A 60,948-nucleotide genomic window follows, 5' to 3' on the forward strand; every position below is an offset into this window, starting at 1 on the left:
GCATCCCCATGCTTTGAGAGAGAAAGCAGTGCTGGATTTCTAAATAGGCAGAGCAGGCACCAAACTATGGTCCCCATGCCTTTTAGGGCCCCCGCGACAACAGATCAAAATAATACAGTATTGATTTCTTTTTAAAAAAATCATTTTTATTAAATATTTTATTGGGTTACGAAGTATGTGCATTGTCTCTATTTTCAGTTTGCAGAGTCTTTTCTACAGATCAGTTACATTCAATGTGAGACAGTAGTGTAGTACACAGTGTAAGGTTGGGGGGAAAGAAAGGGGAGAGGGGGAGGTAAATTTATATTCTTTTACTTAGTGTAAGTGTGAGGTTTCTTTGTCCGCATCACTTGGGGAGGTTCTCTTTCTAATCACTTATTATTTTTCCTTGGCAGTGAGAGAGGTTGGCATGCTTGGTTGCCTTCAGTTGACTGCACTGAGAGCCCAGTACCTTGAGGCTGCTGCTCACTAAGGTGTCTAACCCTATAAATAGCAGGGTTTGGGAGGGGGGGGTGCTTGGGACTCATCCAGACTTCCCTTGGGAAAACCCAATCTTTACCACTGAATCAGAGCAAACGTCAATTGGGTTTTCTCTTGACTGACTTTTGCTTCAATTTATTGCTAAAGAGGGACTTCCTGTTTCCACCTGCACCAGGAATGGAGGTCTCACTCAACACCACAGGGAGCGACAGATGGAAATAAACAAAGAGTGGTGGGGGAAACTCATTCATTGAATTCCTCTCTGGGGGGGAGAGGAGCAGGCTCTCACCCGCGGATTGCCCTGTGGTCTGGCACTTGCTTCCCTATGGAATGAGCGGGCAGGCAAAGGCACTGGGCACATGGAGCACTCAGACTGCTGCGACCCCCAATTTGTTCCTGGAAACAGAGGATATCCTGCTAATTGGGCTTTCATTGGAGTAAAGTACAGGCATGTGCTAGGCGATGAGATTACAAACTGTGGAAAATCTCAGCTACAAGGATTTAAAGGTTGGAATTGAGAAAAGGTTTCATTTGGTGACAGAGATTGGGGGAGGGGGGGAGCCTATGGTTGTTTTTCAAAGTTTTTCTTCTACATTTTTGATTCAGCAACCCTCCTCAGAATGCAAGGTTAAAATATAATATATAAAGTGAGGATGGAAGAAAAACATGAATTTTAACATCATACTGGAACTCTGTGTGAGAGAGGAATGGAATGGAGAGAGAGAGAAGGAGGGGGAAGTAACACCTTTTTAAAGGACTATGTTGGAATATAGAACGAAACCACCCCTGCTCTCCGTTATTTTTACAGGAATGTGAAGGAGACTGAGACAATTTGGAATGTAATCTAACTGGAAAGATAACTGACTATAAATTTTCAGCTGCAAGGAGGAAAGGAGTCTGATAGCTGCAAAGTCAGAGGTTTTCTAATTAATCATTGGCAGTTTAGAATCAGACCACTCTTCCTAGGTTGTCGGGGGGGGATGGCGAGGACAGTTTATTTCAGGGGTCAGCAACCTTTTTCAGCCATGGGCCGGTCCACCGTCCCTCAGACCATGTGGTGGGCTGGACTATATTTTTTTGGGGGGGTGATGAACAAATTCCTTTGCCCGACAAATAACCCAGAGGTGCATTTTAAATACAGTGGTGCCTCGCAAGACGAAATTAATTCGTTCCGCAAGTTTTTTCTTCTTGCGAGTTTTTTGTCTTGCGAAGCACGGTTTCCCATAGGAATGCATTGAAAATCAATCAATGCGTTCCTATGGAGACCGTCCGGGGACAGAGGGGAAGCACCGCGGGCCTTCCCCTCTGTCCCCGGACCTGTTTTAAAGCAAGGGAAGGGGCAGCGGGGAAAATCGCTTCTCCCCGTTGCCGCCCCTTGGTTCAAAAGGGGTCCAGGGACAGAGGGGAAGGCACGCGCGCGCCTTCCCCTCTGTCCCCGGAGATTGTGGGGCTGGCAACGGGGAGAAGCGATCTTCTCCCCGCCGCCCCTTGCTTCAAAAGAGGTCCGGGGTGCGGGGGCAAGCTTCGTTTTGCGAAGCAACCCCATAGGGAAATTCGTCTCGCGAAGCAACTCAAAAACGAAAAAACCTTTCGTCTTGCGAGTTTTTCGTCTCGCGAGGCGTTCGTCTTGCGGGGCACCACTGTAAAAGGACACATTCTACTCATGAAAAAACACGCTGATTCCCGGACCATCCGCAGGCCGGATTTAGAATGTGATTGGGCCGGATCCAGCCCCCAGGCCTTAGGTTTCCTACCCCGGTTTATTTGTTGGAACAGAGGGGTCTCTTAACAAGCTCTTGAATCATGGGACAAAGTGATGCAGAGGCTTTTGGAAAACTGTGAGACAATTGCTTCCCCCGAGTCATGATGGGAAATATCAACAGTTGGAAGAATGAAAGACACACACCATATATCGTTGGGACAATATCATGGGGGGGGGGAATACCACACGCAGGAAAGAACAATGATTACAGACTGAGTACCTCACTTGAAACTTTATAAATTATAGAATATATTAGCAAGAATCGAAACCATAAGATTATAACTGTTGTATAAGGGATTACTATCTTGAAGGGAATGTAATTGAAATTATTAAGATTTTGGAACGCAGAAAAAAACCAGAAACAAAAACAAAGAGGAACCCAGCAAAACTAGCACATGAGGAGCCACTTTAACTAAATTGTATACAGTGATACCTCTGGTTACGAACGCTTCTGGTTACGAACTCCGATAACCCAGAAGTAGTTGCTCCTGGTTGTGAACTTTGCCCCAGGATGTGAACAGAAATCACACAGCAGGAGGCCCCATTAGCGAAAGCACGCCTCAGGATAAGAACAGTTTCAGCTTAAGAACGGATCTCTGGAATGAATTAAGTTCATAACCAGAGGTACCACTGTAATTTGGCATATAAATAATGGGTTTTAATAATTGTATTAATTGGGTAAAATTGGCATTGTTATAATGAATCCGTTATTGGAAAGATATTGGAAAATCAACTTAAAATATTTATCACAATTTATCACCAAAGAGCAGGTTTTCTGGAGGGTGAGAGCAGCAGGGCAAGGGCAAAACCACTCAGACCGCTGCTTTCTAGACAAGCACAAGTCTGGTTGAGCCTTTAATGTTGCTCCACTCTGAAATAAATGAAATTAAATGAAATCCCAGCACATAGAATGCTAGCATATCAGGGTAGAAGCCTTTCCCCTGCCAAGGTATTCCTCACTTTTCTTGAAAGGAGGAACACTTGAACATGTGAGTTGGCTGGTTTGGAGGCAAGTGGCCCTTCAGTGAAAAAGATGCCTCAGCTAGCCAGGATCTCTGGATTTCACAGCCCAAGTTTCCCCATCTGCCAAGCTATTTCTTGGCTCGGGGTGGGGAGAGTCACTTAGAAGTTGACCTACTGAGGCACACGTGCAGGGCAGAGGCTGGGAAAGGCTTGCCGTCTCCTGCGTTGTCAAACCCGACTCTTTCATCAGCGCTAAGCATATGCTTCTACGGCTGGAGCACATGGAAGCCAACCCACTTGGCTCTCCTGAAAATGCCCCTGAGCAAAACCAGCAAGAAACATTAACTTAAATATATAAGGCACTGTAGTTGTTGGTAATTATCCCCGACTTCGCCTGGCTGAGCGGCTCAACCTGCACGGCTTCTGCACGAGACTCTGGGGGTGGCTCTGGAAATTGTGGTGCGCCTCTCCGACTTGGTGGCGAGCCAAACAGCCGCCTCCCCTACAGGCAGCCCAGGCAGCCAGTGCAGCACCAGACAGTAGACTCTTGGCTCTTCCATCCTGGCTCCCTATGAGGTCAGCAGCAAGCGGAAAGCTAAATCCCCCAGCGGCTCAAAGATGGACTCAGTTCAGAAAATGTCACAAAGGATGGCTGTCAGAACAGCAGCAGTGGCAGGAGCGCTGTGTTCTCAGCGAGACAAAGGGCAAATGGGTCCCACCCCCCCTGGGCCCAGTCTGGCTTATGGAGAGCAGCGGGAGCCTTCTGTTCTATGTATTTTGTTTTATTTTCATTTATTTAAGACATTTAAGCCCTGCTTTTCACGCGGGTGGCGCTGTGGGACGCGGGTGGCGCTGTGGGACGCGGGTGGCGCTGTGGGATGCGGGTGGCGCTGTGGGCTAAAGCCTCAACGCCTAGGGCTTGCCGATCGAAAGGTCGGCGGTTCGAATCCCCGCGGCGGGGTGCGCTCCCGCTGCTCGGTCCCAGCGCCTGCCCACCTAGCAGTTCGAAAGCACCCCCGGGGGCAAGTAGATAAATAGGTACCGCTTACCAGCGGGAAGGTAAACGGCGTTCCGTGTGCGGCTCTGGCTCGCCAGAGCAGCGTTGTCACGCTGGCCACGTGACCCGGAAGTGTCCCCGGACAGCGCTGGCCCCCGGCCAATAGATGTGAGATGGGCGCACAAACCCCAGAGTCTGTCAAGACTGGCCCGTTCGGGCAGGGGTACCTTTACCTTTACCTTTCACTATACAGTGGTACCTCAGGTTAAGAACTTTATTCGTTCTGGAGGTCCATTCTTAACCTGAAACTGTACTTAACCTGAGGTACCACTTTAGCTAATGGGGCCTCCTGCTGCTGCTGCGGTGCCGGAGCACGATTTCTGTTCTCATCCTGAAGCAAAGTTCTTAACCTGAGGTACTATTTCTGGGTTAGCGGAGTCTGTAACCTGAAGCATATGTAACCTGAAGCGTCTGTAACCCGAGGTACCACTGTATTCCCCAGCTTGCGGGGGGAAAGAAAAGCATACAAATTTAAAACGTCGGGAATGGAAACACTAGAACAACATTCACGGTGCAAAGGCCTCCCAGAATGAATGTACAATGGTACCTCGGGTTATATACGCTTCAGGTTACAGACTCCGCTAACCCAGAAATAGTGCTTCAGGTTAAGAACTTTGCTTCAGGATGAGAACAGAAATTGTGCGCCAGTGGCGCGGCAGCAGCAGGAGGCCCCATTAGCTAAAGTGGTGCTTCGAGTTAAGAACAGTTTCAGGTTAAGTATGGACCTCCAGAACGAATTAAGTGCTTAACCCGAGGTACCACTGTAATTTACATGGCATCTGAAACTTAGCAGGGATGGTGCCTGCCTTGCTTCCAGTGGGAATTGGGCCCACTACACTAAGAAGTGCCAACAAAGGTCCGTATAGTTAAAGCCATGGTTTTCCCAGTAGTGATGTATGGAAGTGAGAGCTGGACCATCAAGAAGGCTGATCGCCGAAGAATGGATGCTTTTGAATTCTGGTGCTGGAGGAGACTCTTGAGAGTCCCATGGACTGCAAGAAGATCCAACCTCTCCATTCTGAAGGATATCAGCCCTGAGCGCTCACTGGAAGGACAGATCCTGAAGCTGAGGCTCCAATACTTTGGCCACCTCATGAGAAGAGAAGACTCCCTGGAAAAGACCCTGATGCTGGGGAAGATGGAGGGCACAAGGAGAAGGGGGCGACAGAGGACGAGATGGTGGGACGGTGTTCTCGAAGCTATAATCATGAGTTTGGCCAAACTGCGGGAGGCAGAGGAAGGCAGGAGTGCCTGGTGTGCTCTGGTCCAGGGGGTCACGAAGAGTCGGACATGACTGAACGACTAAACAACAACAACATACTAAGAAGATAAGAAGAGTCTGCTGGATTGGGCCACTGGCCGTCGAGTCTAACATCCTGTTCTCACAGTGGCTGAACAAAGGCCTGTGGGAAATGAGCAAGCAGGATTCAAGCATAAGAGCTCTCTCCCCTCTTGTGGTTTCCAGCAACTGAAGGCATGGATCCTCATGCTACTCCAGGTGATCTCAGTGATCGACTTGGGACATACAGGATAAGGCATCCTCGGCCAAAGTTACTCAGGGCTTTGTACACTGGTACAGGACCCTTGACCTGGCCTGGTAGCAGACGGGAAGCTAGGACATGTCTTTTAACACTGGTGTGATGGGTTGGTGGTAGTCTGTTACCATCAACAGTCTTCTACATTGTACAGTGGTACCTCAGGTTACAGACGCTTCAGGTTACAGACTCTGCTAACCCAGAAATAGTACCTCGGGTTAAGAACTTTACTTCAGGATGAGAACAGAAATTGCACGACGGTGGCACCACAGCAGCAGGAAGCCCCATTAGCTAAAGTGGTACCTCAGGTTAAGAACAGTTTCAGGTTAAGAACGGACCTCCAGAACGAATTATGTTCTTAACCCGAGGTACCACTGTACTCTAGCTGCAGTTTCCGGACCAAACCCAAGGGCAGTGTGTTTTGTCCTTGGCCAAGTCATTTGCCTTGCTTGTGGAGCAGCTCCTCATACTGAAAACATTTCTCCCACCTGTGCCTATTTCTCTATCACAATGTATGTATAATTACAGGGCAGACCAAGCCTCTTTCAAATAGCAAGGTGCTAAGGGAAGCCTCCCTCCAAGGCCATTTGGGAATTTTGGTGGGGTTGTTGTGTTACACCCCTTCCTCGTGCACCACTATCCTGATTGCCCACAACTGCTATTTGTAGTTTTTAAAAGATACACACAACATTAAGCCACATGGTCAAACGTCTTGTGCTGTTTAGCTCTTTGGGGTAGAAATGCAGTTTTAAGGAGGTCTTCCAGGCTTAGGCATCAAAATATATTGTGCCTTGTGTTATTTCTGGCCACAGAATTCTGGACTTGATAGACCATTGAGGTGATTTTTAAGTTCTTGGTATGACAAACAATTATCCTGGCAAATTATGAATACAGCCTGGCCATTCGGTGAGAGAAACAAGTCATTTGGGTGAGCAGGCTAGTAACAATGCCTAGTAACAATGTTTTATTTTAATTCTTAAATATGGACTTGGAAAAGAGGTTACGAAGGTCTAATCACCCTTAGAGCCCCAGCTGCTCAAAAGTTTGAGATGCAGCTATATGTACCACCAGATTCATAGTAAGATTAAGCATCATTGAGGGCCAAACTTGGTGTGATGTTAATTGCCCACAAACAATTAATGTGCATGTTTTAAAAACATTGGTGAAAATCGCCCTCTCCCAAAGCTGCAAAGGCCTCAAAGGAGAGCTTCTTCAGTGGGACTGTGCTCAGGCAGCAATTGCTGGTCTGAGAACACATTTGCTTTTCAAATTCATTTTTATTTTCGCTGTGCAGTGTTAGATGGTTCTGCATGCAATGTGGGGCCAGCCAGCAGGCACAAGCTTCCTGGGCCCTGTGCTTTCATCACTGGCATCTCCCAGCACGTGCAAAGGCCTGGAGCCAAAGGGGTGGAGGCGGCTTTAGAGGCCAAGATTGCAGATTGCGTAGTGGCATTGGGCTATTGCCTCTGCGGGGAAATGACAGGGTTTGACTAATTATATGCCTGTGTTGTCATTTTCACTTCTTAGTCCTGATGGGAAAAGCAGAGGAGTCACTTTTCACTGGGGAAATTTAAATAAATTAATTAAAAGAAAACAAAGAAATCAAAGAGTCATTCCCATCTCCACTGGGCTGGCCTACATCTGCCGGGGTTACCAGGTCCTCAGGTCCTTGCAGAGCTGCCAAAATCTCTAAATCCAAAAGACAGATTTGGATGCCACCCACAACTGACCTAGAAGAGTTCCAATTTCAATATTTACACTGTATAGTGCTAACATTTACATGCAGAAATGGAGGACAAAGAGAGTGCTGGAAATAAGACAGTTCATGTTCATGTATTTTAAGGGATGGGTTTTCTGCCTTTAAAAGATCCAGTTCTGTCACCAGAAAACCCAAATTAGGAATTTGGCGCAAATTTAAATCTTAAACTATAGGTGGTGGCTTTCAACCAGGTTTTACACAGTGGAAACCCTCTGAAACGATTGGACTTAACTTCACTATGTTCATTAATTTCAGTGGGTCTCTCTGAAACTTAGTTGAATGCCACTCTGAGACTGAAAGCGTGAAACAGTGAAACTTCTGCTGCTTTTTCTGTCGGGATCAGTGCATACACTCCGACATTTCTCTGATGAAATAGGGGTGCCCTATCCAAAGTCCGTTTGGGGGGCCTAATCTGGCCCGCCAGTCGGTTTAATCCAGCCCCTGTGGCAGTTTATTTCCTGGGGTGAAATCCTTTAAAAAACCTTGACAAAAAAAACCTCTTTGAAAAAAGTTTGGACACCACTATTCCATCATCATCATCATCATCATCATCAGACCTGCTCATCTGACAGGGTTGTCCCAACCACTCTGGGTGGCTTCCAACATATATAAAAACGTAATAAAACAAATAAATGGATTACAAAAAAATCTCCCAAGAAAATAAACTAATGCTGAACTATAAAATAACTGAACAGGAGGTAGAAGGTGCCATTCAGAATATGCAATTAGGTAAATCTCCAGGACCGGATGGACTGACTTCTAGATACTACAGATCTTTAAGAGAATGGTTAGTACAACCTTTAAAGGAAGTTTGTAATGAAATAATGGATGGGAAAAGGGCACCAGAGTCGTGGAAAGAAGCATATATTACACTTATACCGAAAACAGAGACTGAAAAGACGCAGCTTAAGAACTACCGCCCCATATCACTGCTTAATGTGGATTATAAAATCTTTGCAGACATTCTGGCTAAAAGACTAAAAAAAGTGTTAATGGAAGAGATTCATAAAGATCAAGCAGGCTTTCTCCAGGGTAGACACTTGTCTGATAATATGAGAAACATAATGAATATTTTAGAAAAATTACAAGTGAATATTAATACCAAGGCAGTTTTGATATTTGTGGACGTGGAGAAAGCTTTTGACAATATTTCTTGGAGTTTTATGAAGAAGAATCTACAGGGGATGGGGGTAGGTCAAGGCTTTGGAAATGGTATAAGTGCAATTTATTCAGAACAAAAGGCTAAATTAATTGTGAATAACGTGGTGACGGAGGAATTTAAGATAGAAAAAGGGACACGACAAGGTTGCCCAATCTCCCCACTGCTTTTTATATCGGTCCTGGAGGTCCTGTTGAATATGATTAGAAGGGACCAATTGGTTAAAGGTATACAAGTCGGAGCTAAACAGTACAAATTGAGAGCATTCGCAGATGACTTAGTATTGACATTACAGGAGCCAGAATCTAGTACTAAAAGAGTTTTGGAACTGATTCAAGAATTTGGTCAGGTTGCAGGATTTAAGCTAAATAAGTTAAAAACAAAGGTTTTAGAGAAAAAATTAACAGAGATTGAGAGAGAGAGATTTCAGAATGAGACAGGTTTAACAGTGGTTAAGAAAGTGAAATACCTGGGGATTAACATGACAGCTAAAAATGGGAATTTATTTAAAGACAATTATGAAAAATGCTGGACGGAAGTGAAAAAAGATCTAGAAATTTGGTCAAATTTGAAGCTTTGACTGCTAGGCAGTATTGCTGCGATAAAAATGAATGTATTGCCTAGAATGTTATTTCTGTTTCAAACATTGCAAATTTTGGATAAAATGGATTGCTTCAAGAAGTGGCAGAGAGATATTTCTAGATTTGTCTGGCAGGGCAAGAAGCCTAGAATAAAATTAAAATACTAAAGGATGCAAAGGAAAGAGGTGGATTTGCCCTGCCAGACCTTAAACTTTATTATGAATCAGCAGCTTTTTGCTGGCTGAAAGAATGGCTGCTTCTTGAAAACACAGACACTTTGGATTTAGAAGGCTTTAATAATGTATTTGGATGGCATGCATATTTATGGTATGATAAGGTCAAAGCACATAAAGCATTTAAAAATCATATTGTCAGGAAAGCATTGTTTAATGTCTGGATAAGATACAAGGACCTACTTGAAAATAAAACCCCAAGGTGGTTGTCACCGATGGAAGCGAAGGCACAGAAAAAGCTCAATATGGAGGCCAAATGGCCAAAATATTGGGAAATTTTGGAACAAGAGGGAGATAGATTGAAATTGCAGAGTTTTGAAAAACTAAAAAATAAAGTGCGAGATTGGCTTCATTATTATCAGATAATGGAGGCATATAATTTGGACAAGAAAATTGGCTTCCAGGTGGAAAAATCAAAATTGGAAACAGAACTGTTAGAACCTAAAACCAAGATTCTGTCAAAGATGTATAACTTGCTGTTGAAATGGAATACTCAGGATGAAACGGTGAAATCTGCTATGATTAAATGGGCACAAGATGTTGGACATAACATAATGATGGCTGACTGGGAACAGTTATGGACCACAGGTATGAAGTTTACGGCATGTAATGCCTTAAGAGAGAATGTTATGAAAATGATTTACAGGTGGTACATGACACCAGTCAAGCTTGCAAAAATCTATCATTTGCCCGATAATAAATGTTGGAAATGTAAAGAAACTGAAGGTACATTCTTTCACCTTTGGTGGACGTGCCCAAGGATTAAGGCTTTCTGGGAGATGATTTATAATGAAATGAAAAGGGTATTTAAATATACCTTTCTGAAGAAACCAGAGGCCTTTCTCCTGGGCATGGTTGGCCAATTGGTGCTAAAGAAGGATAGATCTTTCTTTATGTATGCTACAACAGGAGCAAGAATACTTATTGCAAAGTACTGGAAGACACAAGATTTACCCACTCTGGAAGAATGGCAGATGAAGGTGATGGACTACATGGAATTGGCGGAAATGACTGGTAGAATCCAAGACCAGGGAGAAGAGTCGGTGGAAGGAGATTGGAAGAAATTTAAAGACTATTTACAGAAATACTGCAAAATTAAAGAATGTTAGAATGATGTCAGAATGAAGTTAAGTGGTTTTAGCAGCAATGTTATAAAGGAGTATGTAAAAATGGTTTGTTAACAGGTGAGAATCCAAAATTACAATATATTAAGTTAAAGGATTAGGATAAAAGCAAAGAGGGAAAGGATTTGCTGAATGAACTAACTGAACTGGAATACAAAAAAGGGAGGTGTGAGGAGGTCAGGGAAACAAGTAAATGAAAGACAAGACATGGAAAGATTGATTTGTTTTTAAGTGTTTTTATTTTTTTGTATTTTCTATTTTTCTTTTCTTTTTTTCTCTTTTTCTTATTTTTGTAACCTTTTTTGAAGCTTTAATAAATATCATTTTTTAAAAAAAATAATAATAAAACATTAACGATTTTAAAACTGCCTTCAGGTGTCTTCTAAAGGTTGTATAATCTCCATGGCAAGGGGGTTAGAATCATAGAATCATAGCGTTGGAATAGACCACAAGAGCCATCAAGTCCAACCCCCTGCCAAGCAGGAAACACCATCAGAGCACTCCTGACATATGGTTGTCAAGCCTCTGCTTAAAGACCTCCAAAATAGGAGACTCCACCACACTCCTTGGCAGCAAATTCCACTGTTGAACAGCTCTTACTGTCAGGAAGTTCTTCCTAATGTTTAGGTGGAATCTTCTTTCTTGTAGTTTGGATCCATTGCTTGCATAGTTTGGATCCATTGTTTGGATCCATGGCATAATTCCATACCCTCCAATGAAAATAGGGACATCCTAACTCTGGCATTTCTCCAGTGAAAACAGGGATGTCCTGAGGAAAAGCAGGACATTCCTGAATCAAATCAGAAACGAGCATGGCTTCTATAAATCCAGGACTGTCCCTGGAAAATGAAGGGTCTGTCAGTAGTAAGTGGTGGGGACACATGGCAATCAATAAAAAGTAAAGGTGTGTTTTAAAGTTTGGCAACCCCCATTATAGCCAACTGGGCAGCGAGTTCAGTGCCTTCTGAAAAGCCTTTTGATGTTCCATTTAGCACTTTCCCAGTGAACTGAAGTTATAAATCTCAGATTGGTGCTCAGTCTGTGCCACCCCCTCCATGAAAATGATGAGAACATAACATAAGAGCCTGCTGGACATAGGAGTCAACTCCTAGGAGCCAAGGGTTTTTTTGCCTCCCTCTAAAAACCTGAAATAAGGTACCAGTCCAGTAGGAAGGTAAACGGTGTTTCCGTGCACTGCTCTGGTTTGCCAGAAGCGGCTTAGTCATGCTGGCCACATGACCCGGAAGCTGTCTGTGGACAAACGCCAGCTCCCTCGGCCTATAGAACGAGATGAGCGCGCAACCCCAGAGTCATCCGCAACTGGACCTAATGGTCAGGGGTCCCTTCACCTTTACCTAAAAACCTAGCAGTTTGAAAGCATGTCAAAGTGCAAGTAGATAAATAGGTACCGCTCCTGTGGGAAGGTAAACGGCGTTTCCGTACACTGCTCTGGTTCGCCAGTAGCGGCTTAGTCATGCTGGCCACATGACCCAGAATCTGTCTGTGGACAAACGCCAGCTCCCTCGGCCTATAGAACGAGATGAGCGTGCAACCCCAGAGTCATCCGCAACTGGACCTAATGGTCAGGGGTCCCTTTACCTTTACCTAAAAACCTAGCAGTTCGAAAGCATGTCAAAGTGCAAGTAGATAAAAAGGTACCGCTCCTGTGGGAAGGTAAACGGCGTTTCCGTACACTGCTCTGGTTCGCCAGAAGTGGCTTAGTCATGCTGGCCACATGACCCGGAAGCTGTACACCGGCTCCCTCGGCCAATAAAGCGAGATGAGCGCCGCAACCCCAGAGTCGTCCGCGACTGGACCTAACAGTCAGGGGTCCCTTTACCCTTTACCTTTAAAATATCTGATGGGCATAAAAGTTGGTGGCCATTGCCATTCAAATGGTCTGCGTGTGCTGTCCCCCCCCCCCAATATTTTATTCAAGTTGGCACCACTGCTGCTGGATAAAGCTGAAGGAGACCCATCTAGTCTAGCATCTTGAATCCACAGTAACCAGCTAGATGCCTGTTGGAAATCTACAAGCAGGACCCCTGGTTCCCTGAAACTGGTATTCAGAAGCACTGCAACCCAGTGGCGTCATGTGGGGGGGGGGCCAGGTTGACCATGGTGCTCGGCGCAAAATTCTGAGGGGGTGCAACCAGGCATCAGCTTCCATGGGTATCCCCACCCCACCCTGGCGAAGGCGGCAGAGCAGCTCAGGCCCTTGGTGAGCGGGTGCGGAGGGAGGGAGGTGGGCAAGGGGCGACCCCAGCACAGCCCAACCCAGTGCTCTTCTCCATGGGCATTGGGTGGATTTGCCCTCAAAGGACTGCCTTGGTCAGCCAGGCTCCCCACTACATGAGCAAGCGGCACAGCCCAACCCCGCTTGGCTCCAGTGAGGGGGTGCCCCGGGGGGTTCAGCAGCTTGCCAACCCTGGACGCCAGCAACCCATGCTAGGCCACTGCTGCAGCCTCCAACTGTGGAGGCAGAACAGCCATCCAGGCTAGTAGCCATCGATAGCCCTCTCCTGCATGAATCTGTCTCATCCTCTCTGAATGCCATTTAGATCAGTGGCCATTCCTGCCTCCTGTAGTTTGACTAAGTACTCCATGAAGAAGTATTTGCTTTTATCTATCTTCTGGAATCTTCCTACATTCAGCTCCACTGGATGTCCACAAGTCCTGGTGCTATGTTAGGGGGAGAAATCTTTCTCTCTATCCTCTTCTCCATGCCGTGAATAATTTTGTAAACTTTTATCATGTCTTGCCAAGGTCTGGCATGTTCTGAACACATCAATGGTCTTTCCTTCCAGGTGCCATTTCACATTGCCCAAAAAAGAGGAAAGGTCTCACAAAAAAAAAGAAGACACAGATTTACATAAAAGTGTATACAGTGGTGCCTTGGGTTACATACACTTCAGGTTACATATGCTTCAGGTTACAGACTCCGCTAACCCAGAAATATTACCTTGGGTTAAGAACTTTGCTTCAGGATAAGAATGGACCTCCGGAACGAATTAAGTACTTAACCCGAGGTACCACTGTATAGGTGTGCAAACTGGGGGGAGGGGGGATTGCGATAATTTGAATAAAAATGCAACACATCCCAACATAGCAAAGAAGAATTTCACCAGGTGACACAGGTGCTGCCCAGGTGCTGTTCCCTGCTGATGGGCATCTTCACAGTCTCTCAGTATGTAGCACCTCCGCTCAGAGACCTGCTGACTCTATTACAATATTTGATAATACAATACAATAATAATACAATGAGACCTATTACAATATTTGCTTGTTAGGTTGCTTGCTTTTAAGTCACTTTGGGCTGCCTTGGGCAAGATAAAGCAACTAACACATATAATAATAATAATAATAATAATAATAATAATAATAATAATAATTTTTTATTTATACCCCGCCCTCCCCAGCCAAGGCCGGGCTCAGAGCGGCTTACACGCAATAATAAAAACAAGTTGAATGATTACAACTTAAAAACAAAATTAAAATGCAACATTAAAATACTGAAACATTAAAATATTAAAATGTAGCCTCATCGCAGGAGGAGAAGGAAAAGACAAAAGAAAGGGAGGGAGGGAATCAAATTGGCTCCAAGCCAAAGGCCAGGCGGAACAACTCTGTCTTACAGGACCTGCAGAAAGAAATCAGATCCTGCAGGGCCCTGGTCTCATGAGGCAGAGCGTTCCACCGGGCCGGAGCCAGAGTTGAAAAGGCCTTGGCTCTGGTTGAAGCTAATCTAACTTCCTTAGGGCCCGGGACCTCGAGGGTGTTGCTATTTATGGACCTTGAGGCTCTCCGTGGGGCCTACCGGGAGAGGCGGTCCCGTAGGTACGAGGGTCCTAGGCCGTGAAGGGCTTTAAAGGTCAAAGGCAGCACCTTGAACCTGACCCTGTACTCCACCGGGAGCCAGTGCAGCTTGAAAAGCACTGGGTGAATATGCTCCCATGGCAGAGACCCCGTGAGGAGCCTCGCTGCAGCATTCTGCACCCGCTGGAGTTTCTGGGACAGCTTCAAGGGCAGCCCCGCATAGAGCGAATTACAGTAGTCAAGCCTGGAGGTGACCGTCGCATGGATCACTGTGGCCAGGTCGGGGCGGGAAAGGTAAGGGACCAACTGCTTGATGCGGCAAAGGTGGAAAAATGTCGCCTTGGCTGTTGCTGTAACTTGCGCCTCCATGGAAAGGAGTAATAAGTAATATTGGGAATGGAGTTGAGAGACGACCTAACCTGGGGAGAGAACAGCGAAGACCTGGTGAAGAGAGCACAGCAGAGGTTATATTTTCTGAGAATCCTCCAGAAAAACAATCTCTCAAAGGACCTGTTGATGCCGTTCTACCATTGCACTGTGGAGAGCGTACTAACTTATGGTCTGTGCGTGTGGTTTGGGAGCTGCACGGCCAGGGAAAAAACAATGCTATCCAGGGTTGTAAAGACTGCAGAGAGAATTATTGGGTCACTGTTCCCACCTTAGATCAAATCTATGCTGCCAGGTGCCATAAGAAAGCTGCAGAGATAGCACATGATAGTACACACCCCGGAAATGATCTCTTTCAGCTTCTGCCTTCTGGAAGAAGGTATAGGGTTATAAAGGCCAGGACTAGCCACCTGAGAAACAGTTTCTACACAAATGCAATTCTGGTTCTAAACGCAACATAAGGGGTCTCTGTAGTATAGTGTATTTTAAAATGGGGTTTTAGAGTTTTTAGGGTTTTTTGAATGTTTTATGTAGTTTTGTAGTAGTTTTATGTAGTTTTTATGTAGTTTTGTGGTAGTTTTATGTAGTTTTTATGTAGTTTTATGTAGTTTTCAATTTCATTGTTCCGCAAGGGACAATGACAATAAAGATATCGTATCGTATCATATCGTATCGTATTGTATTGTAATAGTAATATGAATATGAAGCCTTTAACAGCTTGGGACCAGTTTACTTGCGAGATCACCTTATTCCATATACACCCGCTCAACTGCTTTGATTTGTGGAACTGGCACCATTTCAGGTGCCACATAATCCTCGGTCCACAGTTGTAAGAGATCAACCTTTTAGTCTTGCATTACTCACACTTTGGAACTCCTTACCTATTGACATTAGGCAGGCTACCCTCCCTGTAATTTTTTTCTGTTCCTCCCAAAACGTTTTTGTTAAGGCAAGCCTGTCCAGACATGAGGAACATTGGCATGTGCATTAATCTAGTTCTCAACTTTTGTTTTATTTTAATTATTTTTAATGTTCTAAATAGTTTTCTTTGAATCTGTTTTTAACTGGTAATCTTATCATTGTACACTTTTTTTTCTAAACAGCTTTGAGGTTTTATTACAATTGTGTGGTATATAAATCTTGTGGAAATAAATATATAAATTTCCAACACCTTTAACAAACAACAGTTGCCAGGACTCTCCATGATTATTAAAAAAAAGTGTAAGAGTCCTTTACAAGTATGGTGTGGATGTGATCCTGAGGAATAATCCTGAGGAATAATCAGATGTGGACTAAACCAATGGGATGGGGGGGGGGGAGAATGCTCCCCTGGCCTTCTCTGAAATGGTCTCTTCATTCTCACCCCAACACTCCATGGATGGCTATATTTTGTTTGCCACGCTGCCCAAGAAAGCTCACCTGGCACCAGTTAGTCTGTCATATTTGTGATGCTAGTATGAAAAATGTTTTTATTTTCCCAGTCATCTGAACTAATGGTCCTTCTTTGAACTGGTGCTTTTGTTTTCTGTTTCTGTGCTGGGTGGTGGCGAATATCCTTGTTTTTGGACGAATGCTTGTTTTATATTTGTACTCCTCTTATGAATATTTTAATATGTGGGTTTGTATTCTATTTTCCTTGTAAATCGCTTTGGGACTCCTTTCGTATGGGTGAAATGATAAATGAACTAACCTAAACAACTAACCAACCAACTGAAGGGCGACAGTAATCTGCACGCATTTAAGGAATGAGAAGCAGCGAGAGTGCTCAGCTAATACGCAGGAGCATTATTAGATTATGTCTGAGCAGGAGGTTATTATTTCAACTGCATGGCAGACGCTGCTCCCTGTGCCCTGGTGAAGGAGGCACCGCATCACCTCATTGGAGCAAACGCTCATTAGCTGATCATGCCCCAAGGGCATCAGTGCCATTGGCATCCACTCCTAAAAGGCTGCAATAAAAGGCAATGAACAGGAGGCTCCATGGGCAGAGGAGGAGAATCTGTGCTATATCAGCTGGAGAGATAAAATTCCAGCAGCAGAACCCCTTCTGAATTCTGCACCTGGGCAATCCCCTGCTTACAGGGGTGCCAACGTCAGTAAAATATGGGGGGCGGGGAGTAACCCACACTCAACATAATTGGTCACATGACATGGCACATGATAGATAATACTTTATTTGGCTATATGCCCACAAGGTAAAAACCCATCAATAAATAAAATAGCATTTTACATTCTAAAAAATCAACTAAAATATTTCAACGCATACTCTCCTTGACCTTACATACAATCTCTAGATGTACCATATTGTGGCCTTGATTATAAAGATGGTGGATAGAGTTTACTAGATTTTAATAGTCATGCAGCATTCCATGAAGTCTTTTGTATGAAAGAACTGAATTCAGGAATCTAGCAACCTGTAATGTTCTATAAGAATCAATGTCCTGGAGTAGATAGGCTAGATGTGATTTAGGGACATGGCACAAACATATCATTTGAATGCCAATAACTTGGGGGGCTGGCCCCCTCAAATATTTTATTGGAGAGGCAAAGGGACCTCAACCCCTAGGAGATGGCTTATATAGCTGCTTGCGAGCACAGCCAGGCTCCCAATTCAATTCAAGCTGCAGGACTTTGGGCAGGATCACTGGTGTTAAGGAAAGAGGGAGAGACGTGTACAGAAGATGCACAGCATGCGTTTAAAGCACATGGCTTCCCTCAAAGACTTTTGGGGACTATAGTTTACCCCTCACAGAGCTACAGTTCCCAGCACCCTTAACAAACCTTGGTTCCCAGGATAATTTGGAGAAAGTCATGCATTTTTGAGGTGCATTGGATGTGGTTTAAATGTTTGGTGCAGCTCTGCCCATAGCCTTTGCCAGCCTCGCCTCCCTGCCTCGCCTGCCCCCACCAATATTTTGGACCACATTATACTGGCAGGTGCTGATGGGAGTTGTGGTTCAAGACGGACATTTGGAGAGTACCAGGCTGGCAAACTCTGATCTAAGAATGAGAAATGAACAAGGGAAGATATGCAAGTCTTTCTTTCTTTCCTTCCTTCCTTCCTTCCTTCCTTCCTTCCTTCCTTCCTTCCTTCCTTCCTTCCTTCTTTCTGTCCTTCTGTCCTTCTGTCTATTGCTGCTCCTCTGCCTTTAACAGCAGCTGGACACACAGAAATATAGCAGTGAAACTTGGCAGGGGAGGGGGGGAATGGGGGTAAAGCTGAAGATGGAGAAGGCCAGAGAAAAGGTTTGGCCGCCCCAAATACCTTCCCCCATTTACCGTAATAAATGAAGCAAGGGTTTTAATGCAGAAATCTTCAAGGATTTTCAGCCCCTGTGACCAAGGTGAGGCTTTGGTGGTGCTGCTGCTTCCAGGGGCTGCCCAGTTGGTGCTGACCTATAACAACAGGGCTTTTTCAGTGGTGGTTCCCTAGCTGTGGAATCTCCTTCCCTAGTGAGGTGTACCTGTTTCCATCATTATTAAGCTTCAAGAGGAATGTGAAAGCATTCCTGTTCAGGTTGCCATATGTCCTCTTATTCCAGGGCACATCCTCTTTTTCATGTAAAATGAGAGTTGTCACAGCGGTCCTAAAACTAGAAGTCAGCAAATGTCTCCTCTTTTTTGCTCTTCAAAATATGGCAAACCTAATTTCTGTTTACCCTGGTTCATTTGATGGCTGTTCATGACTACCCTGAGTTCATTAACTGCTTCTACAACACTGTTGACTGTAACTGATTTCATGTTTTTTGAATGTGGCTGTTTTTAGAATGTTTGCTTTGTTTTTGTTTTAGATGCTGCATCTGTTTGCTGCCCTGAGCTCCTTGGGGAGGAAAGGATGGATATAAATTCAAAATTCTATTGCTACCTATCTGTCTTGAGAGACAATGGAAGAGTGTGCCATTGGGGGTAAAGTCAAACTGTAGAGACCAATACAGGAGAGACATGTTTTACTACAGCTGGGGCAGATGCACGATGCTGTTTATACTCTATGGGCTGCTCCCAGCAGTCATAGAATAGAATCATAGAGTTGGAATAGACCACAAGGGCCATCGAGTCCAACCCCCTGCCAAGCAGGAAACACCATCAGAGCACTCCTGACATATGGTTGTCAAGCCTCTGCTTAAAGACCTCCAAAGTAGGAGACTCCACCACACTCCTTGGCAGCAAATTCCACTGTCGAACAGCTCTTACTGTCAGGAAGTTCTTCCTAATGTTTAGGTGGAATCTTCTTTCTTGTAGTTTGGATCCATTGCTCCGTGTCCGCTTCTCTGGAGCAGCAGAAAACAACCTTTCTCCCTCCTCTGGAGTCATTCCTCCTCTGGTCACTGCTGTGGACCCGCGACCTGACTGTCTCCGGGCACTCTGTCCATCTGCAAAGGGAGAGTTAATGTTGCCAGCCTTCATGTCTCATTTGCAGACATAGGTGGGACGCGGGTGGCGCTGTGGGTTAAACCACAGAGCCTAGGGCTTGCCGATCAGAAGGTCGGCGGTTCGAATCCCCATGATGGGGTGAGCTCCCATTGCTCAGTCCCTGCTCCTGCTAACCTAGCAGTTTGAAAGCACGTCAAAGCGCAAGTAGATAAATAGGTACCACTCCGGCGGGAAGGTAAAGGTCGTTTCCGTGCGCTGCTCTGGTTCGCCAGAAGCGGCTTAGTCATGCTGGCCACATGACCCGGAAGCTGTACACCGGCTCCCTCGGCCAATAAAGTGAGATGAGCGCCGCAACCCCAGAGTCGGCCACGACTGGACCTAATGGTCAGGGATCCCTTTACCTTTACCTTTCAACGTAGAGTTGGTTTGCTGTCAGACTCTTTGGATGCAGAGGAATAGTGGGAGGAACCAGCTAGAGAACCCCCAAGGAAAGAAGGCTTGGTGGTCAGAGGGAGAAGACTGGAAGGAGGAGGTGTTGGAGACTGAAGAGGTATCAGGGCTTAGGGAGTGGGGAGAGTCTGTGGCAGAGTAGAGTTCAGAATCAGAGGCTGAAGCTGAAGAGCAAAGAGGCCAAGAGACAGAGATGAGCCAGGCTTATGAAGAGGCATGTGTGTGTCCCCATCCTGCTGGGGAGGCTCCCTTCCACCCTGGGCTCCCAGAACCAGGCGAGGCATGAAGCAGGAGATTACTGGGGGCAGGGGGGACCCTGGAGAGGAGGAGACATAGCTGGCTGTGGGGAGACAGAAATCTTTTGTCTCACAACTGCCTCATGGGGACAAGACCTGAGTTACAGATCCTGCTTTGGTAATAAAGAGTTAGCTCCAGCTTACTCAGTCTGATTTACTGCTGGATCGCTTCTGTGATCTGCCAACAGGCCTGGTGCCTGAATCCAGCTCCCTGTAGAGCACATCTGCCATCTTCCATTCTGTGTACTTGACTAAGCCAGCACAGACATTGCTGAGACAAAAGTGTGAACATGCTGGGAATGTGAGCTTGGAAGAGTTCATATTTTTTTGGCATGCAATGTCAAAACTCTTCCTAATTCAGCACATATGGAAGGCATTGAGGTGTTGCCCCTGGTGGTTTAAGTTGCCCATGAGACTCACTTCCATAAAGCAGCATACTCTACATGCCAGCCTGGTAGATCTTCATATTGGTCTTGGTCATTAGGATCACCGTCTCCCCTACTCTTTTGGAGACTAAGCCATTGTCATAGCTGCATTACTAATGTGCTTGTCCAGCTCAGTGTCAGTGGAAAGGTTTCTGGTTATGATGGAGTCCAGGTAGAACATATCATCTACCACTTCAGGCCAGCAATGCTGATGTGTGGAATGCTGGCAACATCCTGACTCGGGCTGGGCATTGGAACCAGCCAAATATCACAATATAGTGATACATCATGATGTTGAAAAGCGGAGGGAGGAACAAGCTGCATTGGGCCTGGGCCCGCACGGGAGCAATGGCATTTGCATCCCGGTGCCTAATGGAGCTCGTTCCTCCCTTGGTGCACTGGGCACTGGCAACAGTCTGTTTGCTGGCAATGCCCGGTGCGCCAAGGGACAAATGAGTTCCATCAGCCACGGCACCTTGTGGGGCTGATGGAGCTTGCTGCTCCATGCTGCATCAGCTCTGGCGCTTCCTGGCTCATTCCTCCCTCAGCCTGAGGGTCGAGCACAATGGCACCTTCACCCAAAGGTATATCACAGGTGAAACTGTGACTCAGAAGTGGCGGCGGTTTCACCTGCCATATACTGTCGGGCTCTGCCCCTCAAACCAGTCCTGGGCAATATATTGATACATTGTCCAGGCCTAGTCCTGACCCAAGATGTTGGTTGTCATCGGGCTGATGGTGAGGCTGTACTCCACACAGGCTTGGGGAAATGGTTGATGAGTCCATGCACGGCTTCCTTGGATTGCACTGCCACAAAGCTGCATCATCTGCATACAACATCTCTTGGAAGAGAACCTGCCACACTTTAGTCTTGGGCAGGTTGAACAGACCCCTGTCACCCCTTGAATGGAAGTACACACCATCTTCAGTCGAGCTGAAGGCACAAGAGAGTAGGGGTGAGAACACAACCCTGTTTCACACTGCTCCAGAGCCGTCTTTCCCATAGGGCTTAGTGGTTCGTTGCGCCAGTGCGCCAGCCTCTCAGGGGCGCCCAATGAGTGGGGGAGCTACGTAGCTTTGCCGGCGGCTTCCCCTTTCCCTACACACCCGCCAGCTGCGCCCCATCAGCCATATGGCTGGCGGGCATGCAGCTTCCTTCCCAAGCCTCCACGAGGATTGCTCTCCCGCAGTGGCATGGGGGAGAGTTGTGTCCCCCCCACACCCATGGCTGGCAGTGTGCAGCTTCCCCCTCCCCACTATCTGTGGTAATTTGGGGGCATTGGGCAGATATTTGCACCCAGGCCGCCACATCTGCTAAAGATGTCAGTGAGTGACTGCATTATCTCCGTTTGGTGGGATTTTATTGAACACAGGAAAAAAAGAAAAATTACAAGTTTCACAATAAATTCAGAATAAGCAAGTTTCAAGTTACAGGTTTATATTTCTGTATATCTGACAAGTCATGTGCGCCACTTGTTTTTTCATTTCTCACGACAGTACTCTCCACTTACCTGCCTACATCTTATCACAAATATCTGGATAACCCACTTTATAATTTCTTCATGTGAATGTAACATCCCATGCCAACCTTGGTTTGCTTTGGTGTAGTTTTTGTGTGTTTCTGATATGAAGTTCTGTGAACAAAATAGAACTAGGGTTACATGGTTAAAAACGGATAAAAAAACATATTAAAAATTAAAAGAAAGGAATTGTGTTAGCATACTGTCAGGGAACTGACATCGGAGCCAGAGGCGGAGGCGAGGCTCTCAAATGATGCTGGAGAAGGGCCCAGCAGGGGGAGAGGCGGCTCACCAGCTGGGGAAGGAAATCAGCGTAACACCAGGGATAAAGGGGGGCAGATGGGGGAATCGGCGTGGGGGCTCCAGGACTCCTCGCCGGAGATCAGCGAGGAGAGCACAGGTCCTCTGCTACCCACACCCTCCCTGCGCAGAAGACTTCCGCGCAGGGAGAGTAGGAGGAGACTTGGAGTCAAACAACTTTTAGCTGGAAAAGGTTTAAGAAACGCCCACTGACGGATTCTGCCAGCGACTGAACAGCCACAAAGTGTAGGGCTGTCCAAACAGAAAGGGTTTAACAAGGCAACATAGCCAGGAGTGGCACCAACTTGCGCACGAGTAACCCCTACAGTTATTACACATACCCAATGACCACCCCCACCCCCAAGAAGTGCCGCTGCGCCCTCCAACATTTCTCCAATAAAAATAGGGATGTCCCATTCCATAATGATAATTTTACTATTTATGCCCCACACATAATAAAACATTAACCGTTTTTATAAAAACTTCCCTACACAGGATTGCTTTCAGACAGCTCAGGTGTTGGATAACTGCATACCCTCCAACATTTCTCTAATGAAAATAGGGACATCTTAAGGAAAAGTGGGACATTCCCCAGAATCAGAAACTGAGGCGGCTTCTTTAAATTAGGGATGTCCCTGGAAAACAGAGGCACTTGGAGCCTCTGCCTCTCTTTAGCACACCAGCACATGCAGCAGAAGCCTTCTAATGTGGCCTTGGGGAGTCACAGCAGACAGGACAATGGCTTGGCTCAGTACCAGGCAGCCTCAGAACCAGTTTGCTTCTTTCATCCTCCTGCCCTCCCTGCTCCTCTTGCCCCACTCTGGGCGAATGTGGGCCATTGCAGCTCTGAGCATAAGCACAACACGTGCAGCACCACCCAGCCTCTCCCATTCAGGAAGGACAAGACCACACCTGCCCTGTTCCACCCTGCTGGGGCCAGAGCTGACTCACAGGCCAGCAGCCAAGAGCCATGGCACAATAGGAGACGCAAGCGGAGGAAGAGGATGGCGGTTTGGTTGGGGGCTTGGCTGGCAAGCTGAAAAGAGCTGGGGATCTCTGGCACACGCATGCACGCACGTCCACACACACATCGAGAAAGAAGAGCTTTGCTGGGGCTGAGTGGGAAGTGCTACAGACAGGTGCCGTGGAAGACTCCCAGAATCACAGATGATAAGCAATGCCAATGGCTTTTTAAAAAGGTATTCTTATTATCAAGTGCATACAGTGGTACCTCAGGTTAAATACTTAATTCGTTCCAGAGGTCCGTACTTAACCTGAAACTGTTCTTAACCTGAAGCACCACTTTAGCTAATGGGGCCTCCCACTGCTGCCGCCGCGCCGCATGAGCACACATTCTGTTCTCATCCTGAAGCAAAGTTCTTAACCTGAAGCACTATTTCTGGGTTAGCGGAGTCTGTAACCTGAAGCGTATGTAACCTGAAGTGTATGTAACCCGAGGTACCACTGTAGAAAGAATAAGCAGGTGATTGCAACCACAACCCATTTTTTTAAAGGTCTCAATGCTGGTGCCTGTAACCTGTAACAGGGGTGAGTGCATTCATTTGTGAAATCCCTGGCTGGTATATCATCACCCATAGAGGAGCCAGGTCACACTGGTTTATGCGGGATTCACTGGGTTCAACTGTAGGACTTTTAAAAGACATCTGAAGGCAGTCCTGTATAAGGAAGTGTTTAATGTTTGATACTTTACTATGTTTTATATATGCTGTAAGCTGTTTGGAGTGGCTGAGGAAATCCAGCTCAATGTAGGGTTGCCATATTTCAAAAAGAGAAAATCCGGACGCAAAAGTTATTGGATTAATTGACCTGCAGACCACATGAAAAGACAAGTCACACACAGGCATGCAGTGTGTGTTTGTGTTCCATTCAGATTTTTCTAAGTCTGCTCTTTTATGAAGCTCAGATCTCAGCCCCCACTGCAGGTGGTGAAGGGAAGGAGCAGCCACACGTGTCAGCCAGCAAACTCCTTGCAAACAAGGAGTGGGAGCTGGGCTGAGTAAGCAATGGCTGGGAAGCCAGTAGTGCTTCAGCACAAGCAAAGTGTAGACCTGGGTGAGGCTCCTCCACCCACTCCAGCCTGGGCGAGGTGGCAGTAGCGGGAGCTCGTGGCACAGGCAGGTGACAGGCTGGCCCACTTTAGGGTGCAGAGTGGGAGAGCAGCTTGGGAAAGGTGAGGTCAACGAGTGAGCATGGGTACCAGACCAGAGCTGTCAACGTTTCCCCTTTTTTAAGGGAAATTCCCTTATTCCGAATAGGATTCCTTGCAAGAAAAGGGGAAAGTTGACAGCTATGTACCAGACTCTGCCCAGCATGTTGTCAGAAAGGAAGCGGCAGGGAGGGTGTGAAAGGGGGCAGCCATAGCCGGGTCCTTTGGCCAGGGCCCGCACTGCATGTTTTATGGCACATTAGCGGCAATTCTGATGCCCATCCAGCTTGCATTGGAGGCGCACCATGTTTATTCAGTGGGCCTGAAACTTACTGGCACTCCTCTGCACGTCCCTTGTCTAGGGTCTCATCCACACCTTAAAGCACTCTTCTATAACTTTAACCATCAAGGCTTCCCTTAACACAGATGTTAAATTAAGATTATTTGCCCCAAAGGGCATCACTTTTATATTTGTTTACATGGAATTGCATTTGTCATTTTACTGCCTGTTCACCCACTTTGGAGAGATCCTTTTGGCACTCCTCACATCCCTTTTCGTTTGAGCTATCCTGAACAATCTGTTATTATCAACAAACTTGGTCACCTAACCAATGACCCATGACACTCTATTGTTCCCTGGAGGGCTCCCTGGAAAGTCCTTCCATCAGGTGAACTCTCCATTTGCTCCTACTCTGTTTCCTGTTTCCTACCTGGATACTGATCCACAAGAGGACCTCTCCCCTTATTCTTTGACTGCTAAGCTTACTCAGGAGGACTCTGGTGAGGGACTTCATCTGAGCACGCTCAAAAAGAGGAATATTTGGCTACATCTAACCTCCATTCAGCAGGATTCCTCTTACGTTCTTACAGCCCGTTTGTTCGCCCTTTTCCTAGATAGCCCGTGTTTCTATGTGTGGAATGAAGACAGTCATCTAAGGGGAGACTTGAATTCTCTGCTTCCTGGACTCCAGACAAGAGCCTCGTCTCTTTGACATTGACTGCCCAGCAAAGCCCTTTCCAAATCTCTCCAGATTCAGTTCTCTCTCACTGGCTGGGGTGGGAACAGGCTGCCCTGCACTCAGCAGGCCTCCAGTGCTGCAGTCACATCTCTGACCTACTGAGCTGCACTTTGCTATCTGCATTAATCCAGCGTCTCCCCTGGTTCCTGTCCCAGGCCTTGGGCATTAATAAGTCTGTTGTTTCAAGGCAATATATGCCCATTAATTTCAGCCAGGAGCTGTAATTCAGCCTTTCCAAGCAGGAGGGAGGAGGCTGTCTATGAAAAGAGCAAGCTTGTTGTAATTTTGTTTTGTGTTTTTAATTTATTTTTATTGCATTTTCCATTTTTCTATTTGCATATCATACATCACCGTTAAGTATTCTTTCCATATAGACTTCCCAGCCTAGCCTTCCATGGCATTCATAATATACCTAGCACTGCTGCATAGCCATATATTAATCTACCCTACTTTTCCCTTTCTAGTCCTTCTTTGTACTGTATTTAACTGTTGTTCAGAGAATTACCCCTACTTGTAGCTTTGCTTTAGTATCAATTTTTCTTAAGTGCTTCCCAAAGGTATCCCATTCCATCCTGATACCTTATTTTGGCTGCCATGCTCACAAGTTTGGCCTATTCTGTCAATTTATACAGCCATTGTTGATTTGCTGGTATTTCTTTTTCTTTCCGACTTTTGGCATAAAGTATTCTGGCCCAGCTTGTTGCACTTTTGGAACCTGCTTGGCGTGGGAGCTCGTTCCGGGCGCTGGTGATTCTGGGAAGTGTGGCAGGGGGAGTGCTCTGGGCTGGCAGGGTGCCCATGTGTGGTTGGACAGGTAAGGCAGTCTCCACCAGACAGGGACAGGAGACAGCTGTGTGCTCCACAGTGCCGTGATGTGCATCCATTTGCATGCATGTGTATTAGTGGCAAAGCATCTCCACCCACAAATCCCACACGCCAGAGAGATTTAATTGCAGAGACCTGGGAAACTATAACTGGCACAGACAAAATAGTACGTAACTGAACACCCCCAAAAGTAGGGTCAGTGATTTATTAGTGCTGGAAACTAGAAAATTAGAGCTGTCCTAAGTAACAGCAAGTATTGCAACCTGTATACCAGTGTTCCGAAGACATGGGGCAAATGGGAACTGCAGCCACTGGGGGTGGGGAGGGAATTTAATAACATTGCAAAAGCAGCAATCCAGTGCCAGATGATAAAATCCAACCAACAAAAAACACGCAAATGCTAAACCCACTAGACTACCTTCTAGAATGGAAAAAGTCCTTGTCTGGCACTGAAATGAAATCAGGGTAGGCAACAGACAAGCATGCCTTTGGAGAGGATTCTAGATATGAGGAGTCACCACTGGGAAAGCCACCTTCTTTCTGTTCACCTCCTGTCTGGCTTCCGCTGTTGAGAAGGGGTGTTGGAAGTTCAACAGCAGGGATCATTCCTTTACTAACCTAAGGGTTAAATCTGTTGACTGTTAGTCAGCCAACCAAGAAGTGGTGGTGGAGTTGTTGCCTAGCAAAACATCAGAATGAATGATCCTTGCTTGCTACCCTGACTGAGGTGTTAACTACTGGATGTGCAGTTCTGAGGGAGTTTTCCCCTGTGTGTGCTGCTGAATACATTCCTGCCAGGAGCGGGATTTCAACCCTGTGAAAAAGGCAAAAACCTCTGTTTATTTCTCCTTGTACTGTTGGGATTGGGCAAGGCTTTCCTGAAACCTGCCTGTGAATGTGCCAAAGACTGCTTTGACCTTTGGTGGAGTCAACCATTGGTTCCTCTAGCTCAGTATTGTCTGCAGTGACTTTCCAGGGTTTCAGGAACAGGCACACCCCCAGCCTCACCGGGAGATGCTGGGAAGTGAGCCTGGGATCTTCTGCACAGGCCTTTCCCCAGCTATGAGGAACCCTGGAAGATCTCTTCTATGGAGCCAGGCCATTGGTCCACAAAGATCACCATCATCATAGACACTGGCAGTCGCTCTCTGGCATTTCAGGCAAGGATCTTCCCCGGCCCGACCTGGAGATGCCAGGCTTTGGAGCTGAGGCCTTCTGGTCAATGCACAGCCCTTTTCCATTTCTCTTGATTTAGGAATAAACCTGGCTGCCAGCTCCACAATCAAGCAATTTAAAGCCTGCAGCGCATCCTTTTTTAAAAAACCACTCTAGGAATACAGGTCCACTGGTCCATCTAGTTTAGTATTGTCACTGGCTTTCTGGGGTTTCAGGCAGGATGCCTTCCCAGCCATAGCTGGGAATGCCAGGAATCAAACCTGAGGCCTTCTGCCAGGCAGGGGCTCTGGCACTGAGTTGTGGTGCTTCCTCTTGAGCCACCTTGGTTAGGAGTATGGTGGGACAGTACACTAATGTCTTGGGGTCGGAAGGGCATCCCTTGGGGGAGGCAGCAGTTAATTAAGAGGCCTGAGGTCCCCTCTTCAAAAGCTCCAAGGGGAAAGGGAACATCAGGCATATGAGAACACATGTGGAGAGAAATGGCACTGGGTGGGAGGTATAGGGAAGGCTACACCAACCTGGTACCCTCCAGATGCCAGTTGGCAAAGGCTGGTCTAGGCTCTTGGGCATTCCTGGGCCAAACATTCCAGCTTTTTTTCGCACAGCGTCAGCCAGCCTGCCATCCTCCAGATGTTTTGGCTAGCCTGCCATGGGTCGTGCTGGCTGGAGCTGGTGGAAGTTTTAGCCCAAAGCCTCTATACTTCTGTGATTCTGACTCTGTGTGATTCTGTAAGAGGCACCAGGTTGGCAAAGGCTGGTCTAGTGCCGCTGCGTGGCACCCACCTGATGAATCTTCCCGCTGCCCCACACCAGTTGCTAAGCAATGGGATTAAATGCTGCTAAGTCCTGCTACCTCAGTCCCCACTGATCCTGTCAAGGCCAGCTAAAATTCTCCCACAGAGCCCAAAAGGATTAAGGAGCTGAACTCTTCCACCTCCTTCCTGTAGCCCAGGCGCCAGCAACACTCACAGGCTAAGCAGGATCAGGCAACACGGTTTGGCAGGGAGGCTAATATGGAGGCACAAATCCAGCAGAGGGGGCAAAGGGTCACAGAGGTGTAGCTAACAAGGCCCCTTCTTTCGCCAGCCCTTGGCACACAGGCTGTGGCATTGCCAGCCGCTGCCCTGCATTAAGGAAGTGACCTCATAACTGAGCTTCCCACCAGCCTCAGAAAGAAACCCTGGAGGAAATAAAAGAAAGAGAACGCAAAGACCTGCTTCACAGAGGACACTCTTACTCCGTGGAACCTGCTGCCACAAGAGGTGGTGACTTTGGCCAGGAGCTTAGATAAAGGCAGTGTGGTACAGTGGTTAAAGTGTCGGCCTGGAACCTGGGAGTCCGGGGTTCAAATCCCAGTGCATGTGACCTTGGGCCAGTCACTCCCTCTCAGCCTGACCTGCTTCACAGGGTTGTTGTAGGGGGTTAAACAAGGACCAGGAGAACTATGTACATCACCCTGAGCTTCTTGGAGGAAAGGTGGAATACAAAAGTGGTAAGTAAAATTAATAATAAATAGTGTCAGAGGTCTATCAATAAGTACATTAGTCATGACAACGAAATGGAACCTCCAGCATCAAAGGCAATCAGCCTCTGAATACCAGTTGCTGAAGAGCTGCCAGGTGTGCCTGGGGGTTGCTGTCACACTGTGCTTGAGGGCTTCCTGGATGCATCTGGTCAGCCACTGTGGCAAACAAGGCTTAGGGCGCATCCACACTCACTTTTGCTCTGTGCTTTCCTTGCACAGGTCTGGGTTTTCTTGGTTTAACTTTGAGCGGGTTTATTTTGTCCCGGTGCTTTCCCTGAGAAAACCCACAATTTACCACTGAATCAGAGCAATGACAATCCGAGGAAAACCTGATTACCATTTGCTTTGATTCAGCAGTAAAACACAGGTTTTCTTGGTGAAAGCACCAGGACGAAAAACAACAACAACCTGCTCAGACACAGACCTGGAAAGCCCAGACCTGTGCCTGGAAATGCAACACAAAATGGCGTGTGGATGAGCCTTGAATGGGCTGCTCCAGCAGGGCTCTTCTCTTGTTCTAAAAACATGAGTTATATCCCAGAAATGGAGTTTTCTTCAGGGTTGTTAACACACATGCATTCTGCAGAGGCAGACCAAGATATTTTGCTGCCTGAGGCAAAGGATACAACACCCTATTCCCCCTGCAGATTCCAGTCACACCAGCAGTTGAATCTTACTTCCACACTGCACATCATTCAGCTGTTCTGAAATGAGACATCATGGATTCACAGAAGCTGCCCTGGCTTTTGTTTGGCCTCTGTGATGTCCTGCTTCTGCCACCTCACCTTCTCTGGGTCAGCTATGGCAGCCTCCACCAAAGGCTCCACCGCCATCATAGCTGACTTCTGCTGCTGCCATATTCCCAGAAGCAGGCACAGCGCATCTGGAAGCACACTTCAGGATGCAGGCGGCCACTTCTGGCAGCCGTGGAGAGACCGAGAAGGCTTCACGATAGGCCACAAGAAGGCTAAGGCCTAGCCACAGCGGTGCAGAGAAAGAGTCCATGAAAGTAAGCCTGCGGTGGGGTGGGGCGTGACAACTGGGCATATGGGGAGGAGAGAGAGTGCCAGATGTCCTGCTTTCCCATCCCCAAAAGTCGGACAATATGAACTGGCAACAGCAGAACAGCATCCTTCCCTGGAACTCAGGGGACATAGAGGACGAAGTTGCGCACCCTTAGTCCATCATGACACTGGAACCAGGAACATCTGATGAAGCTGAATGTTGGAAGAGTCAGGAGAGACGAAAGCAAACACTTCTCTACACAGCACCCTCCCTCAGGAGGCAGTGATGGCCACTAACTTGGATCGCTTTAAAAGAGGATTGGACAAATTAATGGAGACGAAGGCTACCAATGGCTACCAAAGTGCTCAAATTCTGCTTGCAGGTTTCCCATGGGCATCTGCTTGGCCACTGTGGATGCTGGACTAGGGAGGGCACTGGCCTGGTGCGGCAGGTCCTTTCCTTATGTCATTCTGTTGTCCCTTTCCTCCCCCCACAGCACCCACCCCCTGAAGGGACTGCCTCTGCCAGCCCTGGAATTCTGTCACTTAGTGGAAGTTGTGTTAAGAGAAGGCGTGAATGTGAGAATGGACTGGCACAGATGTGGCTCCAGGGCAAAGCTATACTCTCTGTTCACATCTGCCTCCAGATGCAGTGCTTTCCATTGCCTAGTTTGGACAGCAGGGAGGAGGAGAATCCCTCAGTATGAAAGGCAGTGACGGAGGAAGGGGGTGCACTGGGGGAGGCCCACCCCGGGTGTCATCCCTGAGGGGGGGTGACACTTGGCGTGCCACCTGCCCGTGACTCCAAGCATACCCCAGTCGTCGGGGGGAAGGAGGCAGCTGCACGCCCCTCCTCCCAATGGCTTAAGGTACGCTTGGAGTTACGGGCAGGCGGTGCGCCAAATATCCACCATTGGCGGCTCTGCCTCCATGCGCGGCTTGCTCCACCTCTGGCTGCAGGGCACATGTGCCACTCCAGGCACCCAAGCAGCTATCCCGCATCTGGGAGGGCACCCTCCGTGCCCCTCAGGAGCGCGTCCGCCCTGGGCTCCACCGCTGATGAAAGGCCCCACCTCACAGTCTGTGGCTAGCTAGACGGGGCATATATTCATGGGAAACAGCTCAATAAGACTCCAGTGTACACTGTTCCCCAGAAAACGACAATGAGTCCTCCACATTCCCAACTGTTTCCCCAAAAGGCCATTTCCTATCCCACACACTCATTTTTTGGGGTGTGTGCACATGTGATCCCAAAAAAACTGGTGATTCCAAAAAACTGGAAGGTTTGATCCAGCAGCCGTGGCAGGAGAGAAACCTGTCTGGGGGAATCTGGAAGGAAACCACTTCTCCTGCCCCGATGGCACATGGCAACCAGCCACGTGCAGGCAGAAGAGGGAGGGAGAGAGAGAGAGAGAGAGGCCTGCGTTGGTGGAGGGAGTTATCCAAAATGGCCCCGGGCACTTTCCCAGGTGGCAGCAGGGAAAAGTGAATCTGCTTAAGAGGGGGCGGAAATTGGTGTGACAGGAAAGAGCAGGGAAGTGGCTCTGGGCGGAAGCAACAAGGCCTTTCACCTCCAAGAGGAAAGGGCAAGAGTGAAGCAGCAGCTGCGACAGGCCCAGCAAAAGAGGCTCCTTGGCCAGTTGGCCTGTTCAGCGCAGGAGCCTCAGGCAGCAAGGAGAGGCTGGCCTTTCTGCTCTCCTCTTCCGTCACGCTCACACAAGGCCTGTAGAAGAGGGCACCCCCAGCTCTGCCAACAGACAGTCCAAACGGCAGTTTCTCTGACAGGAAAGAAGGCCAGGCCAGGCCGCTCTTGTGCCCTTAATAGAAGTTTGATGTGCATAAAACAGCAAGGGAGACTTTTCTTAGCCAAGGGAGAGTCATTGCTCACTGCATTTATACAACTCCTTTCCTCCAAGGAATTCAAGGCACTGCACATGGGTCTATTCCCTCTGTTTTATTGTCACAACAACCTCTTGAGGTAGGTTGTGGCAACAAATAGTGACTGGTCCAAAACATCTGCAGGGCACCAAGTTGGCAAAGGCTGCCTCAGACCACACACAGGGACCAACGCTTCATATACACTATCGTAGAATCATAAACTTGTGGAGTTGGAAGGGACACCAAGGATCACTTAGTGTAGCCCAACTCCCTGCACTGCATCCATGACAGGTGGCCATCCAATCTCTGCTCCAAGGAAGGAGAGTCTGCTATCTCCCAAGGGAGTCTGTTCCACTGTCAAACAACTCTTACTGTCCAAAAGTTTTTCCTGATGTTAGTCAGAATCTCCTTTCTTGTAACTTGAAGCCATTGGTTCGAGTTCTATGCTCCAGAGCAGGAGAAAACAAGCATGTTCCCTGTTCCATGTGACAGCCCTTAAGATATCTGAAGATGGCTCTCATATCTCCTCTCAGTCTCCTCTTCTCCAGGCTAAACATACCCAGCTCCTTCAACCTTTCCTCATAAGACTTGGTTTCCAGACCCTTGATCATCTTGTAACCCTCCTTTGCACACGTCCCAACTTGTCAACATGCTTCTTAAATGATGGTGCCCAGAATTGGACAAAATATTCCAGATGTGGTCTGATCAAGGCAGAATAGAGTGGGACCATTACCTCTCTTGATCTGGACACTAGACTTCTGTTGATGCAGCCTAGGATAACATTAGCTTTTCTTGCTGCTGCATCACACTGTTGACTCATGTTAAGCTTGTGATCAGCCAAGACCCTGAGATCCTTTTCACATGTACTGCTAGTAAGCCAGGTGTCCCCCATCCTATATTTGTGCACCTGGTTCTTCCTGCCTAAGTGCAGAACCTGACATTTGTCCCGACGGAAATTTTATTAGCTTACGTCCAGTTCGCCAATCTTAAAGTCATTTTGAATTCTGATTCCATCTTCTGCTGCATTATCTATCCCTCCCAGTTTGGAATCACCTGCAAATTTGATTAGCATCCCTTCAATTCCTTCATTCAACTTGTTTATAAACACTCCTTCCAGTAGCACCTTAAAGACCTAACTTAAAGAACTAACTTAGTTGGTCTTTAAGGTGCTACTGGAAGGAATTTTTTTATCTTGTTTATAAAGACATCTTGCAACAGCCCTGTAAGTGTTATATCCATATATTAGAGAGGAGCTTGTCAAAGGAGGGTGGCGTTTCCTGTCTCTCCACTACCCTGACTCCAATAATATCCTTTTCCGTTTGGGGACTGCTCCCCAAACCTCTGTGGAAGCAAATATGTGGCTTAGCTTTTTCCATGCAATGTTTAAGATGCCTTTTAAGACCTGGGTGTCAGCCAGGATCAGCCCAGCCCAGCCTTTGGTCTGTCTTCATGAACTTCCTATCTACCTTCCACCCAGGCTGAGGTCTGGGATGTGTCACAGGGTTTCATGGTCTCCTGCTGCTGGTAATTACACAGCAGAGCAAGGCTTGTTTTCTTGATCACTGTCAGGTTAAAAGGTGGCCATTATTTCCCAATACTCAATATTCAGTACTTTATTATTATTTTAAAGAAAGCATGACCTTCTTTCTCTCCCCTGCAGAACTAGTTACACCTAAACCAGGAAACAATTTTCTTTGTTGTTCAGCTCTGAGTATTTTCCCACGCCGCCTGTCTGGTGTGGCAGGGACAGGAGTTTTGCCTCTGAAAGCCCAGAAAAAATTCATTTCCCTACTAGGCACCTTACAATTCCAAGCAAGTATGGCCTTTCCAGCCCAATGGGACTTTACAGGTCGGCAAATGTGTTTGTAGCAAAAGCCTTGTGGATGATAAATATTCAGGTGCTCAAGCACAATGGGGGCTCCCCCAGGACTCTCTGCAAACGTCCATCAGCTGAAGTCCTGTGTTCCGAGTCCTTTCAACACACAATTTAAGGCTTGCATTCTTTCCACAATTGTTGTATTGGTCTTCCCTTTTGTTTTATGGAGGTGCCATATTTTCTGAGCACACAAAGTGCATCATTTTGTAATTATTATTTTTTTAATACAAAAGCCCACGGCAAGGGTGGGTGATCAAGAGTGGGTGATGTTTAGCCCTGGGCGGAGCCTTCTAAAAATCTAGATTTTATTGGCTGATTGGGACTCCAAGACCGACAGAACATGGTTGAATATTGGTCAAAGAAGAAGATATTGGCCAGTTAGCAACCCTAAGAAATGCAGTACCCTCCCTGCATTTTTCTCCATCACTCTTCCATCACTACAGGTAACTGATGCATTTTCCTTTTTGTATTCATTAGGGCGTCACCTGATTAAAACATTTTTTTACAGTCCTACACTTATATCAATGAATTGGTGTATTAAATTTCAATAAATCTCTGTGTTACCAAACTTTCCCAGTATAGATATCTTTTTGGAGACACCAGAGGACATGTGAGAATGTACAATTTGATTTATTTTGATTTCAACAAAATTTACATACCACTTGATTGTAACAAGAAATGTTGTAGCAGATGCTGGAAAGAGTACATTTCATGACTGCGTGTGTGGAAAGTCCCAGCCCAGCCAAATATAGCTCCTCCTTCTTGCTTGTGGCTTCTTGGAAAACTGGTTTGTCTATTCTCACCTAAACTGACTGTCTCTCATTCACTTCCTCCAACCTCTGTCTGAAGAGCTGGCTTTGGCAACCTTGGCACAGAGAAGTTAGATCAAAGGCCCTGCTGCAGTTCAGAACAAGGGCTGTTGGGGGCTGGCCTTGGATCAGAAGAGGAAAACTCTCCCCGCCCCCATCCTGTCTTGTCCAAACTACTCCTGCTTCCAGTTTGTGCAACTTGAGCTTTCTGATGGGTGAAGCGTTTTCTAGCATGAATATGCACTTATGAGAAAAGCTTCACCTATTGACATTCTGTCTGCCAGTCTCCTTGGTACTTGTGTTGCGTGTGACCTCTTGTTTATTTTTATGTGGAATATCCCATTGGGTCAGATATATACCCACCTCTCACACTGCTGCCTGAGACAACCCCAAATCCACCTTAATTTCACTTTTCCTCATCACAGAGTTATCTCTGATCCAATGCAAAAGATTCCAGTTTCTCTGTAATGTGGGGTCACCACTCCTTCCAGTGGCCAAAGTGGCTGTGTCTTCCTTGCATCTTCATTGATTATAATCCCTATTCATCTCTTTTGATATGGACTTGGGCTTGACTCAGGGCATTTAAGCACATCATATTTTTTGAGAGGACAACCAGCATGGTGTAGTGATTTGAGAACATTACACTAAGACCAGGGTTCAAATCCCCACTGGAACATGAAGCTCACTGGGTCACCTTGAGGCCAGTCATTGCCTCTTAGCCCAACCTCCTGCAGTGTTGTGAAGATTATAGTAAATGAGGAGGGGGGAGAAACATGTATGCCCCCTTGAGCTACTAGGGGAAAAAAGGTGGGATATAAATGCAGTAAATATATTAAAAATTACAAGAAAGAAGATTCCACCTAAACATTAGGAAGAACTTCCTGACAGTAAGAGCTGTTCGACAGTGGAATTTGCTGCCAAGGAGTGTGGTGGAGTCTCCTACTTTGGAGGTCTTTAAGCAGAGGCTTGACAACCATATGTCAGGAGTGCTCTGATGGTGTTTCCTGCTTGGCAGAGGGTTGGACTCGATGGCCCTTGTGGTCTCTTCCAACTCTATGATTCTATGATTCTATGAATTAAATGTACACTTAAAAACAAACAAACACACACATTCAAAATATGAATATGACTGCTTGCAAACATGGGCATTAGCCTATAGGTCTACTAGTTGGAGAGCTGATAACAGGCTGCCCACTTGGCCACACACAATTTCCACATTGAATGTGACATAGGGCACAGCCTCATGCTTTCATAAGCTGAGGTCAGCATCAGGCGCCTTGAAAGTGGAGGAAAAGCCCACACATTTTCAAAACCTCCCTGGTAGACAGGACCACCCACCCACAGTGCGTAGCCTTCCTGTTTCCATCACCTCATGGCTTACTGAACTGTGGAAGGTAATGTTTGTTGCTTCCTTTTCTGAGTGCAAGACAACCCTGCCACTCCTGCTCTCGCCCCCTCCAAATCATCCAAGTCTTTGGCAACCCCCTCAAATGTCAGTCCACCCCCCCCACCTACCCAAATTCAAATGCGGAAGTAAGATAAGCACCCACCCTTTGCTAGAGAACAGGTGGGCAACAGTTCACCACTACTGGATGCCAGGAGAGAACCACACACAAATGAAAGGCTTCCGGAGAACCCACAATAGAGGAAGTGACCTGCTGGGTCTCTTTACGAATGGCTGCTTGGGCTTTGCTTCCTTGCAGTCAGCTGGGCTGGGTGGGAGGCAACTCTGTTGCTTGCAGTTGATCATTTGATCATTCCCACTGAAGCAAAAACTGCCCATCCCCAGGAAAGATAGCATTTTTGTACCTCTGTAGGAGTCCCTGGCAATGCTCAGCAGCCAGCCATTTATCAGGAAATGCAAGGAGTGTTTATTCCTTTATTGTAAATGGAGTCTTACACCGCAAGCCTTTATATGTCTACTCAGAAAAAAGTCCCACTGTATTCAATGGAGCTTACTCCCAGGTAACTGGGTAAAGATTGTACAGCCTTACACTGCAATCCAAAGCATTTTGACTCAGAAGTAAGTCCCATTGAGTTCAATAGGATTTACTCTCTGGTATGTTCCTGATCATTCTCACCGATTGATTGATTGATTGATTGATTGATTGATTGATTTCCCACCTTTTTCCCTGACAGGGACTCAAGACAGATTACTACTAAAATTTTATTTCATTCCATTTATCTGTGTGGTCTTGTGCAGAATCCTTTCTCTTGCACATTTTTTTATTACAACCCTGTGAGGTTGGTGAGGCAGAGAGCCTGCCATTGCCTCAAGGTGAGCAATGTACCTGTGTATATAATGTCTATGTATGTGGTGAGATTAAATGCGGGAGAAGCCTCCTGATGGAGAAGAGGACGCCCCTATTTTCATCGGAGAAATGTTGAAGGGTATGCTCTAAGAGAGTCTAGGCCAGCCAGGTGCCCTCAACTGTATTGGACTAATTGTGTTCTTATTGCCACTTTAATTGGCTGAGGATATGAAGTAGGCCTTAGGTTCTAGGAAGTAAAGTACAAGGTTTGATGCAGGCTCGTTGAGAGCCAGTGTGGTGTAGTGGTTAAGAGCGGTAGTCTCGTAATCTGGGGAACCGGGTTTGCGTCTCCGCTCCTCCACATGCAGCTGCTGGGTGACCTTGGGCCAGTCACACTTCTCTGAAGTCTCTCAGCCCCACTCACCTCACAGAGTGTTTGTTGTGGGAGAGGAAGGGAAAGGAGAATGTTAGCGCTTTGAGACTCCTTAAGGGGTGTGAAAGGCGGGATATCAAGTCCAAACTCTTCATATGAGGTAGTAGGTTGAAAACCTCCTTTACCGAGGACCATTTTGTTTCCATCTTGAAAAAGGATTTTGTTACTTATGACTAAGTCTAGCAACAGTCATACAAATGAACTTCCTCACACAGGCGTAGAGAAATGTATTTAAACCACTTTGAGTGCCCTTGTTAGGACCAAAAAGAGTTCTAAATAAACACCCTCTCCTTGACACTACGACTACAGGATTCTCAAGACATGTGAATGCCCTGTTGCTTAACCTGTCTAGGTTTCAAGGTGAGCTAGGCTATGCTCCACAAACTCTTCACGCACAAAGTGGTGCTGACAGAAGTTTACAAACTAGAGACAGAATCTGAAGGATTTAGGCTTCCTTTACAGGTTTACAGACAAGCCCATTCTTAGATGTTATATGGTAGCATGCTGCAATCTAGTGGTATATAGATGAAACAGCAACAGTGAAAGGATCACACAGAATAAGATGAAGTCAGAAAGCATCTAATCAACACAAATGCAGAGTGAACTGCCAATAAGTTACTGTATTTTTCGCTCCATAAGGCGCACCAGACCATAAGGCGCACCTAGTTTTTAGAGGGGGAAATCAAGAAAGAAAATCTTATCCCACAGCCCCGAAGAGCAAAGAAGCTCGCTGTCTTAGCTTCCTCTTTAGCCAGGAGAAGCTATGGCTTCTTTAGCAGCGCTCAGCCTCTCCCGGCCGGAGGGGCTGCGTGTGGCTATGACAATACCCCCACCTCCTGCAAAAACCCACAGGAGCCACGCACCCTTTAAGGAGGGAGAAAGGATTGACTGGCCGCGTCAGTCCCTTCTCCCTCCTTGGGAAAAGCCTGCAAGAGCCGCGCGGAGCTCTTGGGGGCTTTTCCTGCCTGCATTCGCTCCATAAGAAGCCACACACATTTCCCCTTACTTTTTAGGAGGGAAAAAGTGCGTCTTATGGAGTGAAAAATACGGTAACTAGCAACTTTCACATGATGTTCTATCAGCTGCAAAACTATACAGTCCTATGAGAAATGTTTTCATGTTTTGCCTGGGATGCTAATACACTAAGAACTACTATGCTAGGTTAGAAAAAACCCAACTTGTTCAAGCCATTTCCTGGATGTCACCAAATTGCCAGAGCCAATATTTCATGCACAGCCAAGGATTTCAGTGCAACAGTTCCCTGCCCTGTCCTACGTACAGGATGCAAAGAGAGAGACCTTTAGAGAAAAGGCAAGTAAGCGGTGACACAACAGAAGTTTATAAAATTATGCATGACATGAACAGAGTGGATAGACAAGTGTTTTTCTCCTCTCATAAAACTCATGGACATCCGATGAAGCTGAATGTTGGGAAAGATCAAAGGAAGCACATTTTCATTAAGCACATTGTTAAACTATGGAACTCACCCCCTCAGAGGAGGTACTGATGACCGCCAACTTAACGGAGGATTGAACAAATTAGACAAATTCAAGGAGGATAAGGCCATGATGGCTTTGCTTTGCTCTGCTTCCTGTCACAGGCATTATCCTTCTGGATTCCAATTCCTGGAAGCTACAGACGTGCTCTCGTGCTCAGCTCCCATTTGTGGGTTTCCCACAGGTGTCGGGCTGGCTAGTGTGAGAAGAGGATGCTGGACTAGATCCAGCAGGCTCTTGTGTTCTTAGAGGGCTTCTTTAGCCCTGGGGAATGTGCTCATAGGAACACTTAAGTGGCAACTAGTCAACAGACTTTTAGAAAGTAAAAATAGATCAAATTCACTCCACCGACTCAAGACTTGTGCAGAGCTACTGACTGATTTGGATGGGCATGGAAGATGCCGATGGAAAACAGGCTGTTGAAGCTCAGAGGTACAGCACCTACTCTGTATACACCAAGTCCTCCCAGGTCTATCCTTGGCATCTTCATGCAAGGGCTGGGAGTGCCCCACACCTGTAACCCGGGAGAGCCGCTGTCAGTCAGTGTAGACAATACTGAGCTAGAGATGCCAGTGGTCTCATGGGCATTAAGGCAGCATTCTATGTTCCCATGCCAAAACCACATACACCTGGTTTAAAACTTCTTGTCGTTAGGGCAATAGCTTCCTTGCCTCTCACCATGACAGGCAAAGCCAAAGAAATGAAAAATCGTAAACGGCTTCATAGCAAATTTGCATAATCAGCATTTTCTTGTCACAACACATGGATTGCTCCAGCACACAGTTGTAATTTGTTGAAATCATGGAGGCACTTGGCAAGCTTGATTAGGTTGTTGACAAAGAGAAGGATGGATTTCCGCAGGTCACTCACAAGTAACAGGATAGCTCTGAGACATCCTTTCAGTCTTATATCCCTAGTCTCACCTTCGTAACTTTTGGTTTGATGTTCCTGCCAGTGGACTGACCTGTTTTAGGTCTTGATGTGATAGTATGAGAAGGTGCAATACACGACTGCATCGCTGATGAGCAGCAAGGAAACTAGCGCTGCATTTCCATTTAATCCCCAAGACTTAAAACCACCTTTGTTTTTGGAGAGAGAAATGTGCATGGGGCACATGACAGATGTTCCACACAAACAAAAAACCCCAAATTGCTCTAGCAGAAGGAGGTTTTGTCCCATTCATTCCCAAAAAGGATCGACTCATGAGGCTGTCGTACCAACTGGTTACCTTTATTGGTGCTTTGGTTCTAATAAAAACACGAGCTTTAATTAAAAGCATCAGTAGCTATGTTTAACAGGCCAAACTGGCCACAGAGCAAGACCAAAGGGGTCTTCATGCACAATTTCATCCCACCCCACGGATACAGCCGCCTGAAACTCTCAGCTGCCCAGCCAAGAGGTGCTCTCTCATTTTAGCACTGGATCCCCGCAACACAACTTGGCTGTCTCCTTTCTGCTCCACATGAAGCTTCTTAAAAAGACATCACATGCTTCAATGCACAGAATGAGAGGGCGGGAAATGCACCCAATTTTTCACTGGCACAGAAGTGGTTCCTTGAGGATATTTATATACAACATCAAGCTTCACTTGCGATTCACTCTACTTTGCATTCTTTGAGGACAGTGAAAGGAGCAGAATCCTCTCACTGTGGAAGTAGGTACCCTGGGTGTTTACCAATGACCCACTTCAGGACAATTCAGCTTATGGTGCCTGTATCTGGAAGGAGAACACTGGCACACTCCTTTGCTTCACATGGAACACAATCGAAGGCAGTAGTGCACCTGTATAGCAGGCATGTAGGAATGTCATCTCCCCCGCCAGCCTCAACGATAAATGAAGAAGTTGAGACTCACAAATTAGTACATTCTAGGTTGTGGAAGAAAACCAAGCCAATGATAAGTTATTAAAAAAACTGAGAATATGTAGGACAGATGCATGTGTATCTTCAACTCCCCCTCCTCTCCTGAAAACCAAACCTTTTGTGTTATAAGATGTTAAACTTTACTTTCTAATCTACATTTACAGATGATTTCAAAGCCTTTCATGCCAAAACAAAAGCATGTTAGACACTCTGACCTGAGATGCACACACACACATTAATGTCAGGTATTCCAGTTCTATTCAAGGGTTTCCCAAAGGAAGCTCGATTTCCTCCCCACCACCCTGGAAACATATTTGAGAGAAGTTGGCAGCTAATAGGCGCTTCTCCAAATCCAGTGATGAAATCAACTGAGAAAACCAACTGATTTACAGTTGACACAAGCAGATCCTGTTTCTGCTTCGAACAACTATACATGAAACATTGGGGGCTACCATCAGTTTGACAAAGGGAGTAGAATAACTCCAGCCAGAACCTGAGCCAGTAGCTGTTGAATGTTATCAAGCCAAGGAGGAGAAAACAAAACAAGATGCATAAAAATATAGCCTGCCTTCACTCTGCAGGTGCCAGAGATGCAACAACACCGCTGACCCAGAGCCTGACAGTGTCTGCTTCCCGCAGCCTGAAGCTGCATTCGGTAGTGCCAGAGGAGGAAAAGGCACATTGGCAGCAGAGCAACACACTGCACAGGTGGCACACACAGGGCCCCAAGAAAGCATTCAGGCCCCACTGAGGATGCAGAGTCCCTGCCCCAGCAACAAGTATTTTGGATTGGCTTCACTCAACATGCCAGTGGAGGCACTGCAGGTGCTCATGTGCCACAGTACCTGTAAAAGGGTCAAGGCTACGGTGGCCCTGCTGGTTTTGCAGGGCCACCTCTGAAAGGCATCTGGCAGCACCAAAGGAATGGCGGGGATGTGTGTGAAGAGAAAAGGAGAGAGACTTTTGCCATGAACATCCCCACTGGGAAAAAGAAGATCACCAGAACACAAGTGGCACACAAAATTGCTTTACAAAGTTGCTGAGCCTGGCTTCCAGTGGCAAGATCACTGCCCTCTTCCGAGATGGCACAGGAGAGGGAGGAGTTATAGAGACAGGAAGTGACCAGCTGAACTAAGGTCCCAAAGGCATCCCTGCAATCTTCATCCTTTCCGGTTTGCAGAATGAAAAGGCTTGGGCTGCCAACTCTCAGCGGGGTTGGGGAGCACGCTCCTTTTTAAGCATAGTCTATCTGAATAGGACTGCAGGTCCCTTCACCTTTGTGATCCTGGCTGGGCATGCTGGCCTTCCCCTCCTTGCTGTCATTGCTGCCAGACTCCAGGGACTTGGCAGAAGAGATATAGTCCTTCACTTCGATTTCCATGTTCTTGGCTTTCAAAGCTGCCATATGCAGTTTTTCCAGGAAGTCTGGCATGCCTGAAAAGGAAAGAAAGGAGGAATAACAGAGAAGTCAACCCATATCAAACTCTCAGCATAAAAGGATTACATACGTTTGCTAAGGCCATGAATCCAGACAAGAAAAAGGTTCTGTAGGTGGGCAGGTCTCAGGTCTGGGAACTGGTAAGTCAGCCAGTTCTAGATGGGGTTGAATCCTGCCCCTCCCTCACAAGGAACAGATGCACAGTTCCTTGAGGTGTTCCTTGAGTCATCTGTCACTTGAGACCAAGGTGGCCTCAGTGGCTAGGACTGCATATGGTCAGCTTTGGCTGTTGCACCAACTATGACTATTCCTGGACAGAGAAAGCTTAACCAAAGTTATCCCCATGCCCTGGTAACTTCCACACTGGAATGTGTTCTATGGGGCTTCTGTTGAAAATGGTCAGAAAGCTGCAACTAGTACAAAACATGGCTGCACACAGCACCAATTTTGATCAGACTGGATGCCTATCATCTTCCAGGACAAGGTTACACTGCTTATGTTAGTATTTAAAGCCCAAAACTACCTGGGTCCCTAGAACATGAAAGAATACCTGCTCCCATACTGCCTAAATATTAAGATTTGTGAGGAAAGCCCTGTTAGAAGTGCCATCACCCAATGAGATATCTGGGGTGGTGATCCACAGTTGGGCTCTCCTGGTGGTGGCCCAGTGCCTCTGGAATGACCTGCCCTCTGAAGAACATCATTATTTCATTCTCAGCTGAAGATGAACCTCCCTGCTCAGGCTTTTGGGGGAAAGGCAAGGCACACTGGTTTGGACTTTTATTGCTGCTGCTTTATTTGTATGGAAATTATACTGGCTGTTTTTAATTTTATTGTTTAATTTTCCACCCTGGGACCATTAGGTGACAGGCAAATTATAAACACAGGGAAGTAAGTAAATAAACATTAAAAAAAATCTGTCCCTAAACCTCATGGTTGTGCCTCTTAGAGCACTTTGTTCTGGGACTCACTGAAGGCCTGCCTGTGCCATCTTCCGTGTGTAAGACAGTAACATCAGCCATCAGCTGCTGACCTTGCCATGTGGACTTGCGATACCCATGGTATCCACAGAGTGTGGCATCTTTGGTGCTTTAAGAAATGAAGGGAGGCGTTAAGCCCAGGCAAACTCAAGGGCAAATCCCACAAAGTCTGTGGGGAGTGGCTTCCACATAAACCTGGATATGACTGGTACCTTTAAAAAGTTATATGCAGTAATTCAAAAGGCAACATGAGTATCTCCTGTGAAAGCTCTCTGATGAAAGCATCTAAGGGTTCAGAATCATCTTTCTAAAGCAGAAGCAAACAGCCCTCAAACACCAAGCACAGTGACCAGAACAATGCAGCCCTACGAGCCATCATGATGGATCTGGACCTTTGATCTCAGGATCTAAAGGACTGCTTATGTCAGGAAGATGCTGGTACCAAGGAATCCCCAAGGAACACAGCAGTCACTTCAAGTCAAACCCCTTTGAATGGCCCTTGTATGGCAGCATTTGATAACCTCGTGCCCTCCTGATGTTTTAGACTGCAGCTCGCCATCAGTTCCTGCCATTACAAAGGGAGTATTTTGTCACTGATAATTTAATCCATGTCTCTGGCAGGGAAAATTATCAGAGATGGCCTTCTTCAGCATCCTGATTTGAAAAATGAGAACTCTTTGATCCCATGGCAAGCATTACACATCTGCTGGCAGAGAGTTCCTCTGGTCAACAAGTATAGTGTGAGGTTTTTTTGCTTGTTAAACCAAGATATCCCAATGCCGTGACTCACCACTGGAGACCATCCAGCTGACACAGTACCGGGGGAACACTGTCTGCGGGTTGTCACTGTATGTTAGCAGGTAGTCAAAGCCATTCTGAAAAGAGAAAGGGAGTTAGCAGGCCCTTCCTGGGAGGTCGAAATTTAACAAAATGAAGAGAAGAGGATTAGACAAAATCACTGAGCATAAGGCTATCAATGGCTACTAACCACACTCACTATGCTCCACTATTAGTATGCCGCTGAATAGCAGTTGCTGGGAATCTCAAGTGGGGAGCATGCAGCTGTGCTCAGGTTAGATCCTCCTTTCATGCTCCCACAGGAGGCATCTGGTTGGCCGCTGTGGGAACAGGATGCTAGACGAGGTGGGCTAATCTTATGCAGTGGTGCTGCACCACAGGCGCATAGGAAATTAACCACCCCTTTTCAAGATACACTCAACACCTTTGTAGGAATTCAGAGCAGCCACAGTGTTCTGGGTGAGGGGACCTTCCAAATGCATTTTCATACTCTGAGGCCTTGATGTGGGTCTCTCCAGAAGTCATCCAATACAGGGCACATTAGAAGTTAGACTCAACACAGTTTAAAACACTGGGTATTTTAATTCAATGACTCCCACTTGGTTCAGTCTCGCCTCTTGGGTAGATAGTTCTGGAAAAACCACCCAAACAAACTTTCTCCTGTAAAAGTTGGGCACTCACCTCGTCAAACGAACTGTGAGGGCGGATAACCATTTGAGATTCATAGGTTTGAACACGGACAAATTCGGGATCTTCAGGGACACTTGGGTGTTCAACCGCTCTGGCAACCAAGCAGGAGAAAGGACAAACATTTCAGAAAAAAACTTCAAAATTCCCCTCAGCTCTATGTGCAGAATTCATCATAGTTAAATAAATATTATAATCTGAGCAAGAATATATGTCCCACCTTTCCCCAAACTGGGACTCAAGGTGGCTTACACAAGTTAATGTAGATAAAATATGAAAAGCTAAATACATATAAAAGGTAATAATTAAAAATAAGCTGAAACAGAATGGAAACAAATATATTAAATAAATAAACAAATATATTAAAATACTGCAAGTTGAACATATTCCACAGCTCTAAGATTTTTAGACGAGTAGTGAGGAAAGTTCATCTAAACCTATCAAAAAGTATTACAATATAAAAATATCTCAAACATATAGGTATTATCAGGTGCAACCAGCTGTAGGGCAAGTAGATTATACCTCCAGATGCAATTTTCATGTCTTCATCTCCTTTCATTTCCCAGCATTTCCCCCCATAACCTCTCCAAACCTTGAGAACAGAATTATGCAAAAGTAAGTAGCTCTATAGAGAAGTTTAATTTGCAGAATAAATGCAGCTGTATCTTCCACTTGGCCCAGGATCCCTTACCGTGACACAAGCACCATCAAATTGTTATCCTGGTCCACACTGTACCGTCGCACATACACATAGTCCCGCGAGTACATTGGATACTGAAAGGAAGAAGACACAGCTGTAATCCTGAAGCAGCTGCCATCAACACACCAGTGTCATTAAATGGAAGCCAGAGAAAGAAACACTCACCGGAAAATGAGTTACCCAGTGAATAACCTCTGATCCAGTGTCCTGGTCTCTCTCAATCACCTCCAGTTTGATGACTAGTGAGTCCCATTTCTTTCGATATTCTGTATCCAGCTAGAAGATAAGAATCCAGAAGAGTTCCCTTGAGATGATCCTACAATTTGTTTCTTATTTGTCGAAGTGCCAACTAAGAAATGATGAAATACTGTGACAATTCACTAAGAGGCAAGATGGGTTTTATGCCTCCTGGATTAATCTGCATTTCAAACACCCAGGGGAGGCAATGAAGCCATGTCACTTGAGCTTGCTGGGCCAGGTGGGAAAGCTTGTCCCAAAGGCCCTCATCTTGGCTACGAAAGGTATTAACTCTGAGTCCAGTTTCCCTTTATTTTCAAGGAATGCAAGTAAGAATCAGAACTTAGTTATAGGGAGCAAAAGAGGAGGAGGAATGGCCGGACATGTCCAAAGGCATGGAAAACCTGGGGGAGGCATCATTTGGATGATGCCTAGAACATCATCACGGCCTAGGACCCTCGTACCTACAGGACCGTCTCTCTCGGTATGCCCCACGGAGGACCTTAAGGTCCATAAATAGCAACACCCTAGAGGTCCCGGGCCCTAAGGAAGTCAGATTAGCCTCAACCAGAGCCCAGGGCTTTTTCAACACTGGCTCCGGCCTGGTGGAACGCTCTGTCTCATGAGACCAGGACCCTACAGGATCTGATTTCTTTCCGCAGGGCCTGTAAGACAGAGTTGTTCCGCCTGGCCTTTGGCTTGGAGTCAATTTGATCCCCTCCCCCTCTTTCTTTTTCTTTTCTCCTCCTGTGATGAGGCTGCATTTTAATTGTTTTAATGTTTTAATGTTGTATTTTAATCCTGTTTTTTAAGTTGTATTCATTCAATTTGTTTTTATTATTGGTTGCTGGCCGCCCTTAGCCTGGCCTTGGCTCAGGAGGGCGGGGTATAAATAAAATATTTTATTATTATTATTATTATTTATTATTATTATTAGGAAAGGTGGAGCTGCACTTCATATCTTGGCACACTCTCCCACCAACCATGACCAATTACTGCAGCCAGGATTGTTGGCTGCTGGTGCTCCTGGCTGAGCAAGAAATTGAGATCACTGCATTCTGGTGCCCTTGACACTCCCCCTAGTAGTCAGACATCTCAAAGAACAGGAACAGCAGCAAGAACAGCGGCATTCAAAACACAATACGAGTTGAATCTTCATTGCAGTAGCCTTTGCCAAACTGGAGTCCTCCAGGTGTTTTGGACTACAATTCCCATCACCTTCAACCAGCACAAAATGGACAGAAAGTTTAGTTCAAGGGCACCAGGTTGGTGAAGGCTACATTAGAGACATCCTTCAGTCAGTGAGGGGCATGGAAGAGGGATGAAAATACTCACTTGCACATTGAAAAACTGCCTGGGTGTCACATCTGTGTATGTCCCAAAGACTACAAACGAACGACAAGACATAAATTGTTTTTGTAAATTGTTAATGTTCTATATGATGGTTTTTCTACAGTATAATGCATTTACAGTGGTACCTCGCAAGACGAATGCCTCGCAAGACAAAAAACTCACTAGACGAAAGGCTTTTCCGTTTTCGATTTGCCTCGCAAGACGAATTTCACCTATGGGCTTGCTTCGCAAGACGAAAACGTCTCGCAACTTTGTTTCCTTTGTCTAAAAACAAAGACATGTTTTGTTTATAAAGTTAATTTATTTTCCCTTCAATTTTTGAACTGCTCTTTACAGTATGTGTGACTTTAAAGAGCAGTTAATAAACTGTTGTTGTACCAAATTTGGCTTTGTTTGGACTTTTTTTGACCATAGGAACACATTAATTGATTTTCAATGCATTCCTATGGGATTTCGTGATTCGCAAGACGAAAAATTCGTTAGACGACAAAACTTGTGGAACGAATTAATTTCGTCTTGCGGGGCACCACTGTATGTTTTTGTCAAAATGTAAGTCTAATGCAACTAATAAGTTTAACAATAAGTGACTAACAAATTTACTGCTGGCAGTGATAATACTACTACTATGATTAAGGCATGGATTTCAGTTACTCTGTGTATGCTAATCTCTTTGCTTCTCATCAAGCGAGTCTCCAACCCCATCCTCCCAGGAAGATGACATCTTTTTTCCTTGCTGTTTACAATTCTGATGTGTGTTTACATAGTGCCCATAAGCCAGTGCCACTTTTCCAATTCACGTCCACCTGCAGACTAACTCTACAGCTACCAGCAAACATGTAAACCATGCATCACCAATGGTGTTTCCCCTGAACAAGCAGGTGTCCACGCCAAATTTCCTCACTCTGCTTGCCTTTTGGTGAGAAAAGCTACCCACAGCCTCCAGCCTGGCTAAGAAATAAACTGCAGGTGTCCCTCCTGCCATTTCCTTCCTTATCCAAACTGCAGCACAAGCAAGGGTCTCCCTGGAACTCTCCAGCAAGCAAGGGGCTCAAGGAACTGGGAGCAAGGACAGAAGGGTACTGCATTTCCTGTGCATTTCTCTCCCCCCACCCAAATGCAGAGACTTTAGCATTTGTTTCTGCTGATTAAAAAAAAAGGCCGTGAACCCAGGCCAGGTTAAAAATAACTGTTTTTATCCCCTTTTTTAGTCTGTGTTCTTCTGAAAGCCCCTTAACAAGTTTGCTGTTGTTTTTTCAAGTGTTCTTGCCACACAAATGGACTTCCAAGTAGGAAATCCACGAAGCAGGAACTACCTCGGTACTGATACAGATGAGTCCCTCCAATTGGGCGCCGCCATAGCTTGAAGTGCTTCTTGTCCATCACCATTTCCCAGCTCTGCTCCCTGGAAACAGAACCTGCATCCTTTGGCTCCTGTGTCTGGCTCATTCCTTTGTTACTCTGGAACACACTGATTTCTTCCATGCGTTTCATCTCTTCTGCAGACCTTGTGATGAAAGGAGGACAACAATCATCAGTCAGGGCTTGCTCAGTCTGATTCAACCTATCAGGACAGCTTAGATTACCATAATTACTCCGATTCTTTGGTTTAGAACTGAGGTGGGGAATGGGATGGCATTTTTATGAGGGCCAATGTTGTGTGGAAGCTGCAAGCAGGATGTATGCATGAGCAGCACCAAGTCCACAATTGTGTTGTGTAATAACACCCATTTCCAGTATTATCATTTATTTCATTTAAGAATCCCTGACATCCTTGCCCATCTTGGAAAATCTTCAACAGAGCTAGTTATGGGGTGGATTCTAATACCTGTTTAGTTATTTTGCATATTTATTGTAGAACTGGTGTCCAAAAGGGTTGAATTTTGGGGCAATCCCACACATGGGAGATATGTACCGATAGAGGTGCAGCCTCTCCAGCATTTTGGTGAGGTTCCTGGGTGTATCAGCGCCAACTTACATGCTGTTATGTAATATCTACAGTATAGGTAAGTTTCAAGGTGAGTTCTTCTTTTGGCTGAGATGGATTTAAAGGGAGGTTTAGACCAGAGTTTAGTTCATTGGGTAAAGTTTATTTTGTAGCCTATGTCATGCTCCCATTGTTTTCTGATTGAGATGGGGGGGGGGTTGTGGGATTCTGGAGCAGTCTTTGTACATTGTGGATGCCATCCCTTTGCCATGTCCCTCTACTGTCAGCAGAAGGTTTTCAAAGGTGGTCAAAGGCTTAGTGGCTGCTACTTTTACTGCTGGGTTGTTTAAGAAGCATGCAGTTGGCAGTGTGTTAGCCAGGGCATTGGGTAATGCCTAACAGGAATTGTTTGTCCTGTATTTCTTGTGTCAGTATGGGTTTATTATTTTTGTAGAAGCCTGTTAGGCAATATAAGCCTTTGGCTCGTCAAGTTTTTGTTAGGTTTTGGACTGTGTAATGAAATAGTGGATGGTTTTCCTAAGTTTGTTTTGGAGGAATGGGTATCATGTGGTGGGAGCGTTTTCAATCATGTCTATCCAGTGTTCCAAACTAGCTGGGCACCACCCTTTGTGCCTAGCATCTTCACCTGCCTGGCTGCAGTGAGCTGGTCTGCTGGACATAGCGGCAGCAAAAGATGTGCGTCTTTTGCTGCCATGCTATCCCTGCGAAACACCTGACTCACCCAGCAGCGCAGCAGCAAAAGGAAATTTCTTTTTTGCAGCTGTGCAAATCAGGAGTTTTGCAAGGTAGCAAAAGATGTGTCTTTTGCTGCCACGCTGCCCTGTAGACCCTGATTCACCCGGCATCAATAAAATAAAATATGATGAAAAATATTTTTGCTGCCAGGTGAATCAGGTGTTTTGCAGGGTAGTGCAGTTGCAAAAGATGTGTCAGAAAATCCTAGGTAGAAGGATTACTAAGTATTGGAGGGATCATACCTTAGCAGTAGGACACATGCTTTGCATGCAAAAGAACACCGCTTCAATCCCTGGCACTTCCAGTTAGGGGGCTGAGAGAGAATTCCGTCTGAAATCATGGAGAGCCACTACTAAGCAGTGTAGGAAACACTGGACTAGAGGGAGCAATGGTCTTGACTCTGTGGTTGCTCCCATGATCCTATGACACTTGGACAAGATAACTCTTGCCCAAATCTTATTCACTTCAATGGAGCTTGCACAGCTCCATCCTGGGCTGCTGTGCCTCTGCACTAATTTATTCACACCTAGCTCTTGTACAGTTCTATCCTCAAGGATAGAGGAATTTTTTTATTTAGGTACTTAAAGGCTGCCTTTCAGGGTTGCTCCACTCAAGGCAGCTCAAAACACAATCCAGAATACATTACAAACTATTAAAAAATGAAAGCATAATCTAAAAATACAGTAACACATCTAAAATAGATATTGTCAGAGAAGTATAATACCAACAGAACATACACATAAATGCATGCAGCAAAAATAGCAAACTAAAACAACAGTGGCAGATAACTACCAGTTTAAAGTAATTCATGTAGGGACCAAATGTAGCTACTTAGAGAGGGAATTCCATAAGCATGGGGCCACTACTGAGAAGGCTGCATCTCTAGCACCTGGCAATCTAATACTTCTTAGCAGAGGGCCCAGAATTGAAGCTTCATAGAGGTTTTATTACATAATGTGTTTGTTTGTTTGTTTGTTTGTTTGTCAGTCATTCATCAGCTGTTTAATTCTCACAGCCTACCAAAAACAAGTTGATGATGGCAGCAAAGGAAGACACTCAAACTATGTTATTTAGGAAGCTGCTAGAAAAGATAAGAAGAGTACAGCTGCTTAATCTTGACCTTGTTACTAGAGACAGAAGCCTTTAGACTGGGTCAAGAACAGGTTTTCCAACACATCGATAAACAAGTTCCTCTCTATAAAAGCTGAAAGCATGTCAAAATATTAAACACATGGTGAGTTCGAGTAAAGTTAGCCTCATAGCAGTACAAAAAGTTCTTACCAGCCACCACCCCCTTACAGGCACATACTTGAAGACTGCAGTCCATCTTGATGGTAGGAGGCAGGGTAGCAAAAAGCCACTCACACCACCAAACTAATGAAGCTGATATTTCATTGAAATTTCCCAATTCAGCTGTAAGTCCCAGAGGCCAACCAAACATGCTTCCAAAAGGCTAAAGCTGAGCACTTTTGCAGAGTCTGCAGGAGGACGTTTTAAAATTGTGTGTGTGTGTGTGTGTGTGTGAGAGAGAGAGAGAGAGAGAGAGGGGGGGGGAGGGAGAGGGAGGGAGGGAGGGAGGGAGGGAGGGAGGGAGGGAGGGAGAGAGAGAGAGAGAGAGAGAGAGAGAGAGATTGCATGCCAAACATGCACCATGAATAGCTAGCTTTCTTCACGCTTTTAATCTCTGAACCAGATTCATGAATGTAATCATTAAGAGGGTGCTGCCATCAAATCTTTGAAGAACACTAGGGGTCACAAAGGGAGAGAGAGTCCACCACACAGATGTCTGACACACAGAGATGTCTGATGCAGGCACTTTGCAGCATCTTAGGATCCAAGAGGAGGAGGAGGAGGGTCTGGAAGGCAAGCCAGCCATTCCCAGGCTTTTACCTCTAGGTTGTTGTTGGCATCCGTCTGCCTCAAGAAACAATGGAAGAGTGCACCATCTGGGGTAAAGTCAAACCGTTGGAGTTACAGTGCCTGTTGTGGCTGCAGAGACCAATACGGGAGAGACATGTTTTGCAAGAGAATTAGAGATAAATTAGAGTGATGGGTCTTTTGCTGGTTATTAACTCAATGAATCACTGGTGGACGTAATGATTTCAATGTTTTTATAACAGTTAAGTCACTTACAGAAAACTGTTGTTATGTGGCATATTAAATACTTTTAGAACTCAGTGCGAAGGCGAGTCCAGAGAGGGCATGGGAAGCCATATTTCTGGTTGCAAAGATAGTTTAAACTGAAAATAAACTGCACCTCTGCATGACAAACAGCAAAATCCCCTCAAACTGGGATTTAAGGGGAGGAATTACCAGCCCTATTTTACTTCCCTTATTGGGAGAATGAAGATGATTCAAGGATAGTCCAGCTCCAAGGGCCTTCTGGCGGTTCCCTTGCGGCAATAAGTGAGAACACCCTCCCTTCAGATGTCAAGGAAATAAAGAACTACACAACTTTTATAAGACACCTGAAGGCAGCCCTGTATCAGGAAGTTTTTAATGTTTGGCATTTTATTATGTTTTTATATGTGCTGGAAGACGCCCAGGCTGGCTGGGGCATAAATAATAAAATTATTATTACTACTACTCCTACCACCATCATCTCATCATCCCCAAGAGATATGCAGACCTATCCTGTTCCCACAATATCATCTGCCACTTAACAGCTGCAAAAAGTTTCCATTGACAGTGCAATTGGTTTTACAGGCTACTAAACACATCATCCAAGGAGGATTCTCCTAGGTTGTTTTTGCTGCTGTTGAAATACTGTTGAAATACTGTAAACCAGACTCCATTCTCTTTATCCCATCTATCGTGATCCACTCTTTACCATAATTAGCTAAATGCTTGCAAGCGTACTCATACACACACAGCTACTCATGACAAGAGTTGATAGAACAATTCTGATCCCAAATACCCAATCAGAGGAGTGAAACTCCTTCCTATCTAGTGCTCAAATAAAGAGGTTGACTAGGATGGTAGCAAGGGAGGGGAAGACTTGTGAAGTCCAAAGAGGCCTCAACATGGAACATTATGGAGTCTTGCAACTACTCATGGGCAAGGGGCTCAGCAAATGCTCTGTGGACATGACCTTCCTTCCTTCCCTCTCACTGCCTCAAAGTCACCTTTTGGGAAATCCTGCCATTCCTCCCCACAATCAAACATCAAGTAAGCCACATTGCTCCTTCAGGACAACATTCTTATTATTAAATGTGTACCCAAGCTCCCCACACTGCACACACACGGCAACAGAACAAAATAAGGGAGCAGCCACTAATAAAAATCTGCAGAAGGCAAACAATCACCCCCTCAAGTCACAGACCTGCTTGAACAAAAAGTTCAATGTATGCCCCAGCTTGTAGTTTACAGAGGTGGGGTCGAAGGAGGAAAAAGAGGCCCTTCTCACAGTTCTATTGCAGCAGATGGCAAGGAGGGGGCAAATCTGAGAGAGGACTTAGAAGCAAAGCACTTCCATACAGAGGAAGGGAATCCATCAAGTATCTTGATCTTAAGCCATTTGGGGCTTTAAAAGCCATAAAAAGCACTGTGATTTTTTTCCTGGAAATGCCTCCAGTGTCAGTTATATTATTCAAACAATAGAGTCATGTGCTCTCCCAAAATGGACCTGTCCTCAGCATTCAGGACCAACTAAAGTTTCCGAACACTTTTAAAGGGCAGACTCATAGTCACCCAAATGAGATTTAGTTAGGGTAACATCCTCCTTCACAAATTACAGTCTAGCCTTTGGAGATTAGCCATTTCCAAATACAGAGTCTGTAGTCTATCCTTCACTGCCTGTGGACAGCTGCACAGGATGTTTCATTTAAAGATGCCCCGCTGAGGTCAGGGGAGAGTCTCAACAGGCCTTATATACCCGCTACTAAATCTGGAATTGTCCCCCCCCCAAAAAAAATGTACAATACAGGCAATAATAATCCAAAAAGCCACACATCTGAGCAGAACACTTCTGTTGTTGTTTTTTTAAAAAAAAATGCACCAGGGGGTAAAATAGTATAGCGAAGAAAAAAGTAGTAGATTTTAAAAGGAAAGTTAACTAGTGCTAAATTGTTAGGCCAACCTATCTAGAGCCAACCAATCATAGAATCATTTACTGGTGTTCAAAATAGATACATGGACTAGTTGGATACAGAGAAGTGGTGGGAGGCCCAGTTGGGGAACCCCCACAGGAAGAAGGCTCAGAGCCAGGAACTGGTGATGGGATGAGGACAGGTGGTCAAAGGGAGATGAGGGAGAAGATTGGGGGGAGGATGTGTCAGAAGCTGAAGGGGTAAGCAGGGCTCAATGAGCAAGTGGAGGCAGGCTGGTGCTGCTGTGATCAGCTCTCTTCCCCCCTGGTGTCCTAGAAGACGCAGAGAAATGAAGAGGGTGGAGCATAGAGAAACAAGACGAAGGAGCCTTGGTTTGCTAGGGAAGGAACCTTAGACAGCAGTGGAAAGGCAGGTATCTTTGGGATTGCCACAATTTGGGAAAGACCTACTGGGGAAAAGCCTGTACTGTTTTGGTTTCTTTGAATAGAGGTAACTTAAATGAAGCCGGGTGCTTTATTGCTGAACTATGCCTGACTCCGGCTCCTGACAGTAGTTTAGAAAACACAATTTCAGCTATTTGAGACTATGTAGGATGATGAAACCTCTGCACCTTGACTGTAAGCCATAAGCCATCACACCTATTACTACCCATCTATCACCTCTCTTCCTACTATCACTTTGCTTGAGTATTTAAATATTCCTAGCCGAGGATGACTTATAATTTTTTTGAATACCAATTAACAGAAATGCCAACTTCAAACTGCAGCAAGATCACACACAGCCCTATTATTCAAAGGACACTATAAAAAAATCACTGGCCAGTCCTCCAAGCCAGGAGCTGGTCAGTCTTGCCCCACTGTTGTCCAGAAGACCCGGAAGTACTATTGTGCCACTAATGGGACAAGGCTCCCCCTCCCCAACTCAGTCACAAGTTTCATTTGACAGAGAAAAAGATAAAGTTTGTACAGTCATCCACAAGCAACAACCATTTATTTGGGAGGGAACCACGACGTAAATATTCCACCTCATCTGGCACTGCCTCCAAAAATACAGATCAAAGAAATTGAAATACTAATTTCAGAGCAAAACATGAAAACAGAAATAAAAGGAATATGCCATGTTATCCACAAAATTAAAGAGCACACAATGTTTTCTGCCTACAATGGCCCTTAGAAGGAAAATTAAGACCCACCTTTTCAGCTCCTCTTCTTTGATCCTCTCCTCTTCCCACAAGAAGACACCAGTGACGGCTGCCATCAGCTTGCAGGCACTGGTATAACGCCCTAGGAACTTGCGCCACAAAGAGCTGAAGAGGCTTTTGCGTGTTCTCTCAGAGTAGATGTTACTGTACAGCTGTCCAATCTGCTGAGCACGCTGGACCCTTTGGCCGGTCACATAGCTGCACTGGTTGGCCAGAAGTGAGAGTAGGTTTTTCTGCCTTGGACATTGCTCTGTTCCTTTCCGTAGCCAGGTGAGCAGCCACTGGTACCTGTCTTTCAAGGACTTCTCATTTTGCCAAACAAGTTGTAGTTTCCCTTTGTAGCCGATGAAGCGGGCAGTATTCGTGTAGTAGGAATAAATGCTGGAGGAAGGCCTCCAATGAAGTGGGTGGAACATTCCTGCCAAGCCTCACGGACTTGGGAAGAGAGATCAGAACAGAAAATTAGTCACAAAAGATGCCAACAGAAGTCAGTCTTTCACACCTACGTGCTTAGAATATGCCCTACTAACATTGCAGCTCTGCCGTTCCCAGGCTTTAGTCTCACTCTAGGCTTCCAAAGCCACCAAAGGATCAAAGAAGCAAGTGTAGCCACACTGGAAAGCACCCCTACCTCCCGCCAACAATCCATCAAAACCTTGACAGAAGACTTCTTTACCTCACTAACATCAAATAGATGAAGAGCAACTATGGAATTTCAGTTACCTGAATGACAGTAATGCAATTTCTAAAAGCTCTCACCATAACAGACCCTTGCTTTGTTCAGTGTGAGTATGCATGATTTTTCTGTGTTATTGCATAGCAAAAAGTTTCTAAAAAATTATTTTGCCCTGCTGTGTTTTATAGATGAAATCACAAGCCACTTAATCCAATTAACATATAGCACAACCAAGAGGATTAGTGTGTTGTTATTCCCATAGCATAATTGCCGTTACTATTTTAGTTAAGTCATTCTATTTATTTTAAAACAGAATTTACTCAGTTGCTTGAAATTAGACTAAGCAAGCTCATTTAGGTCAAAAGAGAAGGTGGCCAGGAAATTTATAATACACCAGCAGATAGGTCAGCTCATGCATTGTTTGAATCTGTGGTTGCTAACTTTCCCTTCTGTTCAAGCACAGTCTTTCTTCAAGTGGATACCAGGCAGGTCCATAAAGAAAATATACAAATTAATGACTAGCTTCTGTCAGCCAGCACAATAATAGTCAACTAGAAGAATACAGAAAAGGTGGAGGGGGGGGATTAGTCTAAAAAGTGTAATTTTGAAAGCTTGCTTCCAAGATTTGAGCAAGTAGCTTGTCTAAAAAAATATGTCTCCCCAAAAGCAGTAGAATCATTGATATGACTTGCAGGGAAGTAATAGAATGAATACCATCAAACTACACAAATCATATGAAAGGGGCAAATTGTTCACTGCATTCCTTTGCCAGAAATTCTGCTTATCAAACTGGCTTAAGAGGAGACACACCCTCGCACAATTTTCCAGTGATTTGACCTCCTCTCCAATCAGAGAAGGAGCCAAAAATAAACAGGGTCTCTCTCCCAGCTCCACCTTGCTTTCACAATACAGCAAAACCTGGCAGGTAATCTGCATTAGCAGCATTAGCTTTCAGTCTTTCAAACAGCCTAAGCTTAACAATCACCCAGCAATGACCCTGGTGCAGGACCATTAATAGTCACGCCTGTACTCTAAGCATGAAAGAGGAAGAAGTGTTTGACAGGCATCTTTTTGCAGACAAGGGTAGAGTATTCTGCAGCAGCTGCAGTGGAACACCCTCACCCAGGATTGCTTCAGGCTTTGCACAAGAATATTAAGGTAACAGATAAATGAGCAGCAATTGCTTTTCTCTTTCAGCTGCTGTAGCTGATCCCAAGCACAAACCTGTTAGTCCCTTAATGGCCAAGAAGTTTGTGGACAGGAGCAGGAAGCTCTGGGTGCAATCTTAAAACTGACATTCCTATCAGCCTTCGCAATTCTGTGCTGACAAGCAGCCACTGATTCTTTGATACAACCACAGTAAGCCACTTAACCTACATTGGGAGTTGAATGGAGATTAGTCTCAAATAAGTGCAGCCTAATTCTTTCAGGTGTCACAGAAAATTTGGGTCTTAATACAGCTGCTTTGAAGATTAGACATTAGCATGCCTTCAGGTTACAGAAGCCCTCCAACCCATCCAGTCAGGTGGACTGTAAGTTTTGAGGCCTTTTGTGCCTCCTGGACAGAGGGTAGTAACCAACTAAATTCTACTCACTGAAATTAATGGACCTCTGTGAGTCTTGTCATTAATATAAAGGGATCTACTAAGTATGACTGTTGGATACAGCCTAGATCATCCTGCCTGCAAACCACTAATAAACTTTATTTGGGCTACTTTTTTTGCTGATAAAGTTCTGAGTAAAACAAAAACACTAAAAAATTGCTTTCTCCCAAATTCTTTACATGGAAATATTTAAATCTGCAAATTATTTATAAAGGCTTTGTGTTTACTGGCACATGAGATGGTTACAACAAAGAACGGAAGCGAAGAACAATATTCCTTAGGTCATAAAGCAAGTAAATAGCAAAGCTTCCTCCAGGAATCCAGGTCCAAATCTCTAGATCAGCCTTCTTAGAGGCATAGGAACTGCACCCAGTTCACTGCAGGAGAAAAAGAAATGCTACAGATTTTCAGAGTGAAAGCAGGAATACAGTACTTAATTACTGTGAAGGCTGGCAACATTAACCCCTCCATGGGGGAATCCCTTGCAGATGACTGCAGTTCCTAGAGACAGGCAGTAAGGATGTATTTCCTCAGCAATGCACAAAGAAGAACCACCATGGTGCATATGCGCCAGCAAAACCTTCATCTACCCCAGCTGCAACAAAGCATGTCTGCCCCATACTGGTTTCTACAGCCACATCAGGCACCACAATTCCCAGAATGGTTTAACAACCAATCCTTCCCAGAGAACTCTAGAAATTGCACCTTTGCAAGGGGAATAGGGGGCCTCCTAAAAACTCTCAGCACACCTAACAAACTACAGCTCCCATAATTCTTTGGGAGAAGCCATGACTGTTTTAAATCCTATTACAGCACCAGAAATGTAGAGTGTAACTGTGGCCTTGGTCAGGTCCATTAATTTCAACAGGGGTCTACTCTAATGCCACCCTGCAACCCTAATCATTATTCTGTTTATTTACTGTATTTCTATACTGTCCTTCATCCGAGGATGACAGTTAGGGGTGTGCGATATATTGATATTTTGTCTCTTACCGGTATGAACTCCAGACTGCGATAAAGGTTTCATATTTTTTCACCTTGTAATGTATTGAGAATGCACTGCCCAGCTGGCCTTGCAGACCTGGCAAGCAGGAAGCAGGAAGGTGGTACATTCTCCTTCCTTGGGGGTTTTTAAGCAGAGGTTGCATGGCCATCTGTAACTAGGCGCCATGTAGAACCTAGACTGCCTACCTGACTTTCTAAACTTGATCTGCACCAGTTCCCAACTTGTTACAGGGCCAAATTCAAGGTGTAACTATGGGTATATAAAGCCCTTAACAGAACAGTAACAGATTGTCCAGAAATCTTTAATGGTTTAGTTAAACATGCTATCACTGTGTAATTTTCCATTTAATTATATGCATCAATTTTAGATTTTTATTATTTTCAATATTTTCAGATTATTATAAGCTCCAACCTTATTTCAGACATGGTGATATATCGAGATATTGATGTTTAGCTGGCATTATACCGTGATATCGAAAACCAGAAACTGCCCAGCCCTAATCACAGTATAAAAACACACACAGCATAGTAACAAAATCACGGGGCCCGCTAAGCAGCTCAACTCCGGCCCCCAGCTACGCACCCACCTGTCTCGCCTAGGCGTGTGCTGGCATGCCATTGAGAGGCGCGCAGCATGGGGCAAGAGGGCCCCGCACGCAGAAGCGCCACTTCTGGGCTAAAGGAGAGGGAAGAAGGGCGAGCCCCGCAGGCTGGGCAGGGAAGGAAACAGGCCCAGGCCGCTTAACGGGGGCAGACGTGAGGGGCTTCGCTTGCCGGTTCTTCCTGAGGAGCCTCTTCCCGCCAAACTCTGGCCGGGGCCTCCCCGAGAATTCGGCGGCAACGACTCCCGAGCCCTCCCGCCAGGAGCCTGCAGCCGTCGCCGCTTCCCCTCGCTGTTCTGCGGTGAAACAGGCGGGCGACCTTCAGCACCGACTCACCTGGCGACGTCCGGCCCCTCTCGCGGTTGCCAAGGGCGACCCGCGCCCAGCGGCCTAGCGGACTGAGAGGCGACGCGCTCCGGGTGGCTCCAGCCTGCCGCCCTCCGCTTCCCCTCACAGCCAAGAAGCTCCCGCACGAGCGACACTCCGCACGCAAGCTGCGTCCCGCCCCCTGCCCTCTAGGCCCCGCCCGCCGGTCCTTCGACAGCGATTGGCCGCTCCCTCTCCGTCCTCGCCGTCCGGTTGGAGGAGAGGGGCATCCGTCTCCTTGCCTTGCCGCAGCCAGCATGTTAGGCTGCCCCAGCTTCTTCGTTTGGTCTTGCTGTCAGCCGCCGCCAACCCTCACCTCTGCCTTGTGACCCGCTCAAGGGCGCCTTGGAGACAGCAGGTCCCCGCTCGGGGCTGCCCCTCGCGATGCCTGCGTGGGTTGCTGGAGGACTGGCTGTGCTTTTTCGTAAGGTCTGGCCACCGCCGCCGACTCAAATGTGGACACCTTTTCCCCTACACCAAGCTTCAAAAAGAAAGCCTCTTATCGCACTTAAGAACGGCGTAACTGCGCCGGGTATGAAAATCAGCAAGCGCTACCACCACCCTTTGCTAAATCTTCATGTACTGAGGAAACGGAAAACATTTCACCCTTCTGCATTTATTTATTTATTTTTGCGTACAAGTGACCGAAAAGGCAGTGCAGGATAATAGTTGAGCCGGGACACCAGCGTCCCAATCCCCAGCCAGCCTTGGTGTAAGAACACGGCAGTCCCTTGTACGTCATCCTGAGCTCGATTATGAGTTAGGCAATCATGAGTTACTCAAGTTCAATTAATTAATGTTAATATGCTGCTCTTTCTCCTCCCTCTCCACCACGTTCGGAGGCAAATATTTCAAAAACTTGGAACTCCTGCTAGGACCCGGAGCTTAGAAGCCACACACTTCCATTAAAACAAGGAGAACCTGCGACCCTCCAGACATTGCTGGGCTCCAACTCCCAGCAGCAGCAGCCAGAACTTTTATAAAAACAGAACTTTTATAAAGCTCTAAATGATTCCTGTACTTCAAACACCTCAAGCCAATTAAAGCTGGCAGCAATCAAAATCAGTTTCAGTAAAACTTTTAATTCTAGATTTTCAATAATTCTCATAGGCTTTGAACACATTTTGAATCATTTTAAAGATAACAAATCTAACAAGAAGTGGCTTTTATTAAATGTGAAGTTATCATATCACACGGAAAACTTCCCTCCCATCAGGATCTTCAAAACAACATATTTGTAAAGGTAAGGTAAAAGAACCCAGGACAGTTAAGACCAGTCAAATTTGACTAGGGTGCGGCGCTCATCTCCGTTTTCAGGCTGAGGGAGCTGGCATTTGTCCACAGACAGCTTTTCCAGGTCCTGTGGCCAACATGACTAAGCCACTTCTGGTGCATGGGAGACTGACAAGTGCCAAGCGCATGGAAACGTCTTTTACCTTCCCGCAAAGGCAGTACCTATTTACTCATGCTGGTATACTTTTGAACTGCTAGGTTGGCAGGAGCTGGGACAAAGCAACGGGAGCTCACCCCATTGCGTGGATTTGAACTATCAGCAAGCCCAAGAGGCTTGGTGGTTTAGACCACAGCAGCACCCACATCCTCTTATAAAGATGCATATTCAAACCCAAATGTGATCAGTTGCTTAAAATACAGAAGTTAATCACTTTTTTAAAAAGTTTACGTAGATGCCACCCTGCAGAACATTTGTCTTTGAATTTCTGTTGGGTAACATGTTGCCATACCTTTTGAGTACAGTATTTTACAATTAGGTCAATTGGGGGGGGGGGTGGTGTGAGAACAAACAAATCTAAAATACTTGGATGTGAGATGCTACCATCCTCTCTGGGGCATAGATTTTGCTCTGAAAATGTGTACCTTGTGAGAGAACTTGAGTTGGCCAAGGCAAGACAGTCAAAATAACATCAATATACCACTCTATGCAATTGCTCTCATTTTGCAAAGCCACAGGCACCCAGATCTTAGTGCAAGAAAATCCACAAGAGCTCTACTCTGTAACAAAGTATTTCATTCT

General features: G+C 45.9%; 1 protein-coding gene across 1 annotated transcript; it reads right to left on the minus strand.

The window, feature by feature from the left end:
* Window positions 1–39,887: 39,887 nt before the first annotated feature.
* On the minus strand, window positions 39,888–59,046 carry STARD7 (StAR related lipid transfer domain containing 7). The gene is made up of 9 exons (XM_082230286.1): window positions 58,887–59,046; window positions 54,655–55,098; window positions 48,047–48,237; window positions 46,716–46,765; window positions 45,309–45,419; window positions 45,135–45,217; window positions 44,438–44,537; window positions 43,749–43,833; window positions 39,888–41,974 (listed from the first exon to the last, which is right to left on the minus strand). Exons 2-9 carry the CDS (start codon window positions 55,077–55,079, stop codon window positions 41,775–41,777), a joined length of 1,245 nt encoding a protein of 414 aa, XP_082086412.1. The 5' UTR covers window positions 55,080–55,098; window positions 58,887–59,046; the 3' UTR covers window positions 39,888–41,774.
* Between the last annotated feature and the right edge of the window lie 1,902 nt (window positions 59,047–60,948).

The sequence above is a fragment of the Podarcis vaucheri genome (assembly GCF_965113315.1).
Source record: "Podarcis vaucheri genome assembly, chromosome: 7".
In the NCBI taxonomy this organism is placed as follows: Eukaryota; Metazoa; Chordata; class Lepidosauria; order Squamata; family Lacertidae; genus Podarcis; species Podarcis vaucheri.

Excerpts from the sequence above, each read along its gene's own strand:
- STARD7 (XM_082230286.1), bottom strand. The coding sequence starts at position 55,079 with ATGTTCCACCCACTTCATTGGAGGCCTTCCTCCAGCATTTATTCCTAC. Across the intron at positions 48,238-54,654 it reads AAAGAAGAGGAGCTGAAAAG|GTCTGCAGAAGAGATGAAAC; the intron begins GTGGGTCTTAAT and ends TTTCATCACAAG. Across the intron at positions 41,975-43,748 it reads CAGCTGGATGGTCTCCAGTG|GCATGCCAGACTTCCTGGAA; the intron begins GTGAGTCACGGC and ends TTTCCTTTTCAG.